The sequence below is a fragment of the Oncorhynchus nerka genome, linkage group LG21 (genome assembly GCF_034236695.1).
Source record: "Oncorhynchus nerka isolate Pitt River linkage group LG21, Oner_Uvic_2.0, whole genome shotgun sequence".
Classification (NCBI taxonomy): Eukaryota; Metazoa; Chordata; class Actinopteri; order Salmoniformes; family Salmonidae; genus Oncorhynchus; species Oncorhynchus nerka.
In genome coordinates, this window is record NC_088416.1 from 29,254,218 (window position 1) to 29,325,683 (window position 71,466).

At 43.1% G+C, this 71,466-nt stretch overlaps 5 protein-coding genes across 6 annotated transcripts in view; 4 read left to right on the forward strand and 1 right to left on the reverse strand.

Annotated features, from left to right (window-relative positions):
* Positions 1-629: 629 nt before the first annotated feature.
* On the forward strand, positions 630-18,381 carry LOC115104271 (zinc finger CCCH domain-containing protein 7B-like). The gene is made up of 23 exons (XM_029625632.2): positions 630-828; positions 1,089-1,156; positions 1,309-1,345; positions 1,637-1,834; positions 2,283-2,441; positions 2,864-2,944; positions 3,181-3,234; positions 3,689-3,731; positions 3,877-4,073; positions 4,162-4,570; positions 4,719-4,780; positions 4,962-5,070; positions 5,757-5,915; positions 6,091-6,293; positions 6,904-7,004; positions 7,102-7,283; positions 7,602-7,678; positions 7,799-7,965; positions 8,623-8,728; positions 8,970-9,078; positions 11,434-11,567; positions 11,781-11,950; positions 14,714-18,381. The coding sequence occupies exons 2-23, from the start codon at positions 1,098-1,100 to the stop codon at positions 14,892-14,894; spliced, it is 2,997 nt and encodes a 998-aa protein (XP_029481492.2). The 5' UTR covers positions 630-828; positions 1,089-1,097; the 3' UTR covers positions 14,895-18,381.
* A 16,301-nt stretch (positions 18,382-34,682) lies between these two features.
* LOC115103635 (thyrotroph embryonic factor-like) lies at positions 34,683-39,132 on the forward strand. Its single transcript, XM_029624478.2, has 4 exons — positions 34,683-34,952; positions 35,648-36,052; positions 36,463-36,680; positions 36,938-39,132. The coding sequence occupies exons 1-4, from the start codon at positions 34,913-34,915 to the stop codon at positions 37,151-37,153; spliced, it is 879 nt and encodes a 292-aa protein (XP_029480338.1). The 5' UTR covers positions 34,683-34,912; the 3' UTR covers positions 37,154-39,132.
* Positions 39,133-44,226: 5,094 nt separating this feature from the next.
* On the reverse strand, positions 44,227-51,101 carry LOC115104272 (protein Tob2-like). The gene is given in 3 exon segments (XM_029625633.2): positions 44,227-47,667; positions 47,670-49,014; positions 50,901-51,101. Coding segments are annotated over 2 exon segments (1,209 nt in total). The 5' UTR covers positions 48,750-49,014; positions 50,901-51,101; the 3' UTR covers positions 44,227-47,538.
* Positions 51,102-52,781: 1,680 nt separating this feature from the next.
* Positions 52,782-65,151, forward strand: LOC115104273 (aconitate hydratase, mitochondrial-like). The gene is made up of 16 exons (XM_029625635.2): positions 52,782-52,856; positions 55,602-55,744; positions 56,015-56,273; positions 56,765-56,857; positions 57,122-57,280; positions 59,033-59,183; positions 59,347-59,451; positions 59,603-59,694; positions 59,810-59,915; positions 60,125-60,282; positions 60,385-60,570; positions 60,666-60,944; positions 61,189-61,380; positions 61,503-61,635; positions 62,007-62,128; positions 62,248-65,151. The coding sequence occupies exons 1-16, from the start codon at positions 52,821-52,823 to the stop codon at positions 62,377-62,379; spliced, it is 2,346 nt and encodes a 781-aa protein (XP_029481495.2). The 5' UTR covers positions 52,782-52,820; the 3' UTR covers positions 62,380-65,151.
* A 2,109-nt stretch (positions 65,152-67,260) lies between these two features.
* LOC115104274 (DNA-directed RNA polymerase III subunit RPC8-like) overlaps positions 67,261-71,466 on the forward strand; it is a 7,126-nt gene continuing 2,920 nt past the window's right edge. For both annotated transcript variants that reach the window (XM_029625636.2, XM_029625637.1), the window contains exons 1-3: positions 67,261-67,458; positions 67,737-67,851; positions 68,044-68,140. In XM_029625636.2, coding sequence (XP_029481496.1) covers positions 67,741-67,851; positions 68,044-68,140 — 208 coding nt within the window. In that variant the 5' untranslated portion in view covers positions 67,261-67,458; positions 67,737-67,740. The remainder of the gene's footprint in view (positions 67,459-67,736; positions 67,852-68,043; positions 68,141-71,466) is intronic.

Below are 71,466 nucleotides of genomic sequence, written 5' to 3' on the forward strand. Positions count from 1 at the left end.
CAAGTCTCTGGCCACTTTAATAAAGGTCACTTTAAATAATGCAATTTTAATAATGTCTACATTACTCATCTCATATGTATATACTGTATTCTGTACCATCTACTGCATCTCGCCTATGCCGCACAGCCATCACTCATCCACATATTTATATGTACATATTCTTATTCATCCCTTTACATTTGTGTGTATAACGTAGTCGTTGTGAATTTGTTAGATTACTTGTTAGATGCTACTGCACTGTCGGAACTAGAAGCACAAGCATTGCGCTACACTCACATTAACATCTGCTAACCATGTGTATGTGACCAATAAAAATGGCTTTGATCTTTGCCGGTATTGCGCTAGAAATAATACAAATGTCTCGCTTTAAGAGGCAAAACGAGATGAAACTACTCAATATCGCCATCCGCCGGCCTTTGCGCTAGAATTGCAGAGAGAATCAACACACAAAAAAGTGGAAGCTATCCGAGCTAGATTAATTTCTCAAATAAAATAAAAATGCAAACATTTTAATTTCGTGTATAATTGATAACTCCCTTATGACATGTCTAAACAAGAAACATTTTATTCAGAGCACCCTACCCTTGAAATAATCTCACTAGGACCTTGTGGGAGCCAAGCAACTCAAAAACAAGCTAGGGAGGGAGTGTGTGTTCATTGTTCAGCTGAGGAATTGGAAGTGAAACTCACATGTAAACTGTCCACGAAAAAAATACCATTGCAAAGAATTGCACTGGATGGCTGGTTGCTGTACAGCTCTAAATTCTCTGTGGCGAGATTTTCGGCTGTCCACAGCAGTTAACGTCGATTTATGTGTTTTATCACCAGGTGGGTTGTAACTTCCTCGAATCATGCCCAGCTAACGTTAGCTAGCTAGCTAGCATGAAAGCTAGATAACTTGAGACATGGTTAACTATTTAACGTTAGCTAAACAAAAAATATATATTTGGCTAAACTGGCCAAGTATTTTCTCGTTGCTGTATACTTTGCACGAGCTCTTGAACCTAGTTTATTTATTCTGGCTAGGTAACGTTAATTCGATAGTAGACGTCAAAATTATGTTGATATGGGCCTTTCTCTTTTTACAGTGTGCAGAGATGGACATGGACCGTCAAAAGCGCCAGGAGGGCATTCAGAACGCCCTGGGATTCATACAGTGCGAAATAAACATTCCCCTGCAATTCCCACAATTTTTCAACTAAATTGTAGCCAGTTGCTCTCTTACTTGTCATTCATCCTATACCCTCAAACGGCCATACGGAACTAGTTCACTTGTATTGATAGGTTATCTTTTCCTCTGTGTCTTAGGTCTTCTTTGCCTTATCCAAAGCCTGAAGGCTATAAGGTAGGGATTAATGAATGCGATGACTGTCTTCTCTCTTGACCTTAGTCTAGGCATGTCTACACCCCCTATACTGTTCCAAAGAACATGTTGTCTGCTCACAGTCATGCAGCTTGCCCTTTTCAGAGATGTTCTCCATTTCGCATTTGGTCCATTATTGCCATGGGAAAAAAGTACCAAAACCAGCCATAATACTGATTAGACACATCCATGTCCTTTGTGGCTTTTCCTGTGTACTGTCTTTATCTCACGCCCATGCCATATTCCTCTCCTCTTCCCTGAATGTCCCTCCAGGGGTTTCTGACCCAGTTGGTGTGTAACTTGCTGGATGAGGGGAATGCAATGTTCAGGGAGGGTGAGTGGCAGCAGGCCATAAAGGACTTCAGTGAGGGTGTTAACGTGGCCCACTATGCCCAGGCTGAGTCTCTAGAAATTCCCTCCGCCCTGCTGGAGAGTCTGTATTTCAACAGGGCAGCAGCCTACCACAGCATGGTGAGTCAGAGTGGTGTGTCACCAGGATTATGCATCTTTGATCCACAATATGGATGACTGAATGAGGTTCACAATTCTGTATACAAAAGGTATGAAGTCATCTTTTACATATAATATTTAATAGCAATTGTGTTGGAAGCAAATGTGCTGTAGTGGGTAAATATTGAACCAATGGTGAATACCCATTGCAATCTCTCTATTTCAGTATTTCGTGTTGTTGCATCACATTGTTCTATTGCATCATGTGCAACATGTGTTTCAGCCTCATCATTGAAATGTTGCCAACAGTCAGACACTTCCTCAACATCCCCTTGAAGTTACAGAGCCTGTATCATCTATCATTACCCCATTCTCATTAGCCTGTATTAACCACTGTATGGCCTTAGTCTTTCACTCTGTGGCAGAACCCACACGTTACCTGTCATCTCTTTCTCTCCATCTCTCTCAGGGGGGGTATGAGCAGGGTGTGCAGGACTGTGACAGTGCGCTGGCGCTGTGCAAAGACAGTTGCAGGGCACTCTACAGGAAGGCTCTATGCCTGCGGGAGCTGGGCCGCTTCAGAGAGGCCTACAACTGCAGCACGGGCTGCCTGCTCACTACGCCTAACGTGAGTAACATTATGAATGACCCCTTCACATCAGAGGCTGATTTCTTGGAAGTAGAAAAGCATGCACACCTTTAAAAGGTTAAGTAGTATATTGTTTTTATCTATAAAATGTCTAGCACAACTAGCAACATTTCTTTTTACCACTTGACATATGTAATTTTGGATTCCTCATGATGATCCGCTAGTGGAGAAGGAGAGTTTAATTTCATACAAGTGGATTTGTTTCCACATTTCCTTCTCTCCTTCGAATACCTTTGATGTTTTTCAAAAGAATGTGAGAAGACGATGCGGCGAGGGGGAGACCTCACACCGTACTTTTGCAGTATCATGTAACTCAGAATAAGTGTTCGTGAAATTAATTTAATAAAAAGCGCATTTAAATGTTTAAAAAATATATATATGTTATCTTGTACTCTTCATAGGACAAACATGTGTATGAGTTGGCACAGGAGTTAGCTAACAAACTGGGCCTGAAGATACGCAAAGCCTACATTAGCACACAGGTGAGAATCCGTTTCCAAAGCAGAAGGTCTAGATTCAAACAGCATGGCAAATTACCTTCCATGATAAGTGGCTTGGATTCAATTGTTCTCAATCTGCCATTCTCTGATCAAATCTGCCATGAGCTGCTTATGCCCTGGTTTAAATCTCAATTTGGATTCATAACAATTGAAGTCATTAAGTTTGACATTTTCATTAGGTTGCCTCTTTATGGAGTTAGTATTTGTTTCCTTTGCAGGAGTCGGCCAAATCTGAGAAAAGTCATGGGAACTCAGCTCATTTTGCAGGAGAGGCAAGTGCAACAACTTTCACCATTACACTTTAAGGTTGCACTATGCAGAAATCGCTCCGCCATTTCATAGTTGCTGAAACTAATAGTTTGCCTAATTATAAGGTAATTATAAGCTAGTATAGTTTAGAGAATCATTGTACCATCTAAACCGCTCTGAAATATATTTTCCATAACCAAAAATATATTTTTCAGCTGTTTGAAGCTGGTGTACAAAAGCAAAAGTATAGACACAAAAACAAAACATAAGAATAGGAAGCATAGAAGGGAGCACATAGAAAATATCTATCGCCTTTTAGACTTGTTTTCAAGTAGAATGATACATCTATAACCACATTTCTATGTGAATTTAGTTGGGCTGCCCAAAAAGTTGCATAGATGTGGAATGTACTTTGGTTTACCTGTTGATTTATTGTCACTTAAACAGAAGCTGTTGTCTTTCTCTTTTCACCTCAAGATGTATGGCAGTGGTCTGGATTCCTTAAGTGACATCTCATCAGGTAGTAATTCTCCTGACCAGAAATTTTGAATTACCTATCTCATTGTAATGTAAAGACTATCGAAGAAGATTTGTCAAAAGTAGTAATAACAATTGAATAACTTCCAGAAAATTAATCTCACCTGTTCCCTCTCCCTGTCTTTCAGTTGGTATCTCCTGCAAGCCTCTATCCGCCGCTATCCCAGTTAGTGATGAATCCTCTCCCTCTGGTCCTCTGGTCTACTCCAAACTTCTGGGTAGCCCTGTCCAAGGCCCCCGGCGGCTGCCCATCTCTGTGCCTGAGTCGGAGAACCTGGGTGACAGTGAGCTGATGGGAGACGATCTAGACAGCCTGCTAGACTGTGTGAGTTTGTCTACTGGTCGACATAGTATTCTGATATAGCTTCCCTGAATCTGTCAATGCAACTTCTCATTCTCTCGTTCTCATTCAGATTCCCCCCCAACGTGCCTTTCCCATCATCCTCCCCAGCTCCGCTTGTGTTCCATTTCCCTCACGCCTGCCCGCCCCCTCGCCCCGGCTCCCCCCAGCCTTCTTCAACTCAGCCATCAGCCAGCTCAACTCTCTGGACACATTCCCAGGCATGGGTGGGGGGGATGCCCTGGGTGCTCTGAAATCTTTAGATGGCCTTGATGCACTAGACTCTCTAGATACTTTAAACAACCTGGACACCCTTTCAGGCCTTGGTGGTGGGGATGCCCCGGCTCCCACAACAGCACTCTATTCACTTGATGCCTTAGATGCCCTTGACAGTTTCTACCCACTTGGGGGTGCAATAGCAGCCAAACCAGTGGTGGTGGGGGGAGGGGGGCTGGACTCCCTCTCTGAGTTCAACCTGCCTGGTGAGTCGATTGAGGGTGGTAATGTCTTGTTAGCTTATAGCAATGTATACATGGTTCATTTTTCTTTTAATATTTAACCAAGGAAGGTATGAACCTAATGTAGGTGTTATAATTGATTGTTCTGTTTTTTTGTTCTCACACACTTAAGGTGCAAGAATCTCCCACAATGTTCTCTCTGCAACACGTTCGCCCAAGAAGTCCAACCACACAGTAAGCCATTTATTTCTGTCAGCAGAATTTGTTAGACTCCCTCCCGTACATTGTGTACATTTAAATTAAAACATTTATTATGCAACGTTTAGGTCACATAGAACTTTGTCGTTTACAGCGTCATGCTAGTTTTACCTTGACATATTAACCTAAATGAATTTCTATTACCATGGCGATGTAGGTGGTAAAGAATGGCCAGGTCTCCTCCAAGCTTTCTCAGCTGACCAAGAACCCCCTAGCAGCCACCCATGACTTCATGCAGGCCTGTGCCACGTGCTACAGCTGGATAGGTACAGTAGTGAACATGATAAACTCGCTCTCAGCTAGTGTCCCTCCCCCAGTTTACTTCTTAATGTAATTTAAAAAAACATTTTTTTGTTGTGTACCTTTTCTCCCCAATTGGTAGTTAGTCTTGTCCCAGTCCCGTACGGACTCAAGAGAGGCGAAGGTCGAGAACCATGCATCCTCCCAAACACAATCCCGCCAAGCCATGCTGCTTTTTGACTCACTGTTAGCTTAACCCGGAAGCCAACCGCACCAATGTGGCGGAGGAAACACCTCAGCTGGCGACCAAAGTCAGCGTGCATGCGCCCGGCCCGCCTCAAGGAGTTGCTAGAGCGCAATGGGACAAGGAAATCCTGACCAGCCAAAACATCTCCTAACCTAGACGATGCTGGGCCAATTGTGCGCCGCCACATGGGTCTTCCGGTTGCGGCCGGCTGCCACACAGCCTGGGATCGAACCTAGGTCTGTAGTGAAGCCTCTAGCACTGCGATGCAGTGCCTTAGACCGCTGCATCACTCGGGAGGCCCCCTACTTCTAACTAATAGGACTGACAGTTTCAAGGCATCATAGCTAAGGTTCACCTGTCTATTATTATGTCCCCCCTTAACTACCCCTTTCTCTGTCTCTCTCCCCCTCTTTACACCTTTACCCGTATATCCCTCTCTCCTCCCTCCCTTTCTCTGTCTCTCAGGTCCAGGGGTCCTGGACTACCAGCACCAGGCAGAATTGGCCCACCGTTGTAAGCGGGACATTCTTCTGTGCAGGATCAGGGCTGCAGAGCACCCTGTCTGGAACAGGGTGCGACCCCGCCCCACGCACAATTTTACTGGGCCGTTTGTGCTCTGCAAAGGTACGGAAAACAACAGTCACTGGTGTGGGAAAGAGGCTCTGTTTAGATTAAGATAATGTCTGTGTGTCATAGGTCAAATTACCCAGTTGTTTTAATCTGTGGAAAAAGGGTCCTAAAGGTTAGCGTTGGTCTGAGTTTGTATATGTTGTAATCTAAGTTCCTTCCCTCTGTGCAGAGGTGCTGGAGACTCAGAAGTGTAAGTATAGGGAGGGCTGTACGTTTGCCTACTGCCAGGAGGAGGTAGATGTGTGGACCCTGGAGAGGAAAGGAGCCCTGAACAGAGAGCTGTTGTTTGACCCGCAGAGCCCCAACAATGACAGGCTCAGCATCACATGCCTGCTGCAGCTCCACAACGGCATGTTCATGTACCTCTGTGAGGTAGGACACACACACACACACGTGTACCCTTACACAGACACACCTCCATATGTCCAAGCTTTACCAGTGAAACATGGTAGAGGGCTGCGAGTCCCGACAGAGATCGCTGCAGAGCGGTCGTCATTTTTCATGCTGCGGGCGGGGAGCGTGCAGTCAGACAGACGACTTTGGGATTAAAATATTTTTGTTTTCCCGCAGATTATTTGGAAATGGTCGTCTTTCTGCTTTGTATGCTAAAAGCACAATTTTCGCATTATTCACACACTGCTTCAACTTCAGTAGCATATCTCTCCTCTCCTAGTTGGGAGTGAGAGTTCAAGTGTGCCTAGTATGTGTGGTCTCATTGAAATAAAGTTGGCTGCCTACATGGGCGGAGAATCACGTGGCAGTTAACTTAAATATGATTAGACTGTAGCTTACTACAGTGTATAAATACATATTGATAATGGAAAGAAGTGGAGGCGCTCAACCAACGTGAGATGAGGTGCAATAAAAATGGGATGGAAAAAATCTGTCCCGCGCAGACCTCTAAAACAATGCTCCCCCCTACTTGTTGTCTCTGTTTACCTCAACTTTCCCCCTCACCCCCCCCCCCCTTCTCTCTCCTCAGGAGTGCTATGACAGTAAGCCCAGGATCATCAGTAAGCACAGTAAGGAGGTGCCATCCACCTGCTCCAACCCCTGCGCCCGACACCCATTCGACAAAAACAAGTGAGTCACATTTGCTCCCCTCACACACACACACACACACACACACACACACACACACACACACAAACCCTCACTCTTCCCCCCCTCTGCCCTGCAGGTGCCTGGTGCATGCGGTGAGGTCCAGCAGCGTGCACTACACTAAGATCCGCCCGCTGTACACCCAGTGCCAGTTGGACGTGTGCCGCCATGCCCAGCGCTACGGCTGCCAGCGAGAGGACAGCTGCTCCTTTGCCCACTCTGTCATAGAGCTCAAGTGCTGGAGGCTGCAGCAAGACTCTGGTACAGTCAGATTGATGCACACACACTCATGAACATTGTACTTGGTCTCAGACACAGAGAGACATATTTATTCCTGTCTAATAAATGTGAAAACATTTTTAAATGTAGAGGCCGATCTACAATAAAACATCTTTATTTGTAAATGTTCATTTCTATACTAAAAGTCAGGAAAATTTCAACAAAGTCCAGTAGGTGTCAGTAGACAATGCCGTTCAGACTTGTCATAGTTGATAAACACTGTTTGTAAATACGGTCTGTAAAAAGTGATGCCTAGGTTCAACTAGGCATCACTTTTCTGTGTATGTGCCTGTTCTTTAGGCATCACTCATGAAGAAATTGTTCAGGAATCCAAGCGACACTGGCATAAACAGGAGCAGATCACGCACAAACCCAAGGTATAATATCCCTGCTATGCCACATCTCATAATATGGTGAGACAACGGCTCCTGTGTAGTTTGTCTGATTCTCTACCTTTTGCCTCTCTGTTTTTGTCCCTGTGACTTGTTGACTATAAGCCGGTGTACATGCCACCACCATCTTCATCCTCAAGTGGTGGAGGTGGGGGAGGAGGCTATTGCTTGAACCTGAAGAGGAAGTTTGTTTGTGGTCAGTGCTGGAGGGACGGGCTGGTCAGCGAGCCGGACAAAGCGCTTAAGTACTGTGCAGCCAAGGCCAGGCACAGGTGAGGCTGCACTCTACCTAGCATCCCTAGCCAGATGGAGACCAATGCTTCACTGTAGTATGCAACAATTCTATATGACTGACCACTGTTATTCACTATTGTCTATCAAATCAAAGTTTATTTGTCACGTGCGCTGAATACAACCGGTGTTGACCTTACATTGAAATGCTTACTTACAGGCTCTAACCAATAGTGCAAAAAAGGTATTAGGTGAACAATAGGTAAGTAAAGAAATAAAACAACAGTAAAAAGACAGGCTATACACAGTAGCGAGGCTATAAAAGTAGGCGAGGCTACATACAGACACCAGTTAGTCAGGCTGATTGAGGTAGTATGTACATGTAGATATGGTTAAAGTGACTATGCATACATGATGAACAGAGAGTAGCAGTAGCGTAAAAGAGGGGTTGGTGGGTGGCGGGACACAATGCAGTAAGCCCAGTTAGCCAATGTGTGGGAGCACTGGTCAATGTATGGCCATTGTATATTAGATGTGTAGTCTGAGATATGTGTTTGGTTTTTTGAATGACAATAGAGACTGTTCATCTCGGGGACACAAACCAAGGTGTATGGAGCGTTTACAGCACAGCCCTATGTAATTTAGGATGGTATCTTTCTGGAAAGTCCACCATAACTCTTACATCTCTCTCCCTGTAGTTGGTCGAAGGAGCGTCGGGTGCTGTTGGTGAAGTTCTTCGAGGGAAAGAAGTGGGTGATGGTGCGGACGTTGCCTTTAGCCAAGACCTACCCCCAGCAGTATGACGTGTGTGCTGCCCCCTGCTACTTCTCATGCACGATCTGCTAGAAATGATTTTTGATAGACTCAACCAAGCATATTATCATTGCGTCTGTTTAACTTATAATGAACTATTATGTTAGTGTGCTCATGGGTAACGGTATATATTGGTCAGTTGAATTTAATACTTAATCATTGACACTGTGCAAACTTGTTTCCACAAACATCCTCGCAGTCTGTGCGTAACGGCATAACGTGTCCCCCTCAGATATGTGCCCATGTGGTGAAGCAGAAGAAGTGCCACTACATTGGGAACTGTGCCTTTGCCCACAGTGAAGAGGAGAAGCAAGTATGGACTTATATGAAGAACAATGGCTGTAAGTTTACACTATATTTTCATTATCCACTAAACCTTTTGTTCCACATTATCGCCTTTGTTTACTTTGATCTATGAGCAGGATTGGCTCAGATGCCTATTATACCCACCAGTACACATCAAATTTTATTGGTCACATACACATGGTTAGCAGATGTTAATGCGAGGTTAGCAAAATGCTTGTGCCTCGAGTTCCGACAATGCAGTAATATCTAACAAGTAATCTAACAAATTCACAACAATTACCTTATACACACAAATGTAAAGGGATGAATAGAATATATACATATAAATGTGATGGCAGTGCGCCATAGGCAAGATGCAGTAGATGGTATAGAATATAGTATATACATATGAGATGAGTAATGTAGGATATGTAAATATTAAAGTGATTAGTGATACCTTTAAGTCCATTTATTAAAGTGGCTAGAGATTTGAGTCTGTATGTTGGCAGCAGCCTCTGTTAGTGATAGCTGTTTAACAGTCTGATGGCCTTGAGATTGAAAAACAGCTTCTGTCTCTCAGTCCCTGCTTTGATGCACATGTACTGACCTCCCCTTCTGGATGATAGCGGGGTGAACAGGCAGTGGCTCGGGTGGTTGTTGTCCTTGATGATCTTTTTGGCCTTCCTGTGACATCGGGTGCTATAGGTGTCCTGGAGGGCAGGTAGTTTGCCCCCGGCGTTTAGCAGACCTCACTACCCTCTGGGGAGCCTTGCAGTTGAGAGTGGAGCAGTTGCCGTACCAGGTGGTGATACAGCCAGACAGGATGCTCTCGATTGTGCATCTCAAATCAAATTTATTTGTCACATACACATGGTTAGCAGATGTTAATGCGAGTGTAGTGAAATGCTTGTGCTTCTAGTTCCGACAATGCAGTCGGAACTAGACTGTAAAAGTTTGTGAGTGTTTTAGATGACAAACCAAATTTCTTCAGCCTCCTGATGTTGAAGAGGCGCTGTTGCGCCTTCTTCACCACGCTGTCTGTGTGGGTGGACCATTTCAGTTTGTCTGTGATGTGTACGCTGAGGAACTTAAAACTTCCCACCTTCTCCACTACTGTCACGTCGAGGTGGATAAGGGGGTGCTCCCTCTGCTGTTTCCTGAAGTCCCTCACCTCCTCCCTGTAGGCCGTCTCTTCATTGTTGGTTATCAAGCCTACCACTGTAGTGTCGTCTGCAAACTTGATGAATGAGTTGGATGCGTGCATGGCCACGCAGTTATGGAACAGGGAGTACAGGAGAGGGCTGAGAACGCACCCTTGTGGGGCCCCAGTGTTGAGGATCAGCGCGATGGAGATGTTATTTCCTACCTTCACCACCTGGGGGCGGCCCGTCAGGAAGTCCAGGACCCAGTTGCACAGGGCGGGGTCGAGACCCAGGGTCTCAAGCTTGATGAGTTTGGAGGGTACTATGGTGTTAAATGCTGAGCTGTAGTCAATGAACAGCATTCTTACATAGGTATTCTTCTTGTCCAGATAGGATAGGGCAGTGTGATGGCGATTGCATCGTCAGTGGACCTATTGGGGCGGTAAGCAAATTTGAGTGGGTCTAGGGTATCAGGTAGGGTGGAGGTGATATGATCCTTGACTAGTCTCTCAAAGCACTTCATGATGACAGAAGTGAGTGCAATGGGGCGATAGTAATTTAGTTCAGTTACTTTAGCTTTCTTGGGAACAGGAACAATGGTGGCCATCTTTAAGCATGTGGGGACAGCAGACTGTGATGGGAATTGATTGAAAATGTCCGTAAACACACCAGCCAGCTGGTCTGCGCATGCTCTGATGGATGCCGTCTGGGCCGGCAGCCTTGCGAGGGTTAACAAGTTTAAAATGTTTTACTCACATTGGCCACGGAAAAGGAGAGCCGCAGGCTTTGGTAGCGAGCCGTGTCAGTGGCACTGTATTGTCCTCAAAGCGAGCAAAGAAGTTGTTTAATTTGTCTGGGAGAACGACGAAGATCTTCGCAACGGGGCTGGTTTTCTTTTTGTAACCCGGGATTGACTGTAGACCCTGCCACATACGTCTTGTGTTTGAGCTGTTGAATTGCGACTATACTTTGCCTCTATACTGATGCTTTGCTTGTGTGATTGCTTTGTGGAGGGAATAGCTGCACTGTTTGTATTCGGTCATGTTTCCAGTGTCCTTGCCATGATTAAAAGAGGTGGTTCCCGCTTTCAGTTTTGTGCGAATGCTAGCATCAATCCACGGTTTCTGGTCGGGAAAGGTTTTAATAGTCACAGTGGGTACGACATCTCCGATGCACTCGCTAATAAACACGCTCATCGAGGCAGCGTATACATCAATGTATACACATTAATATTGTTACTTACGTTCCTCTTTGAACCTGTTCCTGAAGTGAAGGATATGCAGCAGATGTACGACATGTGGCTTACAATGACGAATCAAAACCATCCGCCGGATGACACCCTGATCACCCAACCCGTAGAGGAGAAGCAAATTGTCATGCCAACCGACTATGCCGAGCCAATGGTGAGTAAAGACACTTACTCACAAAACCTGTTTGTTGGATGTAGAACGCAAACAATACATTCACCTTTCTCATTTGTAAAAGCTATCTACCACTATCAAGAAGGACTGCATTTTGATAGTGTGCATGCATCTTCATGCAATGTGTGCGTATGTCAGTGTGTATGAATGCGTAACGTACTATGAAAACAGTTTTACTGTGCGTGTGTATTCTAGAGCGGCTTCCACTGTCGTCTGTGTGGGAGGCATAGTAACAGCGAGCGCCAGTGGCAGCAGCACATCTCCTCAGAGAAACACAAGGACCGTGTATTCAGCTGCGAGGGAGAGGACGAGAGCCTCACCTGGACATACCGCTTCCCCGGACTCCGTCTCGCCCTTTGTCCCAGGTAACACTCGCCCAGAGTCACAGTACTGGGTCTCAATACTGTAGTCCCTTTCTCATTACCCATCAAGAGGTGCTCTGTATATGCACACAGAAAACATTTACATTTACATTTACATTTAAGTCATTTAGCAGACGCTCTTATCCAGAGCGACTTACAAATTGGTGCATTCACCTTATGACATCCAGTGGAGCAGCCACTTTACAATAGTGCATCTAAATCTTTTAAGGGGGGGGTGAGAAGGATTACTTTATCCTATCCTAGGTATTCCTTAAAGAGGTGGGGTTTCAGGTGTCTCCGGAAGGTGGTGATTGACTCCGCTGTCCTGGCGTCGTGAGGGAGTTTGTTCCACCATTGGGGGGCCAGAGCAGCGAACAGTTTTGACTGGGCTGAGCGGGAACTGTACTTCCTCAGTGGTAGGGAGGCGAGCAGGCCAGAGGTGGATGAACGCAGTGCCCTTGTTTGGGTGTAGGGCCTGATCAGAGCCTGGAGGTACTGAGGTGCCGTTCCCCTCACAGCTCCGTAGGCAAGCACCATGGTCTTGTAGCGGATGCGAGCTTCAACTGGAAGCCAGTGGAGAGAGCGGAGGAGCGGGGTGACGTGAGAGAACTTGGGAAGGTTGAACACCAGACGGGCTGCGGCGTTCTGGATGAGTTGTAGGGGTTTAATGGCACAGGCAGGGAGCCCAGCCAACAGCAAGTTGCAGTAATCCAGACGGGAGATGACAAGTGCCTGGATTAGGACCTGCGCCGCTTCCTGTGTGAGGCAGGGTCGTACTCTGCGGATGTTGTAGAGCATGAACCTACAGGAACGGGCCACCGCCTTGATGTTAGTTGAGAACGACAGGGTGTTGTCCAGGATCACGCCAAGGTTCTTAGCGCTCTGGGAGGAGGACACAGTGGAGTTGTCAACCGTGATGGCGAGATCATGGAACGGGCAGTCCTTCCCGGGAGGAAGAGCAGCTCCGTCTTGCCGAGGTTCAGCTTGAGGTGGTGATCCGTCATCCACACTGATATGTCTGCCAGACATGCAGAGATGCGATTCGCCACCTGGTCATCAGAAGGGGAAAGGAGAAGATTAACTGTGTGTCGTCTGCATAGCAATGATAGGAGAGACCATGTGAGGTTATGACAGAGCCAAGTGACTTGGTGTATAGCGAGAATAGGAGAGGGCCTAGAACAGAGCCCTGGGGGACACCAGTGGTGAGAGCACGTGGTGAGGAGACGGATTCTCGCCACGCCACCTGATAGGAGCGACCTGTCAGGTAGGACGCAATCAAGCGTGGGCCGCGCCGGAGATGCCCAACTCGGAGAGGGTGGAGAGGAGGATCTGATGGTTCACAGTATCGAAGGCAGCCGATAGGTCTAGAAGGATGAGAGCAGAGGAGAGAGTTAGCTTTAGCAGTGCGGAGCGCCTCCGTGATACAGAGAAGAGCAGTCTCAGTTGAATGACTAGTCTTGAAACCTGACTGATTTGGGTCAAGAAGGTCATTCTGAGAGAGATAGCGGGAGAGCTGGCCAAGGACGGCACGTTCAAGAGTTTTGGAGAGAAAAGAAAGAAGGGATACTGGTCTGTAGTTGTTGACATCGGAGGGATCGAGTGTAGGTTTTTCAGAAGGGGTGCAACTCTCGCTCTCTTGAAGACGGAAGGGACGTAGCCAGCGGTCAGGGATGAGTTGATGAGCGAGGTGAGGTAAGGGAGAAGGTCTCCGGAAATGGTCTGGAGAAGAGAGGAGGGGATAGGGTCAAGCGGGCAGGTTGTTGGGCGGCCGGCCGTCACAAGACGCGAGATTTCATCTGGAGAGAGAGGGGAGAAAGAGGTTAGAGCACAGGGTAGGGCAGTGTGAGCAGAACCAGCGGTGTCGTTTGACTTAGCAAACAAGGATCGGATGTCGTCGACCTTCTTTTCAAAATGGTTGATGAAGTCATCTGCAGAGAGGGAGGAGGGGGGGAGGAGGATTCAGGAGGGAGGAGAAGGTGGCAAAGAGCTTCCTAGGGTTAGAGGCAGATGCTTGGAATTTAGAGTGGTAGAAAGTGGCTTTAGCAGCAGCGACAGAAGAGGAAAATGTAGAGAGGAGGGAGTGAAAGGATGCCAGGTCTGCAGGGAGGCGAGTTTTCCTCCATTTCCGCTCGGCTGCCCGGAGCCCTGTTCTGTGAGCTCGCAATGAGTCGTCGAGCCACGGAGCGGGAGGGGAGGACCGAGCCGGCCTGGAGGATAGGGGACATAGAGAGTCAAAGGATGCAGAAAGGGAGGAGAGGAGGGTTGAGGAGGCAGAATCAGGAGATAGGTTGGAGAAGGTTTGAGCAGAGGGAAGAGATGATAGGATGGAAGAGGAGAGAGTAGCGGGGGAGAGAGAGCGAAGGTTGGGACGGCGCGATACCATCCGAGTAGGGGCAGTGTGGGAAGTGTTGGATGAGAGCGAGAGGGAAAAGGATACAAGGTAGTGGTCGGAGACTTGGAGGGGAGTTGCAATGAGGTTAGTGGAAGAACAGCATCTAGTAAAGATGAGGTCGAGCGTATTGCCTGCCTTGTGAGTAGGGGGGGAAGGTGAGAGGGAGAGGTCAAAAGAGGAGAGGAGTGGAAAGAAGGAGGCAGAGAGGAATGAGTCAAAGGTAGACGTGGGGAGGTTAAAACACCTGGGATATGGCAGGGTTCACTTGGTATGGCAGGGTTCACTTACCACACCCTTATCCTATTTGTTCCTGTAAGATTTTATCGGTGTACAGTGATTCACATATGTATAATATAGATCAATGTGATTGACAGGCTGGAGAGTGGCTGTCCTGAGGGGGTGAGCTGTGACTACGCCCACAGTGTTGAGGAGCTGGTGGAATGGCAGGAGAGGCGAGAATTCCTGCGGCGGAAGCTGGCCAAGGCCCGTAAAGACATGCTCATCAGGCCAGACGAGTTTGACTTTGGGAAGTACAACTTTCTCTTGCAGGACTGAAGCCCCTGTCCCCTATGTGAGACACTTGCACCTGTAAATAGACAGCAGTCATCTGTTTTGTTGAAAACCCTGGGGTGTATTTTCTTTATTAGTTAACAGTTAATACAGTTTATACCTGTTTGAGCTGGTTAGGACTGCAAGTGCCTTATTTGTCCAATATTTTCAAAAGGGCTTAGCAAATGAGATCTTGGGTCCGAATTGAGTGGGGGAAAAAGTAATTTAGCACTGCCATTTAACAAAACAGTACTGACCAAATATCTCTATTAATAGTCTGTTTAATCTATATATGTCTTTTTGGGGGATATTAAGAATTAATTTATGCTTCTGTTCTGTACAACCCTCAAACTTTCACAACTGTTCTTCCATCAAATGAAAACCGATTTTGCTGGAAGGCAAACGTTATTCACTTTCACTTTATTAATGTGTCTTATGCCAATTTAAAGATGCAATGTTTAACTTTTTGGGTGACCTGAGAAAATTCACATAGAAATGTTAGTTTCTATGTGGTCATTCTCATTGAAAGATCTGTTCTATGTGTCCTATTTCTATGCTTAATGTTCTTAAGTTTAATTTTTGATTCTTTTGTTTTTGTACACCAGCTTCAAACAGCTGAAAATACTATATTTTTGGTTATTGGAAAGATATTTCACAACAATTTAGATGGTACAATGATTCTCTACATTGCTTGCTTTGTCACCAACTTAAATTAGGCAAAGTATTAGAAGTTTAGCAACCAGGAAACGGTGAGTGATTTCTGCATATTGCATCTTAAAAAAATTTGCTGCTGCCATTGTAGACAGACAAAACGTTACAGAATATGATCACACTAATACAGGGGTACTGCAGGGTGTTCATGGAAATATAAAAATATTATTTTATTTCAATGTTTTTATCAATATTGCTAGCAGCAAGTTTCAATTAATTTTTAAATTAGACATACAATATAAAAGAGGATAATATCTTATTTCTAATGATGTCAACTTTATTTCTCAACTCCTAATATTGAGAAAAGGACACTCAATTGGAGCTAATTGCACTCACCGGACAGTGTTTCTCCTATATTGTTGCCACTGCTCCAAAAAATATGATTCAACATTTTCGGGCTGGTTAAACATTTTCAGTGTAAACATAAACAACTAAATCAGATATAAAGTATGTAGAAAATATATAATGAAGCTATATATCTTAAATAAGATTCAATTCTCAAATTCAAAACATTTTATGGAATTTGATTTGAATTCACTCCAATAGCATAAGAACATGTACGGTAAGCCATGGCAAAATGTGTAGAATTTCAGAAAATTTGCTTTAAAACTGCAGATTTTCTGTGTGGTCCAGCGGCACGCGTATATGCCGGAGTTGGCGTGGGTTTGAAACCGGCCCACTGCCCTTTGAATCACCCCATCTTCCCTGTCTTTCACATTGTACTCTCTTCAATAAAGCAAACATTACAAAAGGAATGGGACTGCCACACTCCTTCAAAAAAAAAGAGACTTCGACTTAATTTTCTCTCACCCGATGATAAAATGTGTGGAATTGCAGGAAACTAGCTTTAAAACAGTAACATTTTCTCTCCGCCTCATGACAAACAAAAATTAAAACATTTGTCTTTGCGGCCAAGAGGAGGGTGTCTACAATTAGCGGTCGGACTCTACCACGTCTACCACTACTACTGGCTAAATAGATTGAGGATGCTAACTAAGGCCTAACCTGTGGGTATATAATTGACCCATAATTTAATATCCAATACAAGAGAGATTGGAAGTTCCTCAAATGTGCCTGTAGTAGTAGTTCCTATCTAGCGTATAGACTCAATCTTTTCTTCAGCACACCATGAGTATCTGCCCAGTAAATTTGAAGATGTCAATAAATGTATCTCCACATGTATAGTCCTGCACATTAATACATTATATCAATGTTGGCAAACAATAAGTAATAACATGGTAGTTAAACCTAGTAAAATATCATATTGATTTCTATACCTTAGTTATTTTTGACCAAATCATACTTTGTATTGTTGGGTTCAGAGTATGCTTCTGGGTGTGTCATTCCTGTTTTGCAAGGGCGGTGGCCTAAAAGCTAAGACTGTAATTCTAAATAAGGAGAGAGAAGAATACATAATTCAGAGTTGTGCAGATGAGAGCATTTAGCCCTAAAAGCTGAAAGAGGCAGTGAAGCATACCTAGTCTCAGAGCATTTTGTCTTATTCTGTATGTAAATCCGAGACACGTCATTTAGTATGATATGTTACGTTTCGTATGGTATGTGTTCATTTGGGGATTTCCATCACCTGTACAATATGTTACGAATTAGCAAAACGTATGGTATGTTACAAATTCTAGCTAGGTGTCTGTTAGCTAGGCTCGGGGTTAGAGTTTAGGAGGTAGGCTAAGTAGCTAAAAAGTAGTTCAGAAGTTGCTGAAGTTGTCCATGATGCTAGACATTCATGTTATACGCCAACCCATCCACCTTACTTTAGTTTTTGTCTTAAGTAACCATCTGTTTTATGTAACCATACCAAACGTAACATACTAATTTGAGTGTCCCAGATATACGTTTACTATGTTACGTCTAGTCTATGAGACCAGGCTGGGTGAGGGGTTAACATGCACACTTTTTGGGGGGGGGTTCTCTTGAAATATTGAAAAGTTCTGTATACATCACTGGTAATTGTGTTAGTTCATAAGCTTTGCACATGGGAAGTGTGTTTAATACCAGCTTTAGCTAGTATAGAGAGGTAATGGATACTCTCGGAATGAACCAAATGGAAGGTTTAAGTTTGTTACTAAATACTATTATTTCAATTACAATTATTATGGCTATAACTATAATCTATAGAGTGGTATGTTTTCTACCCTGCAAACAAAGTCAGTGAGCTGGATCCTGTTGATTTGCCATAGGCCAGTTTTTTCCAATCTCTGAACGTTTTGGTTTTTGCCCTGACACTACACAGCTGATTACAATGATCAAAGCTGGATGATTAGCTGATTATTTGAATCAGCTGTGTAGTGCTAGGGCAAAAACCAAAACGTGCACCTCTTAGGGTCCCGAGGACCAAGTTTGGGAAACTGCCATAGGTTTTGTCCTGGATTAAATAATTATAATCGAGGAGTGAATCACATTGACCTTCATCACATCCATCTATGTCATTGAACTGACTGCACCACAATATATCTGCCTATGTGGTTTGTCAAATACTTTTTTTCAGGCAGTTTAATCCTTGCTGGCTGGAAACAGTTATTGAAACTGAAGTGCCCCCTCTCAAAGCCATCAAAATGAAAGTGCACCCTTGTCAAACACTATTCACACTGCTCTTGTGACCACACTATATTTTATTGTAGCTGCCATACTGATTGAACAGATGGTTAGAGACTGCAGTGTTTGTGCATTTAATTTCCAACATCATGGAACCTGAGAAAACAAAAATGAATTGTTTGAGCTATTGACCAAATCTGACATGTTAAATAAAACTATTTTTGAGAGGTAATAGATCCATGATCCTTTTTTTTACTGTTGACAATTATTTTGTTACTTATTCTAATTTATTAGACAACTATAACACTGACTACGTTCTGTTATCAAAGGACACTTTATATATATATTGTGTAAAAATCTGTGTTCTAGTTAGTGTGGTTCAAGTCATTGAGGTTCAAGCGGAGGGTAAATGATTTCCACCTTCAGATCTTCATTATGTGCTGTTTAGTGTCCCGATTGCTTGCGAGTGCGTGATGAGATGGGGGGTTTCGCACCTTTGTGGTCGAAAACACAGGCTCCCAACTTGTAATTGGCTGATGGGTATGATTGACAGCCTATACAGCAAACTGAAACTCTGGATAAATTGAACGATTAGTATCGTTGGTCTTTCACAGAGTACGTTCTATATTCATAATGCTAGTAGGCATGCATACTGAACTCAGTAACTTGCCCGCACATTGCATCCTCGTGACATGATTAGAAGTTCTTGCAAAGTGTATATCAGACAAAGCAATTTAAGTTTTGTTCCTGAAGTCAAAGCCCTGATGAGTTTCCATTGACACCGGTAATAGAAATCGGTGTGAATTTGTTATACCCTTGCTATTCTCTTCAACACATTTGTGACGGATAGACACATTTATCTAGATAGAGGGTAACTTCATACCAGTGACGTTAGCTACATTCATACGTTCATAATGTTTTGACAGTCAAATTTCAATAGCGTCCTGCAACTTCCTTGTGTTGCTAGCTGAATGGACTGATGCAATGTCATTGAAATATAAACTTTGCAGCATGTGCAACATCTTCAATTACTTACACTTTAGTTACTGGCTGCCTGGGTTTGTTATCAAACTTGTCAATGTACTATTTCACAAAACAAACATTACATTTTCATGTCTTGACAAACTGCTTTGGATATTTTGATACTGTAACACACTTGCTGCCAGCAAATATCACTTTGCATATTATGAAGTGATAGGTTTCACATACACATGTTCACTTGCAAGCTCTTCCTCAACAATGCTGTATTCAATATCAAAGAAAATAGAAAATCCAGAATAAAATCTTTCATTCTTTCACAGTGTATGGTGTTCAAAATGACATTCATTTGCATGCTCCCATGATAGAGTTCATATCAGACTTGCTTACATACTCACAAACAGTCTACAGATCAGAGCTCTCATCCCAGGCATCAGTGTTTTGTGCCACATGAATTTGGCATGCCATTGGTGATTCACAGTGACCATCTCGTAATCATTTTGCTCTCTGTGTTTACAAATAGCTTGTTCTTTCCATAAATCTAACAGCAAGTACCAGTGACACGCTCAATTCAGAAGTGGTCCGATGAAGCAAATTCTTAACTACAGGACTGTTTTGCTAGCACAGAGTGGAAAACAGTGCCTTGTATTCATACCCCTTGACTTATTCCACATTTAGTGTTACAGCCTGAATTCAAAATGGATTAAAGAAATAAATGTCTCACACATCTACACACAATACCCCCATAGTGACAAAGTGAAAACATGTTTTTAGAAATGTTTGCAAATGTATTGATAATAAATACAGAACTCTCTCTTACATAAGTAATTACATGTTAGAATCACCTTTGGCAGCAATTACAGCTGTGAGTCTTTCTGGCTAAGTCTCTAAAAGCTTTGCACATCTTGGGCCTCATTTATCAATATTGCGTAGAAACTATTCGAAAATACTACTTACGAGCGGAATTTAGAATGTTTGTGCACATATAAAACGTGTGATTTAACAAACAATCCTACCAGTGTCATATTCACACCAGTAAGAGAGAACCAGTGCTTGTGCACGACCTTGGCTATTTGCATTTTGAAACGCCCCTCATTAACCATATGGTCAAAATCATCCCAAAAATATAAACGCATCATGCAACAATTTCAAAGATTATACTGAGTTACAGTTCATATAAGGAAATCAGTCAATTGAAATAAATAAATTAGGCCCTAATCTATAGATTTCACATGACTGGGAATACAGATATGCATCTATGGGTCACAGATACCTTAAAAAGGGGAGAGGATCAGAAAACCAGTCCGTATCTGGTGTGACCACCAGATCCTTGCGACATGGGGCCATGCATTATCGTGCTGAAACATGAGGTGATGGAGGCGGATGAATGGCACGACATTGGGCCTAAGGATCTTGTCACTGTATCTCTGTGCATTCAAATTACCATTGATAAAATGTAATTGTGTTCGTTGTCTGATAGCTTATGTCTGCCCATACCATAACCCCGCCACCATTGGGCAATCTGTTCACAACGTTGACATCAGCAAACTTGTCGCCCACACGACGCCATACATGCTGTCTGCCATCTGCCCAGTACAGTTGAAACTGGGATTTATCCGTGAAAAGCACACTTCTCCAGTGGCCATGGAAGATGAGCATTTACCCACATTTACGATACCAAACTGCAGTCAGGTCAAGACCCTGATGAGGACGATGAGCATGCAGATAAGCTTCCCTGAGACGGTTTCTGACAGTTTGTGCAGAAATTCTTTGGTTGTGCAAACTCACAATTTCATCAGCTGTCCGGATGGCTGGTCTCAGACGATCCCTCAGGTGAAGAAGCCGGATGTGAAGGTCCTGGGTTACGTGTGGTGTGCGGTTGTGAGGCCGGTTTGACGTACTGCCAAATTCTTCAAAATGACGTTGGAGGCGGCTTATGGTAGAGAAATTAACATTAAATTCTCTGGCAACAGCTCTGGTGGACATTCTTGCAGTCAGCATGCAAATTGAACGCTCCCTCAACTTGCAACATCTGTGGCATTGTGATGTGTGACAAAACTGCACATTTTAGAGTTGCCTTTTATTGTCTCGAGCACAAGGTGCACCTTTGTAATGATCATGCTGTTTAATTAGCTTCTTGATATGCCACAGCTGTCAGGTGGATGGATTTTCTTGGCTAAGGAGAAACGCTCACTAACATGGTTGCAAACAAATTTGTGCACAAAATTTGAGAGAAATAAGCTTTTTGTGCTTATGGAACATTTCTGGGATCTTTTATTTCAGCTCATTAAACATGGGACCAACACTTTACATGTTGCGTTAATATTTTGGTTCGGTATACAATGCCGTACCATGAAATACAACGGCGCAACCAAAAACAGCTAAGGAAATAAGACTGAAATAGAGCTGCTGGTGTCAGAGATTGATTGAAATTTGGCTTGTTCAGTTGAGGCTTGATCAGTAAAAATTAAAACATCCCGTGGCAAGAAAAAGTATGCGAACCCTTTGGAATTACCTGGATTTCTGCATAAATTGGTAATCAAATTTGATCTGATCTTCATCTAAGTCACAATAATTGACAAACATAGTGTGCTTAAAGTAATAACACACAAAGTATTGTTTTTTTTCTTGTCCTATATTGAATACATCATTTAAACATTCACAGTGTAGGTTGGAAAAAGTATGTGAACCCCTAGGTTAATGACTTCTCAAAAGCTAATTGGAGTCAAGAGTTGGCTAACCTGGATTCCAATCAATGGTTAGAGCTGCCTTGCCCTATAAAAAACACTCCCAAAATTTGAGTTTGCTATTCACAAGAAGCATTGCCTGATGTGAACCATGCCTCGAACAAAAGAGATCTCAGAAGACCTAAGATTAAGAATTGTTGACTTGCATAAAGCTGGAAAGGATTACAAAAGTATCTCTAAAAGCCTTGATGTTCATCAGTCCAAAGTAAGACAAATTGTCTATATATGGAGAAAGTTCAGCACTGTTACTACTCTCCTATGAGTGGCTGTCCTGCAAAGATGGCTGCAGGAGCACCACGCAGAATGCTCAATGAGCTTAAGAAGAATCCTAGAGTGTCAGCTAAAGAAATCTCTGGAACATGCTAACATATCTGTTGACGAGTTTACGATACGTAAAACCCTAAACAAGAATGGTGTTCATGGGAGGACACTACGGAAGAAGCCCCTGCTGTCCAAAAAACATTGCTACACGTCTGAAGTTTGCAAAAGTGCACCTGGATGTTCCACAGTGCTACTGGCAAAATGTTCTGTGACCAGATGAAACTACAGTTGAGTTGTTTGGAAGGAACACACAACACTATGTGTGGAGAAAAAACCTCAACCCAACTGTGAAAGTATGGTGGAGGGAGCATCATGGTTTGGGGCTACTTTGCTGCCTCAGGGCCTGGGCAGCTTTCTATCATCGACGGAAAAACGAATTCCCAAGTTTATCAAGACATTTTGCAGGAGAATGTTAGGCTATCTGTCTGCCAATTGAAGCTCAACAGAAGTTGGGTGATGCAACAGCACAACGACCCAAAACACAGAAGTAAATCAACAGAATATACACCTTCTGGAGTGGCCCAGTCAGTCCTGACCTCAACCCTATTGAGATGCTGTGGCATGACCTCAAGAGAGCAGTTCACACCAGATATCCCAAGAATATTGCTGAACTGAAAACAGTTTAATAAAGGAGAATGGTCCAAAATTCCTCCTGATCGTTGTGCAGGTCTGATACGCAACTACAGAAAATGTTTGGTTGAGGTTATTGCTGCCAAAGGAGGGTCAACCTGTTACTAAATCCAAGGGTTCACATACCTTTCCCACCCTGCACTGTGAATGTTTACATGGTGTGTTCAATAAAGACATGAAAACATATAATTGTTTGTGTGTTATTAGTTTAAGCAAACTGTTTTTGTCTATTATTGTGACCTAGATGAAGATCAGATCAAAATTTATGACCAGTTTATGCAGAAATCCAGATATTTCCAAAGGGTTCGCATACTTTTTCTTGCCACTGTAGCTAAAAAGAGAGGACCATGAGGACAACTCAAGTTACTTTAGCAATGGCAAATATACTTTGATTGAGTAGGCAACAAATAAGCCATCCATCCTCAACAACTCCCTCGTATAGGCCAACATTCCTGTTTTGCATAATGAACGAGTCATGCGTGCCACCTTGCCACCACATTCAGCTGTGTCTTTTGCACATCACAAACTGTTTCTCTTTGCTTATTTGAGCGGTTCTTACCATACTATGGACTTGGTATTTTACCAAATAGTGCTATCTTCTGTATACCTACCCTACCTTGTCACAAGTGATTGGCTCAAACGCATTAAGAAGGAAATAAATTCCACAAATGTACTTTTAACAATGCACACCTGTTAATTTAAATGGATTCCAGGTGACTACCTCATGAAGCTGGTTGAGAGAATACCAAGAGTCTGCAAAGCTGCCATCAATGCAATGGGTGGCTACTTTTAAGAATATAAAATATTTGTTTAACACTTTTTTTAGGTACTACATGATTCCATATGTGTTATTTTGTAGTGTTGATGTCTTCACTATTATTCTACAATGTAAAAATAGTAAAAATGAAGTAAAACCCTTGAATGAATAGGTGTGTCCAAACTTTTGACTGGTACTGTGTATACTACCATTCAAAAATGTGGGGTCACTTAGAAATGTCCTTGTTTTTGAAAGAAACGCACATTTTTCGTCCATTAAAATAATAAAATAGAAATACAGTGTAGACATTGTTAATGTTGTAAATGACTATTGTAGCTGGAAACGGCAGCTATTTTATGGAATATTTACATAGGCGTACAGAGGCCCATTATCAGCAACCATCACTCCTGTGTAACAATGGCATGTTGTGTTAGCTAATCCAAGTTTATCATTTTAGTAGGCTAATTGATTATTAGAAAACCCTTATGCAATTATGTTAGCACAGTTGAAAACTGTTATCCTGACAATAAAACTGGCCTTCTTTCGACTAGCTGAGTATCAGGTTCGATTACAGGCTCAAAATGGCCAGAAACAAAGAACTTTCTTCTGAAACTCAGCAGTCTATTCTTGTTCTGAGAATTGAAGGCTATTCCATGTGAGAAATTGCCAAGAAACTGAAGATCTCGTACAATGCTGTGTAATACTCCCTTCAATTAACAGCGCAAACCGGCCCTAACCAGAATAGAAAGAGGAGTGGGAGGCCCCGGTGCACAACTGAGCAAGAGGACAAGTACATTAGTGTCTAGTTTGAGAAACAGACACCTCACAAGTCCTCAACTGGCAGCTTCATTAAATAGTACCCGCAAAACACCAGTCTCAACGTCAACAGTGAAGAGGCGACTCCGGGATGCTGGCCTTCATTAATAAGTGCATCGACGATGTCATCCTCACAGGGAACGTACGTACATTATCCAACCAGAAGCCATGGATTACAGGCAACATCCGCACTTAGCTAAAGGCGAGAGCAACCGCTTTCAAGTAGCATGACACTAACCCATATGCAGATAAGAAATCCTGCTACACCCTCCGACAAACCATCAAACTGGCAAAGCTGCTATACAGAATTAAGATCGAATCCTACTACACCGGCACTGAAGCTTGTCAGATATGGCAGGGTTTGCAAACTATCACAGATTACGAAGGGAAACTTAGCCACGAGCTGCCCAGCCACCCAAGCCTTTCAGACGAGCTAAATGCCTTCTATGCTCCCTTCGAGGCAAGCAACACTAAACCATGTGTGAGAGCACCAGCTGTTCCGGACGACTGTGTTCATGCTATCCGTAGCCGATGTAAGACCTTTTAAATAGGTTAACATTCACAAGGCCGCAGGGCCATGACGTGTACTCAGAGCATGCACTGACTAGCTGGCAAATGTCTTCTGACATTATCAAACACTCCCTGACCCTGACCCAGTCTGTAAAACCTACATGTTTCAAGCAGAACCTTTGCCCAAGAACGCCAAGGTAACCTCTCTAAATGACTATTGCCCTGTAGACCTCACATCTGTAGCCATGAAATGCTTAGAAAGACTGGTCATGGCTTACATCAACACCATCATCCCAGGCACTCTGGACCCACACCAATTCACATACCGCCCCCACAGATCCACAGTTGACACAGTCTCTATTGCACTCCACACTGCCTTTTCCCACTTGGACAAAAGGAACACCTACGTGAGAAAGCTGATTATTGACTACAGCTCAGCATTCAACACCATAGTGCCCTCAAAGCTCATCACTAAGCTAAGGTCCCTGGGACTAAACACCTCCCTCTGCAACTGGATCCTGGACTTCTTGACGGGCCGCCCCTAGGTTGTGAACGTAGGCAACAACCCATCCGCCATTCTGCCATGCTGACCCTCAACACGGGGGCCCTTCAGGGGTACATGCTTAGTCCCCTCCTCTAGTCCCCTCCTCTAGTTTTAAGTTTTAATATCACATGCACAAGTACAGTGAAATGCCTTTCTTGCATGCTCTAAACCCAACAATGCAGTAATCAGTATCCATGTAGTACTAAAAATAACACAAGGTAGAACAAAAACACACAAGAAATAAGAAATAGGAAATAAGAAGCTATATACAAGGTCAGTTCCGATAGCATATTTACAATGTGCAGGGATACTGGAGTGACAGAGACACAGTGCATTCGGAAAAGTATTCAGAACCCTTCACTCTTTCCACATTTTGTTACGTTACAGCCTTATTCTAAAAATGATGAAATTATATTTTTTCTCATCAATACCCCATAATGACATCTTTGCAAATGTATTAAAAATAGAAACATAAATACCTTATTTACTTGCAATTGAGCTCAGGTGCATCCTGTTTCTATTGATCATCCTTGTTTCTACAACTTGATTGTAGTCCACCTGTGGTAAATTCAATTGCTTGGACATGATTTGGAAAGGCACAAACCTGTCTATATAAAGTACCACAGTTGACAGTGCATGTCAGAGCAAAAGCCAAGCCATGAGGTTGAAGGAATTGTCCGTAGAGCTCCAAGACATGATTGTGTCGAGGCACAGATCTGGGGAAGGGTACCAAAAAATGTCTGCAGCTTTGAAGGTTCCCAAGGACACAGTGGCCTCCATCATTCTTAAATGCAAGTTTGGCTGGCTGCCCCCGGCCAAACTGAGCAATCGGGGGACAAGGGCCTTGGTCAGAGCTCCAGAGTTCCTCTATGGAGATGGGATAACCTTCCAGAAGGACAACCATCTCTGCAGAACTTCACCAATCAGGCCTTTATGGTAGATTGGGCAGACGGAAGCCACTCCTAAGTAAAAGGCACATGACAACCCGCTTGGAGTTTGCCAAGAGGCACCTAAAGGACTCTCAGACCATGGGAAACAAAATTCTCTGGTCTGATGAAACCAAGATTGAACTCTTTGGCCTGAATGCCAAGCCTCACATCTGGTGGAAACCAGGCACCGCTCATCACCTGGCCAATGCCATCCCTACGGTGAAGCATGGTGGTGGCAGTATCGTGCTGTGGGGTTGTTTTTTTAGCGGCAAGGGCTGGGAGACTGGTTAGGATTGAGGGAAAGATGAACGAAGCAAAGTACAGAGATCCTTGATGAAATCCAGATCCAGAGCGCTCAGGACCTCAGACTGGGGCGAAGGTTCACCTTCCAACAGGACAACGACCCTTAGAACACATCCAAGACAACGCAGCAGTGGCTTCGTGACAAGTCTCTGAATATCCTTGAGTGGCCCAGCCAGAGCCCGGACTTGAACCCGATCAAACATCTCTGGAGAGACCTGAAAATAGCTGTGCAGCGACACTCCCCATCCAACCTGACAGAGTTTGAGTCGATCTGCAGAGAAGAATGGGAGACACTCTCCAAATACCGGTGTGCCAAGCTTGTTGCGTCATACCCAAGAAGACTCGAGGCAGTAATCACTGCCAAAGGGTCGGATGGTCATCTGAATCAGGGTTAGTTTGTCAGCTGGGGTGAAAGAGGAGTGATTACGATAGAGGAAACAAAGTCTAGATTTAACCTTAGCCTGCAGCTTGGATATGTGCTGAGAGACGGACAGTGTACCGTCTTGCCATACTCACAAGTACTTGTATGAGGTGACTACCTCAAGCTCTAAACCCTCAGAGGTAGTAATCACACTGGTGGAGAGAGGTTGGCATTCTTCTTACCAATCCTCATCAAATCAAATCAAATAAATTCCAATTGTTTTGGTCACATTCACATGGTTAGCAGATGTTAATGCGAGTGTAGCGAAGTGCTTGTGCTTGTAGTTCCGACAGTGCAGCAATATCTAACAAGTAATCTAACAAATTCACAACGACTACCTTATACACACAAATGTAAAGGGATGAATAAGAATATGTACATATAAATACATGGATGAGCGATGGCCGTGCGGCATAGGCAAGATGCAGTAGGTGGTACAGTATCTACATATGAGATGAGAAATATGTAGACATGATTAAAGTGGCGTTATTTAAAGAGCCTAGTGATACCTTTATTAAATCCATTTATTAAAACGTGGCAAGAGATTTGAGTCTGTATGTTGGCAGTATCCACTCTATGTTAGTGATGGCTGTTTAACAGTCTGATGGCCTTGAGATGGAAGCTGTTTTTCAGTCTCTCGTTCCCAGCTTTGATGCACCTGTACTGACCTCGCCTTCTGGATGATAGCGGGGTGAACAGGCAGTGGTTGTTGTCCTTGATTATCTTTTTGGCCTTCCTGTGACATTGGGTGGTGTAGGTGTCCTGGAGGGCAGGTAGTTTGCCCCCGGTGATGCGTTGTGCAGACCGCACTACCCTCTGGAGAGCCTTGCGGTTGTGGGCGGAGCAGTTGCCGTACCAGGTGGTGATACAGCCCGACAAGATGCTCTCGATTGTGCATCTGTAAAAGTTTGAGTGTTTTAGGCGACAAGCCAAATTTCAACAGTCTCTTGAGGTTGAAGAGGTGCTGTTGCGCCTTCTTCACCACGCTGTCTGTGTGGGTGGACCATTTCAGTTTGTCCGTGATGTGTACGCCGAGGAACTTAAAACTTTCCACCTTCTCCACTACTGTCACGTCGATGTGGTTGGTGGGATGCTCCCTCTGCTGTTTCCTGAAGTCCACGATCATCTCCTTTGTTTTTTTGATGTTGAGTGAGCGGTTATTTTCCTGACACCACACTCCGAGGACCCTCACCTCCTCCCTGTAGGCCGTTTCCTTGTTGTTGGTAATCAAGCCTACCACTGTAGTGTCGTCTGCAAACTTGATGATTGAGTTGGAGGCGTGCATGGCCACGCAGTCATGGGTCAACAGGGAGTACAGAAGAGGGCTGAGAACGCACCCTTGTGGGGCCCCAGTGTTGAGGATCAGCGGGGTGAAGATGTTGCCTCCTACCCTCACCACCTGGGGGCGGCCTGTCAGAAAGTCCAGGACCCAGTTGCACAGGGCGGGGTCAAGACCCAGGGTCTCAAGGTTAATGACTTGTTTGGGGGGTACTATGGTGTTAAATGCTGAGCTGTAGCCAATGAACAGCATTCTTACATAGGTATTCCTCTTGTCCAGATGGGATAGGGCAGTGTGCAGTGTGATGGCGGTTGCGTCGTCTTTGGACCTATTGGAGCGATAAGCAAATTTGAGTCTGTCTAGTGTATCAGGTAGGGTGGAACAATGGTGGCCATCTTGAAGCATGTGGGGACAGCAGACTGGGAAAGGGATTGATTGAATACCATGACCTTTGTTTTGGAGGTGTTCAGAACAGGGTTAAGGGCAGAGAAAGCTTGTTGGACACTGAAAGCTTTGTTGTAGAGTGTTTAAGGCTAAATTTGGTGAACCTATTTCTCATTTGCCTGAACGACAGCCAGTCAGCCTGAGTATTTGTGTGCTGAGTCTTTCGCCAAATAGTGTTCTTTTTTTTCATTTAAGAGGAACTATTGCGCCTTCACTACAGTGCGGGTGTCTGTGTGGACTATTTATGTCCTTAGGGATTTGGACCCCGAGGATCTTGAAGTTCTTGACCCGCTCCACTACAGCCCGGTTGACAGGAGAAGTACTCCAGATACAACAGACTGACCCTAGACCCCTGACAATACTGCAGCATAAATACTGGAGGCTGAGACAGGAGGGGTCAGGAGACACTGTGGCCCCATCCGATGATATCCCCAGACAGGGCCAGACAGGACCAAACAGGCAGGATATGACCCCACCCACTTTGCCAAAGCACAGCCCCCACACCACTAGAGGGATATTTTCAACCACCAACTTACCATCCTGAGACAAGGCCGAGTATGGCCCACAAAAATCTCCGCCACGGCACAACCCAGGGGGGGGGGGGCAACCCAGACAGGATTGCGCCAACCCCTCCCTATAGGCTGTCTCATTGTCATCTGTGATCAAGCTTATCACCATAGTGTTGTCAGCAAACTGGAGCTGAGCTCCCCGCCATCCAGGATCTCTATACCAGGCGGTGTCAGAGGAAGGCCCCAAAAAATTCTGACTCCAGCCACCCAAGCTACAGACTGTTCTCTCTGCTTCTGCCTGGCAAGCAATACCAATGCACAAAGTCTGGAACCAACAGGACCCTGAACAGCTTCTACCCCCAAACCATAAGACCTCTAAACAATACTAAAAAATAGCAAATCAAATGGCTACCTGGACTACCTGCATTGACCCTTTTTTGGACTAATTCTCTTGCACCATGCACACACACTGGACTCTACCCACACCCCATACACACACACCACATACGCCTACACACATATAACATGCACACACATGAATACTGAATCCACACCCACACCCACACACACACACACACACACACACACTTTCACACTCAACACATATGATGCTGCTACTGTCTTATCTATCCTGTTGCCTAGTCACTTGACCCCTACCAATATGTACAGTACATAGCTACCTCAATTATCAATTCGGTCCTGGTACTCCCTGTTTATAGCCATGTTATTTTCTACTCCCTATACATGTGCAAAATGTATAGGGAGGACCCCTTCCTAATATTAAGTTGCACCTGCCCCTTTTACCCTCAGAACAGCCTCAGTTTGTCGGGCATGGACTCTAAAAGTTGTCGAAACCGTTCCATAGTGATGCTGGCCCATGTTGACTCCAATGCTTCCCATAGTTTTGTCAAGTTGGCTGGATGTCCTTTGGGTGGTGGACCATTCTTGATACACACAGAAACTGTTGAGCGTGAACAACCAGGCAACCCAACTGGCACCTACTACCTTACCCCGTTCAAAGGCACTTAAATATTTTGTCTTGCCAATTCACCCTCTGAATGGCACACATGCACAATCCATGTCTCAATTGTCTCAAGGCTTAAAAAATATGATTTAATCTGTCTACTCCCCTTCATCCACACTAATTGAAGTGAATTTAACAAGTGACATCAATAAGCGATAATAGCTTTCACCTGAATCCACCTGGTCAGTCTATTTCATGGAAATAGCAGGTGTCCTTAATGTTTTGTATTGTAAGGGGTGCGTAACTGGTGGCAGGGAAGTCAGACGCAGGAGAGCAGAACTAGCCGGAGCAGTTTAATTACAAAACCAACTGCATAAAGGAATAACAATCATGGGTACAAAACTGGACGCGCACCAGTAAACATGTGCACAAGCACTTACAACAAACAATTCCACACAAAGACATGGGGGTAACAGAGGGTTAAATACACAACAATGAGGGAAATGAAAACCAGGTGTGTAGGAAAACAAGACCAAACAAATGGAAAATGAAAAGTGGATCGACGATGGCAAGAAGACCGTTGACGCCGACCGCCGAACACCTCCCGAACAAGGAGATGAACCGACTTCGGTGGAAGTCGTGACATGTATGCTTAGCGTTTATAGCCATGTTATTTTTTACTTGTTATTTGTTTTCATTGTTTAATTTATTACTTGTGCCACTATCTTTCTTTTATTTTTCATATTTAACTCTGCATTGTTGGAAAAGGACCAATAAGCATTTCAGTGTTAGTCTACACCTGTTATCCACAAAGCATGTGGCAAATAAAATGTGATTTGCACAGCCTTTGTTGCTCCCAGCGGTTAAAGCATTTCCACTCCAGTTACTGAATGTCCCAGAGACTGTGCATCTCTGCTTTCAAGTCAACACTAAAACCAGTTGGCGGATGTTAAGATATGTGAAACTAGTTCATTATTACATTTCTCTAAAGAGGGATATGTATACAGACAAATACATGGTCTTTCAGTCTCTTATTTTCCGAAAACACTAAACAATTGTACATTCATGCCCTTCTTGCTGTGGACAGTAGACTTCCACTAGGGCTACTCTTATGCAGTCTGAATAGATTGATATCCATCTGTTATACAGACAAGAACCAGAGGCATCTGAGATCACCCAGTTTGTTAGCAAACAAACCACACTGCTGCTCCCACAAAGCTGGACCCTCTGGTCATTTTCCCCTCCGAGGAAATGAATGTAGGAGAGGATTTATATTGCGTTCATACAATTGTGTTGATCTAAGAGGGAAATTATCAGGACCATGTCTCTATGCATTGCTTGTGCCATCATATAGTAAACAAAAATATAAATGCAACAATTTCAAAGATTTTACTGAGTTACAGTTCATAAGGAAATCAGTCAATTTAAATAAATTCATTAGGCACTAATCTATGGATTTCACATGACTGAGAATACAGAAATGCATCTGTTGGTCACAGATACCTTATAAAAAGTAGGGGCATGGTTCAGAAAACCAGTCAGTATCTGGTGTGACCACCATTTGCCTCATGCAGCGCGACACATCTCCATTGCATAAAGTTGATCAGGCTGTTGATTGTGGCCTGTGAAATGTTGTCCCACTCCTCTTCAATGGCTGTGCGAAGTTGCTGGATATTGGTGGAAACTGGAACACTGTCATACACGTTGATCCAGAGCATCCCAAACATATCTGGTGAGCATACAGGCCATGGAAGAACTGGGACATTTTCAGAATCCAGGAATTGTGTACAGATCCTTGTGACATGGGGCTGTGCATTATCATGCTGAATCATGATGTGATGGCAGCAGAGGAATGGCACGACAATGGGCCTCAGGATCTCGTCACGGTATCTCTGTGCATTACAATTGTCATCAATAAAATGCAATTATGTTTGTTGTCCGTAGCTTATGCCTGCCCATACCATAACCCCACCGCCACCATAGGGTGACATCAGCACACCGCTCATACGACATCATACACGTGGGTCTGCGGTTGTGTGGCTGGTTGGACGTACTGCCAAATTCTTTAAAACGACGTTGGAGCCAGCTTATGGTAGAGAAATTAACATTATATTCTCTTGGAACTGCTCTGGTGGATATTCCATGCAGACAAAATGCCAATTGCTTGCTCCCTCAAAACTTGAGACATCCCTGGCATTGTGAGACAAAACTTCACATTTTAGAGTGGCCTTTTTATTGTCCCCAACACAAGGTGCACCTGTGCAAGGATCATGTTGTTTAATCAGCTTCTTGATATGCCACACCTGTCAGGTCAACAGATTTTCTTGACAAAGAAGAAATTCTCACTAACAAATTTCTGAACAACATTTTTAGAAATAAGATTTATGTGTGTATGAAACATTTCTGGGATCTTTTATTTCAGCTCATGAAACATGGGACCAACACTTTACATGTTGCATGTATATTTTAGTTCTGTAATAATTGATCGTAAATGTTGTGACCTGACTAAATAATAGCCATCTTCAAGTACTGTCTGCACTGGTCTATTAGATTGGCATTTGTATAAGCTTGTCAGAGTCTATATAACTTTATTTTGATTTTTTTAGGTGCTAGTAGCCTACTGACCTATTTTATGGGCTCATATCTCCTGTATTTTAACCTAGATAACTATTTGTGGCTAGTTCCTCCCTCATGTACCCTCTTAGACTTTTGTTTACTCTGTAAAAGTTCAGATGTACTGTTACTGTACCACTCTGTTGTGTATCTTGTACAGTGAGTGAACAGTTGAGCTGTTGCATATAGAGACCTGCTAGAATAACATTGCATTGCATCATATGTTGTTGCCATAAAGGTTCATATTGCCTGAAGGTCAGACCTAAAGCCACTGTACAAACTGTCTTCATACAAAATATGACACTGACCTAAATAGATAAGACATAGGTGAACTAAAACTAGAACTAAACTAATCAGATTTAATTCACCCAATGAATGAAGCCCTTAATTGGTTCCAGGTATGTCCAACATGGGCTACTAAGTATTGTTGTTACTATTTTTGGAATGACTGATTTGCAGTGGTGGAATGTGTTCAGTACATCATGATCCCGTCTGAACATCTTGCAACAACAAAAAACAGACTGATGTTTATTGAAGCTCCATTTGGATACGCGTGTGCGCGCAGAAATGTGAGAATTCTAGTCTATTAGCATATCGGAAACCATTATCAATATAACAATTTTATTGATGTGGTGTAAGGTGAGGGGATATGACTCATATGTTATTAACACGTTTCCAATCCAATGGTAGAACGGTTGTGCTGGGTGTAAATACATGATAGGGACAAGCCAGCTGTTCAGTATAGTGCGAGGTCGTGCTTCCTACCGCCGCGCTGCTTTTGCACGTGCCATAACCACGCCCCTCAACAGCACGTGAAGGAGAGAAAAGAACACACGTGTTTTGTTTGGCCACGAGTGTGTATACAAATGCATCAATGTATAATGCATCCTGTCATCATGTATTGCAGAGGAGAAACTGGATACAACGCATCTTCATATAAAACGTAAGTGAACATCCAATGTCGGCAGGGATCCTCAACTAGATTTAGCCGCGGGCCAATTCTTTCTTAAGCGAGAGGTCGGGGGCGGACCATCATAATAAATACATGATTAGGCGGGTGGCCACCTATCATCCCACTCATTCCTAATTGGCATATATCACTCCTCACCTGTCCAACTGATAGCTAAAATGTGATGAGAGTTCTGGCACAAAAATGGTCCCAGTGCATCACTGAGGTGGGTGCTACACATTAATGTTGGGTGAGGTGAGTTTCACCCTACTATGTATAGCGCTTTGAGTACCTCAGTTGGTAGAAAAGTACTATAAAAACCCAATAAATTGTTATTCATTATTATATGATCACATATGACTCTATGAGTGGGAATAATTGGGAACATATGTGCAAAATTAAAATCACTTGGAGCTGATTTCCTGGTGTTTTTATCTCCAACAATGAAAACAAAAATGTCTAAAAAAATATCTGAAAACTTGGGGGCCAAATAAATGTCGCGAAGCATCCTTGTCCTCGTCTCCTCCAGTTCCCAGGGTCAGTGAATGGCCATAGTCATACCGTTATATATCTATCTGGTTTAGCTAAATGTAGCAACAATAGGAGTCGGGAGACACTATGTTGACATTCTGCACGCAATGTACAGTTATTTCCGTACGAAGGAATGAAACGTGTCCCTTCAGCCAATAAACTCCGGGTGGGTTCTACTGCTTCTGTTGTGACTGGCTCACCATCGGCTTTTCAATGTCAGCTACTTAATAATTAAAAGATACATTTGTGACCAATCCGCGCCGAGTATTTTCTGAAGAGGCGTATAGCTCATGAATAAGGAAACAGTGCTCGCAGTATGCTTCAACTGATGGGTTCTGTGGTGTTTGTAATGATAACATTTTAATTTGTGAAACAGGTTTCAAAGCAAGACTGAAACACTGCTTTGACTTAATTTATCCACGGATATTGCTAACAGTGCCTGGGAAACTACATTCAAGGCGTCTCTGCAGCCTAGGTCGAATCCACAGAAATCGTTTCCTATTGTTTTGAAGAAGATTATGGACATTCCCCCACCTAATATTCTCGAAGGCGACGATGGTAAGACTAGCCTACTGGTTTCGTGTTGGATGAATTGAAAGATATTTTCCAATTTACACATTTTTACGTGAACTGCATAGATCTGATGTGATCGTTGACTTCGCGGACATGTTGACTGGTGTATGGAGACGTAGTAGTGCTTCTAATGAGCGTTTGTGTACCCTCAAACAACTGGACACATTTGTTTTTTTAATCAGCTGTGTTTGATAATTATATATGACTAGTACAATAGTTGTTCAAATGTGTCAAGCATAGAGCAGTACTGGGGAAGGAAACCCTTTGTACATTCTGAGTGCTGTGCCAGTTTCCCCTGAGGCACTGAACTGAGGGAGGAAAAAAGAACATAAAGTTCTCACACCTCCCTACTTGTCCTAGAGCACTGCAGTCAAACCATTTTTTCACATACAATATGAGTACATAATTATCTTGCATTTGAAGGGCAATTAATATTTATTTTCATGTTTGCTTTTGTGTTTAGGGGCTGTGTTGACAAGTCCAGATTTCCCTTCCCCATTTTTTTATGGGTTGATGCACCCCCCCTTTTCTTTTACCTCATTCTGTAATTTCACCACTTTTCTTTCTTTCTACTTCTTTCCATGACATCGGACTTCTATCTTCCTTTATTTACCATTCTGTTTGTGTTCACATGGTCGTGAAACCGTCACCCATTATGCTCTTCACGGTTATCTCCACAGAAATAGAGAAGAAGAAGTTGTGCTCTGCCGATAATGGCGAGGCCGGTGTTGGAGGGGCCAGTGGTGGGACTGGAGGTACAGGCATTGGAGGGGTGTCCGCCTCCCTTACCCCTGCCATCTGGGAGAAGACCATCCCCTATGATGGGGAGACCTTCCACTTGGAGTACATGGACCTGGATGAGTTCCTGCAGGAGAATGGCATCCCAGTCACCTTAGAGGAGGAGCTGCAGAAGAGCCTGGCCCAGGAGGAAACCAAGGGGACAAGACCCCCTTTCACCACCTCTGACACAGAGACCGTCACACTCACCTTAGAGCCAGCTGAACAAGAGAAGGAAGAAGAAGATGGGGACGATGAAGATGCTGTGTCTGGGTTTGAAGCAACGGAGGTTGAAGTGTCTAAAAAAGGTACATTGTTGGGGCCCATTTGTTAAAAGCCCAGACATGGTACCACTGTAACAAATTCTACCTTTGAACTCAACATGCACATATACTGACACTGTAATAGACGCTTGCAACATGCGGACACTAGATACTCCCATATTGTATTCAAATGTCAAATAGACGTACCTGACGCACTCGACACCTTGCCTCCAACACACACACGGACACATGTACGTGTGAAACCTGAGCTCTACAGCATTAGCAATTGTCAGTATTCATATAGCGCTGACCTTATGATGTCTTAAGGAAAAAATTAAGCAAACAGTTGTGAATTTTCAATTAACTATAGCCTTCAAGATTATAAAAACATACTTAACAGCCACCAAATTAATTAAAAATATACTCCTCATTGAATTCACTTTGTCTCCCTCTAGAGGGGAAGTCTGCAGACCGACTCACACCCACTCCCATCGACCCAGAGGACATTGAGGTGGACATCAACTTCCAGCCGGACCCCACAGATCTGGTGCTGTCCAGCGTGCCTGGGGGTGAGCTGTTCAACCCACGCAAACACAAGTTCTCTGACGAGGACCTCAAACCACAACCCATGATCAAGAAGGCCAAAAAGGTCTTTGTGCCCACTGAGCAGAAGGTAAGATGAATATGGTGAATATTTGTTTCAGGGAGGTGATGAATGATGGAACTGGTTGTAAGATAATGAGAATGTAGCCACTGCAATTGGGCACCAAATAATCATTGGTTGATGAAGATTGTAGTATCACTATGTTACACCAGCAAAATTTAATGAGTGAGTAGTAAGCCATGAAATAAAGGGGCTTGTCTGGGATTAGGGATGTTTCCACAACACTGATTCTATTATTTTGTATTAAAATCCTCTGTCTCCCACAGGATGATAAATACTGGTCGAGGAGGAAGAAGAACAACGTGGCAGCCAAACGTTCACGTGACGCCCGGCGGCTGAAGGAGAACCAGATCACAGTGCGCGCTTCGTTTCTGGAGAGGGAAAATGCGGCGTTGCGGCTACAAGTGGCTGAGTTGCGAAAGGACTGTGGTCGCTGCAAGAACATTATGTCCCGATATGAAGCCAAATACGGACCATTGTAATGGACAAACTTTGTCTTTCAAGAAAAGAAACGAAAAATAAAAACGCCCCCCAAAACGCCGACAAAGAGAATCTGAATTGCACTGCTTTCATGGTGAACACCGGTCACTGCGTCAAGTTCTAGATCCTTTCCAACACGACAGTGGAGGCATGGTTACACACTGTCAGTGAGCCCGGCAGCAACATGACGAGAGGTGGACACGAAGGGTTGTAGAGAGCGACTGGCTCCTACACATACAGGGACTCAATTACTACTAGTCAGGTCTTATCACTGGCCAGACGAGTCAGAGAAAGCTGCTGGAGAAGTTACACACACATTTATACAGCGTATTAACGGGTTGTTTTGTGGACCAAAGCATGAACATCATCAGTGATCAGTAGTCAATAATGAAAGTTGTCCCCCTGCCCTCCTCTTCCCACTGTTTGCAGTAACTGACTGTCTCTCCCCTCTGTTTCAAGTACTCATGCAGAGGCTCTGAAGAAGGAACTCTTGATTTATTCATAATGGAGTAGAGGAGAAAACGATGAATAACAGACAGGACCGATTGAGGGCTGCACCGCCATGATCTTACACAGAGGAAATAATTGATATTGGGGCAGCAGGGTAGCCTAGTGGTTAGAGCATTGGACTAGTAACCGAAAGGTTACTGACAAGGTACAAATCTGTCGTTCTGCCCCTGAACAGGCAGTTAACCCACTGTTCCTAGGCCGTCATTGAAAATAAGAATTTGTTCTTAACTGGCATGCCTAGTTAAATAAAGGTAAAATAAAATAAAAAGAGAAAGGGCGAGATAGTGGTGTTGTCTGGTCTTTGCTTGTACCACACTGAGGTGTGTGTGTGTAGAGAACTACATAGTATTCTCCCTGCACCACATAGATTGTGTTACCCCTGTTTTGCACTCAACCCTTCCAAGGCAACACCTTGTGGGTGAAGATTAGATATAGGGGCGGGTACTTTTTTCCTATTACGACATGACCCACACACATGCTTCTAATATCTTTCCCCCAAAAACAGTATTTTGCTCATAGGTCAGGCATTAATAAGGGCCCTCAATGGTGGAGGGGTATTTTACTATGTTTGTTGGTTTATTTCATTGCACACTGCAAGTAGAGGGCACTATCTATTTGTGCCTCCTGTAGTTTGTCTGGGATTGAGAGTGAGTTATTCTGTCAATACCTGTTTTTTTTTTTTCCATCTTAATTTACTGCTATTCCTTATGTTTGTTGAATAGCTATATGATCAATGCTGTATTTTAACAATGCATCTATTGATTGATGTGCAACAATCTGTCAGATTTATATTTCTTTAGAGGAAAGAAAACAATGACTCAATGACTAAGCAGGGATCTCAATGGACAAACTGTGGTTTTTGATGTTTTTTTTCTTTAAAACAGGTTTTCAACCAGAATTTTACAGAAATATATATTTTTTTCTAAAGACAATTTCCTATTTACCTCATCCAACACTTCCATTGTTTAATGCTCCTATCTTATTGGATACCAATAATTTTGAAGGGTTGGGGTGCCTACGACAATGTTGACAGGAATTGTGAGCACAAGAAAGGTGGCTTTGGTTAAGTTTGATAAAAAATGATAGGTCAAGGTACAGAGTCGACGCAGAGTTCTGTTTGTCAAAGTGGCTGTGCCTCAATTGTTGCAAATACTACATAACAGACTGTTAAGTAAAGGGACTCAATCTCTTAAGTGTCTGATGAATTTGTGTTTCCTGTGCCGATCTTCATTGATGCATATTAGAATCATACATGTGACAATAATATTAATTTGACTCTGCTTTGTTTCTGGTGTGTTTCTGTAAAATAACTATGATAGACAAAATGTTGAAATGGCGCAAAGTAATGTGTGCTTCCAATTAAGTTTCCCAGTAATCCTGCTGCACGAAAATGTGTTAATGGTGTAATGTTTGCATCTGTTTTACACTAAGTGTATGTACTTATGTCTGTATATTAAAGGATCAAAACAAATATTTACTGAATTTGTTTCAATGGAAGGCATTGCATTGCGCTGACATTCTTATCTTTTATGCTTAGGCATATAGTTGTTTTAACAGTGATTTTAAGCTTGGTGCAGAATCTTGTCAGATCGATAGACCATTTAGGTATGATGTTCATTTTAGTATGATATGAAGTTAAAGCTGGATCGAAGCCAGTTTGTATGTAGAAATTAAACTCCGAGTTATCCCAACCTGTTCATTTTCTTTGTAGAAATTCCTCTTCAATCTACATGACAAAGCAAAAACAGGTTTTTAGAACATTTTGCACATGTATAAAAATTTTAAGAAGTATTCAGACCCTTTACTTAGTACTTTGTTGAAGCACCTTTAGCAGCAATCACAGCCTCACGTCTTCTTGGGTATGACGCTACACACACCTGCATTTGGGGAGTTTCTCCAATTTTTCTCTGCAAAGGTTGGATGGGGGAGCATCACTCCACAGCTTTTTTCAGGTCTCTCCAGAGATGTTTGGTCGGGTTCAAGTCCAGGCTCTGGCTGGGCCACGCAAGGATTTGTCCCGCTGCCACTTCTACATTGTCTTAAAGGGGGATAACTAGTTGTAAAACTGAATGACTTCAACTGAAATGTGTCTTCCGCATTTAACCCAACCCCTCTGAATCAGAGACATCCATGTTTTCAGCGCACGGGGAACTGACGGACTTGCTCAGGGGCAGAACGACATATTTTTACCTTGTTAGCTCAGGGATTTGATCCAGCAACCGTTCGGTTACTGGCCCAATGCCCAGATGGTTCTCCCATCTCCACAGAGGACCTCTAGAGTTCTCATCGGGTACTTGGTCACCTCCCTGATCAAGGCCCTTCTTCCCCGATTGCTCATTTTGTCTGGGCGGCCAGAGTCTTGGTGGTTCCAAATTTCTTCAATTTAAGAATTATGGAGGCCACTGTGTTCTTGGGGACCTTCAATTCTGCAAACATTTTTTGGTACCCTTCCAAAGATCTGTGCCTCGACACAATTCTGTCTCGGAGCTCTACGGACAATTCCTTCGTCCTCATGGCTTGGTTTTTGCTCTGACATGCACTTTCAACTGTGGGACCTTATATAGACGCGCGTGTGCCTTTCCAAATCATGTGCAATTCAATTGAATTGATACTGATAATCTATTATTGAGAAGAGAATTGTATTGGATTCACCGTTTGTGTACCATATCTCATAGAGGTCTGAACCAAGATTTTTTAATTTGACCTTTATTTTACTAGGCAAGTCAGTTAAGAACAAATTCTTATTTTCAATGACAGCCTAGGAACAGTGGGTTAACTGCCTGTTCAGGGGCAGAACGGCAGATTTGTACCTTGTCAGCTCGGGGATTCGAACTTGCAACCTTTCGGTTACTAGTCCAACGCTCTAACCACTAGGCTACCCTGCCGCAAGAGTTTAATATCAAACCATTTTTTACATGAATATATCACGTTAATTTGTCTTGCCTTCCAGGTCACCTACTTGGTAATTTTGTAAATATATATTATTTTCTGGAACTAGTACATGTACCCATCTCCTTGTTATTAAATTATTAGAGATAGACTAATTGTTTTTGTACCCACCATGCATCATGTCTGCAATGGTCATGTGAGGTGAAATGTGTATATTTCGGGATATGAGCACTCAGTTTGTTTGTTTGACCTGACAATGAACCGCTTTGGATGTAAACGTTGTCAGTAAAGTGGTGAATTGGGAGCTTTACAGTGTGCGGGCCTTCTTGTTCTATACTAGTATTCTTTATTAGCCCAGCACCTATGTTTTTAATGATGTGGTATGACCACAAACATTTCAATCAATTGAATTTACCACAGGTGGACTCCAATCAAGATGTTGAAAAATGTCAAGGATGATCAATGGAAACAGGATGCATATAAGCTCAATTTCGAGACTCATAGCAAAGGGTCAGAACACTTAGTAAATGTGATATTTCAGTTTTTAATTTTAAATACCTTTTTGCTTTGTCATTATGGGGTATCGTGTGTAGACTGATGAGGATTTATTTTTTAATCAGTTTTAGAATAAGGCTGTAACGTAACAAAATGTGGAAAAGGGAAGGGGTTTGAACACTTTCCAAATGCACTGTATATGCATAAGTATGTGGACACCCCTTAAAATTAGGGGATTCGGGCTATTTCAGCCACACCCGTTGCTGACAGGTGTATACATCGAGCATGCAGCCATGCAATCTCCATAGACAAACATTGGCAGTAGAATGGCCCTATTGAAGAGCTCAGTGACTTTCAATGTGGCACCGTAATAGGATGCCGCCTTTCCAACAAGTCAGTTCGTCAAATTCCTCTCTGCTAGAGCTGCCCTGGTCAACTGTAACTGCTGTTATTGTGAAGTGGAAACATCTAGAAGCAACAACGGCTCAGCCGCGAAGTGGTAGGCCACACAAGCTCACAGAACGGGACCGCAGAGTGCTGTAGAGTGTACAAATCGTCTGTCCTTGGTTGCAACACTCACTACAGAGTTCCAAACTGCCTCTGGAAGCAACGTCAGCACAATAACTGTTCGTCAGAAGCTTCATTAAGTAGGTTTCCATGGACGAGCAGCCATACACAAGCCCAAGATCCCCATGCGTCAGTGGTGTAAAGCGCCCAGAAATTGGACTTTGAAGCAGGGGAAATGTGTTCTCTGGAGTGATGAATCATGCTTCACCATCTGGCAGTCCGACAGACAAATCTGGATTTGTTGGATGCTAGGAGAACGCTACCTTCCCCAATGCATAGTGCCAATTGTAAAGTTTGGTGGAGGAGGAATAATGGTCTGGGGCTGTTTTTCATGGTTCGGGCTAGGCCCCTTAGTTCCAGTGAAGGGAAATCTTAATGCTACAGCATACAATGACATTCTAGACAATTCTGTGCTTCCAACTTTTCGGCAACAGTTTGGGGAAGGCACTTTCCTGTTTCAGCATGACAATGTCCCTGCGCACAAAGCAAAGTCCATACAGAAATGGTTTGTCGAGATCGGTGTGGAAGAAGTGACTGGCCTGCACACAACCCTGACCTCAACTCCATCGAACACCTTTGAGATGAATTGGGACGCAGACTGCAAGCCAGGCCTAATCACCCAACATCAGTGACAACCTCACTAATGCTCTTGTGGCTGAATGGAAGCAAGTCCCCGCAGCAATGTTCCAACATCTAGTGGAAAGCCTTCCCAGAAGAGTGAAGGCTGTTATAGCAGCAAAGAGTTATAGCAGTGAAGGCTGTTATAGCACCAGCTCCAGATTAATGCCCATGATTTTGGAATGAGATGATTGACGAGCCGGTGTCCACATACTTTTGGTCATGTAGTGTACTTCCTGTTTTTAGCTCCACCTTTACTGTTGTAGCGTTTGACCTTGGGCAGTCACAAGGTTACAAAATATTTATTTTATTTTTTGTTTGAAACATCTTGTAAAATACTAAATGTTTATTTTGAAATTAACTGGAAGTTAGCTTTTTGTGATGTCAGATGTTCCTTATGTTACACTTGTTTCAGGATAATGAAGTCTTCTCAATTAGGTGTTGGGGACTGAATTATTCCTTTTTACATGGTTCATGAATACAATTACATTTACCTCCTACCAGATCTGCATAGAAAACCGACTCCAGGTTGAAACATCCCTTCACAACACAAACAGCCAAGGTCATCCTAAAAGAATAGCCTCTTTGTATGTAGAAAACAGTCAAAAAAAAATGACAACTGTCTCTTTTAACAGCTATAACACTCCTGATAGGATAAACATTACTTTGATTACATTTCAAACTTTCCCTGTCAAGTGCATTTTGTTGCTTCTCTTTTAAATTAAGATGCATTTCCTGTTGTGTTTTTTAATCTGTATGTACCCATGTATGGGATATGTATCATGCATATTAATGAAGTGGAATTCAATGAAAGGTGAGCCCTTGCCTTGACCTTGCCTGAACAATCTACAAAAAGCGGTGTTTTTGACCAACACTGACAGGATGCACATTGTGATGCTGGGAGACAAAGGGAGCAGATCACTCTTCTTGCCTCATGCACACAAACACATGCGCTGTCTGTCTATCACACACGCACATAGACACCCACACAAAAACAGAGATTTGAGGTCCTCTGTTTCTGCTCTGCCTATCCCCCTACCTCATCTTCATTAGTATTCCAATGGTGTATGAGATGTTGCGTAATGATCACATCCACACACAGGGGAGCAGTGTTGCGTAAACACAGCCTCAAAGACTAGGGGGGATAGAGGAGAGGGGTGGTGAGGGACGAGTGGGGAAATGCGATGGGATAGAGAGCGGAAAGGTTAAGGGGAAAAATAGGGATTTGGTGAGAGAACAGAGCGGAGATAAAGAGAAGATGAGAGGGTGATGGAGGACGGGAATGAGATGTGGTGAGGAGATAAAGGGAGCCACAAGGAGTAGCTGACCAAGCATGTTAATGCCAAACATCGACACGCCATAGAAGAGCAGAGCCCAGTGGATTCACAACAGGGAGTCATGCAAACATCTGACAGATATACTAACACAGTCAAAATAATGCACCGGCCATATTTTCGAGGTGATGAAATTAGGTAATATTTGTCTGCTGTGTAAGTAGAAGAGTTTGTGAGATGAGCTATGAGATTTTCAGATCTGGGTTGAATTATTAATCAGACTTCAATTTGTTTACATCAATATTAGAATGTATTGCAATGCTATGAAATACATGTTTATTTTCTACAACCTTGTGAGGGCTTTTTATACCGCAGGGGAACATAAATACTAGAATTCCTGATCACAAGTAGGCCATCAAACACTATTCTAAATTATTTTGTAATAATTATTTTGCCAGGATTTGTCACATTGGATTAACAGACAAAAATGACAAGAGAATTGTATTATTTTCCATGCTTATTTTTGCAATTGTTTTATTACAAACTTAAAAAAGAATCTGATACAATAAGAAAGTGCAGTAGTAAGTCCCCATTCCCATGGGGGAGCACAGAAAACAGGTCATTGCATTTCAGTAGTGAAAGGTTCATACACATCTACAGGGTGTACAGATCAGATACAAAATAGGAAAATGATAACAAAATACAGGCAAAAAAGAAAGTACTATATTAATATTTTACTTTATTCAATTATATCCAGTTATTCTTAAATTTTAAATAGAAAATACCTCTTTATTACAACAAAATAGTCCAAAGTGCTAAATAAAACACACAGATCGATAAGCAAAAGACAATACAAAACTCTGTTTCTCACTTTGATTCAATCCTTGTGATAGAACAGCCTGCTTTTAGTGTGGATTTAAAAAACAACTTTTTAATTACAAAGAGGATAGTGTAATCTGTTACTCATTTTAAAAATGCAAGACATATACCAACAGCCAACCACTATACCACAACAAAACACTGTCCATCCTGTGACCAAAAAGCCAATGTGAAACAATATCTATTGTCTTCCTGTAATCCATCAGAACTTCTAAGTAGAGCAGCTCCCATCCCTCAAACGTCACAGTCCTCTGGCCTTCCCATTGGCAGGCGGTCAGTGACCGCAACATGGCCTCCAAGCCACCACTCAAACCTCCAGACCCGCTTTGCAGGCACAGGGAATTAAATACAGCACACATCCGATTACCAAGAGTAATCTGACCATTACTTAAGCAATGGGGGAAGGCAGCACTTTGGGATGCTTGTAGGGATTTTGGAAACCAAAAATCTCACTGAATCAACATGAACGAACAAAAAAAATAGCTCCATCACTAGGCTGTTCACCACCAGGATTGACCCGTCACTGATCATAATCACAGCACATTCAATGACTATCCTCCTCCTAAACCTGCTTGAAACGCTTGATGAAATGTATCGGAATATTTGTGGTTGAAAAGGGCTAAGACCCTCCCACAATTGTGGTCTAGAATATGGCGTTAGTTACACATTGCACTGGACCAGGGTCAGTGTGAGTAAAGACAGTCTTAGTTATGGCTATAGTAGCGGGAGCAGGGGAATGTTACCACATGGATGCGAGGTGAATACTCAAGGATTAGACTGCAGGAACATTTTTTTGTTGTTGCTTTCCCTCAGTCTTTGTGTGAGAATGAAATTGGCAGCCAATTCAGTCACAGTAGGACTGTTCAGTCACAGTAGGACTGTTCAGTCACACAAATAAGGTTAGTGGTATAAAGCAAAGATGTATGGCACTGGACAATATGTAGATGGAATATGAATGAATAAGGGAAATAATTAGTAAGAGACGAGCACTACTAAGGGGATTTGGTTTAAATGTGGAGATTTTTGGTTTAAGTGTATAAACTATGAAGGAACAGAAATCTTACACAAGTTATCAGACTGTCCTTAGAAACAGACTGAGAATGATGCTGTCGGACTCTCTATCCACCCATTGTAAACATTCCTCTCTGAAGCTCTTCAAAAACCCAATTTAACAAATTACATTTACCTGTCTTTTATTGGACAAATTCTGTACAAGGTACAATCCACATTCAATACATCTTTATTTATTCCCAACTTGCATATATATTTAGTTATCTTTGTAATAACTTCAGCACATAACTAAACAAAGGAAACCTGAAGAAATATATACATATTCCTACCGTTATAACTTCTCTCTCAACTTTACAAAAGTACTTCATTACTTTTGAAAAAACATAGGAAAAATATAGAAAATTTAAAATAAATTACAAATGTAAAAATGACCCCTTCCCTCACAACCATTACATTTATAAAGAGATCCGACCCAAACCTCCCAACCCAACCCCTGGACGCAAAGAAAAATAAACATTTTGAATGACACGCATATGACCGACTATCACAGCAATTACCGGTGTGAGCACAAGTTAAGAGTATTTATGTTAGCTTATACACAGATGTTTATGGGCACAATCTAGAAAACATTCAGATGATGACTAGGGACACTCCCCCTGCTATCCAAATCTCATTGGAACAGATCCAACATTTCTTAGCAGATGCAGCTGTAACATCATGGTTGGGGGGGGGAAATCACATGGCATCTATAGCCCAATAATATGAAGTGCTGGATGGCTCAAAAGGAAAGGTGGGATTAGGAGGCTGCCTGAACCCTGGTGACAATTACTGCCCCCTCTATTACCTATATGGAGACAGGGTATCACCACCATCAATATGAGAATGATCTGACATGGCATCATAAAGTGACAAAAACACAGGTTTAGTTAACATTCATAGTCCTGGAAATTGAAAAGGAAAACATCTCATTATATGATGCTGGTCTCCCACTGGAGCAGCAACTGGAACAGAGATAATTAAGGGCTTAAAGAGCAGGGGACCTAGCGTGGGCCTTTGGCTGCAACGCCACTAAAGTTCTACAGAAATGTGCTCCGGGTTTTGAAGTGTCAGTCTAAAGCCATTGCACCCAAGATGCCAAAAGGTGTTAAAACGTCATCGATGCCTCTGCCTTGCCATCCATTTCCCCTCTCCTTACTCCCTCCCCGTCCTCTTTTCCCTGCAGAGTAAGACCTCTCCTTCATAGTCAAAGTCCCGCTAAGCCATTCATCACAATCCCCATTGCTTAGCAGCATCCTATTCTCCTCCAACAACGCCCGTTCACCTTCACACACTGCTGACAGATTCTATGTGCCTGTGCGTGTGTGGGAGATTAGTAGTCATATCCGAAGACAAAGATCAACTTGCCTCACTTTCACCAAGGTTCGCTGACCTCCCTGGCAGTAATTCTTCCTGTCATGACAGATCCATTTCCTCATACCCTGCACATTAAACCCCCCATTGCCAAGACACTACACACAGGCTCCCTTTCTTAGCATGTCCATGAACACATTTCAGAGCTGATGAATGGCAAATACTGATCCCTTGCACCAAACCGATTCAGACATGGTGTGTGATATGTTTCAAGGCTCTAGTAACAGGCCCACTATATTCACAATGACCATAAGCCACAGAAGAGCACATTAAACACTTGTTAGCATGAATAAGACCTCATCAAACCCACACAAACCCCTCTGTGCATTTTTGATAACTAAGGCCGAGCAGATTGCAAAGCGCTAAGCTTTCCAAAGCCATCTTACAGGACATTGGTCCTTTTTCACAGCGTGACAGTGGAGTGCAAAATATAACTATCATACTGCTGTCAATAGACCAAAGCTGAAGGGCATTTTACTCTGGTGAACATTCAATGAAAACATCTGTGCAATAGGAGGCTGGTTACTCCTCTGGTTAGAGAAACTGAAATCAAAATCCACAACAAAAAAACAGAATATTAAATGATATGGAAATAATCATATTGAAATATATAGTAGAGGTTGTAGTAGTAATAAAACAAATTATACAATGTAGTATCAGTAAGAACAATTTTCCCAAAAAATACTTGAGCATTACTGCCCTACTGCTGCAACAGAAATACTCATAAGAAAGGCTTAGTTGGCCAGCACCACTGGCTGGAAGGCCTGGCTGGGATATTGCAGGTTATACCCCCCTATACCTTCCACAAATGAGGGCTGCTCCATGTAAGAAATCCCACCGCTACCACCAATGACACCAACAGCTGGACCAGGTGGGGGCTGGAGAATGGGTCAAATGAGGGGTGGGTGGGGTGAGGGTGCTGGAAGGGGCTTGAGTGTGAAAGTATGAGCGGAGCATCGTTGTCAAAGTATAGGGGCCCTGGGGATGCCGGGTAAACAAACTCTTTGGCATTAGGAGAGAGCTGGCTGGGGATCTGAACCCCCAGGGAGTGCAGGGAGACTGAGAGGGGCTTGTGTTTCAGCAGCCCTGGGGGAGAGATGTTGGTGGGGGAACGGGCGAGCATCCTCTGTGGCGGGGGCACGCCTACACCCGAGCCGCCAGCCGATCCGGAACCGCCACACTTCTTCATCTTGGTGGAGCCAAATTTTGTTGCGGCGAAACTGGCCGTGGTGAAGGTGATGGGCTGCAGCGGTGGACGGGTGCTGGGCAGGGCAACCGTTGGCTGCTGAGAGGGGGGGTAAGGGAGTCCCCCACTTGGAGGGGAAGGTGTGGATGTGTTAGAGGAGTGGGCAGTTGGGTTCGTGGGTGTGCTGGAGCTGGGATAGCTGAAAATCACTGGGCAGGATGAGGCCGAGAGGGGTGCGGGTGTGCTGGAGAGGGAAGGAAGCAGAACTGGAGATATCTGGGCTCCAATTGGAACAAACACCTGGGCCTCAGGGTTGAACCCTAAGCTCTTGGCCTCCTCTACCTCCATGTCCCCTTTACTCACTCCACTTACTACTTCCACCATTTCGCCTTCTCCACCTAAGCCGGATGGATCCTCAAAGTACAGGACCTTAACGGCTCCCTTCTCCCCGATTTGGTAGGACACCTCATAGGGGTCGATCCACACACTCAGCTCAGGGGGGACATTGGCACGCACTTCCTCTGTGTCCAGTCCACTTCTCCTGGCAGCTAGCTCCACCACTGGGTCACTGGGGGCCCCTAGGTGCAAGCAGCGGAAGGCAGAGCCCCGCAGAGGAGCTTCAGGGTACCAGTGGCCTTCATAGTGCGACAACAGTATCTGCTCCAACTCCTCCCCGAAGAGGTCAGCACGACGACGGGGCAGTTTGTTGTACAGGTAGGACACAATGAAATTCAGAGCTACCTTTACCTCTAGGTGCATGACTGTACCTGGTCTGGATAGCCAGGTATTCAAATCAAGCCCAAAATGAGACAATACTGGAACAGTTATCTCTGGCTTGTAGAAGTCTGATGTTTTCTTCTCCACTACATGTACTGCAGGTCAGTTGAAATCCGGCAGAATCTTTAAACCTCTTCCTGGGTGGTCAACATGGACAGACTTGGTGACCAGGAGGCCAAAAACTAGTCCAAACAGTTGTTTTCAGTTGACAGGTAACAAGACTTGCCAGGTAATGAGAAGAGTCCAACTGGTGGAAAAATAAAAACATGGTGTTAGGTCTAGGAAAGTAAAAGGCAGACCAAATAGGCTCAACAGAAGGGATAATGAGAGAGTGAATGGGTTAGCCAGCCAACGTGGAGGGGGTGTAACAGATGCAGTGATTGAGGTAGAAAGCCATGATAATCTGCTTCTGCCGGATGCTTCACTACTCAGGATTACACAATTAGAGAAAGTTCCAAATCAAGAGTAGGCTGTGGGTGTACAGTTCACATGTAGGCATGTTTTGCATACTGTAAATGGCACGGTACAGGCTACAGTGCATAAAGGACACCATTTCCCACCATGCAGCACTATTAACGTCATCACAACACGTGCAACACAGTCCACCTACGCACCATAAACATTGCCCAGCAGCCAGGATTACCCAGCAAGCTAAATTTAACAACTGTATACTTGATCTATGAGAACATGGTTATAATGTATGCATCAAGGACAATGAATGTTATATTGTGAATCAGATTAGGTTGAGCAAAAAAAATATATCATTATTGATACGAGATATAGCTACTCTGTTTGCAGGTAGAACATTGCATCGATGACTAGAAGATGGGCAAGAACAAGACACAATACACAATCTGACTTCCCTTGTCATTTTTACTTGTGTTAAATCTATTTAGAAACTCATTTGGAAAGGTGTGAAACTGTTCAATAGGAGATGTTTGGAATATAGCAGACAAACGTTCACCTTTGACTACATTTAAACCAATGATAATCAAGTTTACAGTACATCTTCGAAAAGCATTAACCACCAGTCATATCCAATATCATTCAATTTCTTCCCTATAAAGTTGTTCTTATGCAGCTGGGACTTTATGTACAGTACACAGTAAAACCAGTCATGTATCAAAATGGATCCTAGTTGTTAGTGTTGACAATTGACCTATAATGCATATTCTGTATTAGTTAATGCAACATTATTCAACCATAAACATGTTCGTTTGTCATAGTTGTGTCCTACTACTAAATAGACTACACAATCCAACAGTAGGTTATATGACCTAATCTGATTGTTGACATGTTGACAGTGCATCATCACCACCATAAAGCACACATCTGTCCACTCATTGTAACAATGTAGCAAGCTTATGCAAGTGAATACTATACTTGTATATTGTAACAGAACACATTCTCCTAAATCATTTATGGGCAGGTAGCCTAATAATAAATAATAGATTAAAGAGAAAAAGTAGCAACCCTGGATATTGATGATAAGGGGTGTGAAAACATTGTCTACAATTTGTAGGCAAACTTCGTTAACTCAAGCAAAACAATAGGCAACACAGTAAAGCAATAGAGTGATGGTGAGCAATGACAGTAGCCTTTATGGCTTTGAAGTGCCGTGGTGAAGCCTATCCCAAAGGTCCAATACCTGCTTCTCTACATGATGGCAATTCCACCTTTCACCAATAAGGACACATATGATACTATTATTCTAACAAACTGGAAGATCTTAAATTGGCACTGTAAATAAATAAGGAGACTAATTAAGTGGTGAATGTTGCAGTCTCGTGTCATTATGTCGACCGATGAGCAGAACTACAACGGCTCAATAATAAATTGGTCCTGCCCGAAAACAGGAAGAAATGATCAGTTGTATATGAGAATAATAAATACATCTCGATACGAGTTTGAGTGGTTCTGTCTAAAAATTAAAAATAAAAACAGAATCTAAAATGGATGACTGAACCAATTAGAGTCCGATTCTCAAAAGGCAGGGCATATTTTGAGAGTCCTAAAGCATTTTTTATTAAATCATGAGGATGCACTATCTAGCCAAATGTACGGTTATGGCAGATACATAAAAATGTATGTCAATGCCATACATGTTTATATGCGGACGCTGTGTATACTTACTAATGCAGCTTGTGTTCAGTTCCTGCGGTTTTAATTCCCATATTTTACATTGCATTTGAAGGTGATGTGGCTTTTCAAAGTAGTTGTTTAGAGGCAGATATAATGTGGTGTGTTAAATGGGTATTGAAATGTACTCTCTTCATACATTCTCCATTTCCACCATAGACAGATTGTCTGCAACTGCCCGAGAAAACTTTACTGTTTGACAACCTTGCGCATTTATACAGGACCATTTCGCACACACCCCCTATTTTGTGACGTTGGTCTGAATAGGGACTACTTTCTTCATACTATTGTAATGTATACTATCAAATAAATTCATACACACCTAGGAGAGAATAGTCGACTTTCAGTAATAAGCCTATAGTTTCAAAATAAGTAAATCATATGAAATAGGCTACGGGTTATTGAGGATTGCAAATCCTGGTAGATATGATTGAACATATTGGTATGAACAACGATGGTAAAATGCATTTTCTTTATTTTTCCCCACCTATGAGCCACACAATTACATCAATGGTTCTGCAAAACCAGAAAGCGAAATCCTAGTTTAGTTGGCGAACGGATATGTGTAACTCCAAGTAAGTACTGTGCCATTGCTAAAAATATAAGCGGTGATAGCAACAGAGTCCCTATTGGCTGAGAAGGGGGAGGACCCGTATTTTATTGGGCTGTAAGGTTGTCCAGTCAGCAAGTAAGTGATATGACGTTTTGCAGGAGTTGTGGGTAATGTCGTTCCAACCATATAGAGTACAGAAAGACAAGTTTTTTTTACAATATTTGCTTGAACTTCCCGCTGAGACTTGTTTAGGGAAATCATTCTGCAGGTGAAATTACATAAGGCTGTAAAGTTACCATGTAAGATTGGCATGGTTTCTACTTTTTTCTACTTTCTCCTCCAGAGTGAACCCTACTTTTCAAACATTAAGAATTAAGAATTGTTTTCTAACGGTTGATATCATTTTTTATATATTTTTATTTTACTTTTTTCTACTTTCTCCTCCAGAGTGAACCCTACTTTTCAAACATTAAGAATTAAGAATTGTTTTCTAACGGTTGATATCATTTTTTATATATTTTTATTTGATTTTGTATGCTATATTTTTGAATATGCAACAACAATCTATAGCCATGTGGACACATCATTGGTCCAGGACCAGGACATGTACTGGAAGAAATGTACTGAGTAAAATGTATTCTTGAAAGTAATGGTATATATATTTTTTATAGATTCCAAGTTCTCTGTCAAAATACCTTCTTCAGGACCTTCATTATATTACTGCTGTGCCACATCACAGTCATTGTCTTCAGTGGTTTTGTCAGAGTATATATAGGCTACTATGTAAATAATGAATTAATTTGCATTAGTAAAACTCATAGCAGGTAGCCTAGTTGTTAGAGCGTTGGGCCAGTAACCGAAAGGTTCGTGGCTCCAATCCCCGAGCTGACAAGCTAAAAATCTGTCATTCTACCCCTGAACAAGGCAGTTAACGCACTGTTCCTAGGCCGTCATTATAAATAAGAATTTATTCTTAATTGACTTGCCTAGTGAAATAAAGGTAAAATAAAATAGCTAATTTTAAACTGTAAAAGTGCATCAACTGTATGCTAACTATGTGCATAGTTTATTATAGAGAGCGCATGAGTTCATTATAGGGAGCTGATGACAACAACCTTACAGATAAGTACTAAACAAAAACAAACTCTATCATTATGCATATCTTACATTATTGGGACCACTTTGACAATTGTATGGAAATATTATATTTTGACATTGCGTTATTAGCGTCTGTCGTAAGGATTCACAGATATATACACTTGTACGCAGTTTTAACACCTGTCAGGACAAAAATAATGGACGCGTTTAAATTAGGGTTCCTGACGTCACCTGACAACAACACATCTTTGTCAGTGAACAAAATGGCGTCCTATTGTATGACTGTCACTCGGCTTCGGGTAAGTAGAACGTTTTATTTTAGTAAATATATTCAACACTATACATCAAGTACAAATGTTCAGTTAAAAATGAATTACGAGATATTGCTGTCCACAACGAAAAAAATAAAATAAACCATCAATATTGTAAACAATCCATCTCAGCCGCAATGTCGTTTGGTCACGGTCTAGACTGTTACTAACTAGCGCTCCATGCAACGGCTACAAGTTAGTCTGGGAAGTGTACAATAACGCTTTATCTGTAATGCTGGTTTACAATACAATATGGTGTCGAAATAAAATACATTGGGAGCTTCAAATTGCACCAATTGTCTAGTTGTGTGCAAGGTGATTCAAGGTTACTGAAGTTAAGTGCGCACTTGTCTGTTTTCTACGCCTGATAACACATTTAGTCAAATCACGGTGTTGGACAATGAGGCACCAAATATAGAAATTTAACTGAACATGATATGATCTTATTAAAAACCTAATGAAATTATCTGAATGGACACTGCCCAATGCTGTTCTGCTACGTCTGTGAAAATATTTGACCAAGGGCCTGCTAATATGAGTTAGATTTATATTTGATTCGGCAAATTAACATTACTGATTTTTCTCAGTTGGTTGTGATATTCCATTTGCTTACGTCTTTTCACTCTAGATAACTCATGTTAGACCGGCTGATTAACATCTTATTGAGGACGATTGGCTGTGTTGATGCAATGTTGAAAATCATAGCTAGGTTAGGCTACTTGAGCTGTCACAAAATTGGCTGTGCTAATGTGTAGGGATTAGGAGTCTCCTTTAGGGCTAAACACTAATTTACCCAACACTTAGGCTACTCATTCTAAACTTTAGGTGCTGTGTATTTTGGGAAAATGAGTGACAAGTAGCTGGCTGACAGATTTACTTAGTGTAATGCAATGATCTAGTAGTCTTTACTTGGTTAATCTTGCTGTCAGTCTCCATTGTGTCTGAGGTCATGGAACATGAAAGTCACATGGAGATCACGCAGATTGTAGATTAGTCATTTTATGGTATTTTTTTATTGGGCTTTTGGATTCTTCAACCAGCAAGAAAACCCATAATGTTGTATGTCTTGGGCTCTGTTGATAATGCCAACATGCTTACTTGAAATGACCCCCATAATAACAGAACCTAACACTGAGACAAGTGAAACTTTATCTTGTTCTCTTAGAGTATGAATCCTATATGTCTCTGTTTAAACTTTCTGGTCATTAGGCTATAGACTTGGTTGGGGGTATTCAACTCTTACCCTACAAGGTCTGGAACCTGCTGGTTTTCTGATCTACCTGATAATTAATTGCACCCACCTGGTACAGCAATGAGAACACAGTGGAACTGGCTTTGAGGTCCAGAGTTGAGTTTGAGGAGACTAGGTCCTATGTTTGCAATGATTAGGGAACTTTAAAACCCCTGTATCCTCTTCCATGTTGATGAACATGATGAACAATGTATCATTACTAAAAATTACATTTACATTACATTTAAGTCATTTAGCAGACGCTCTTATCCAGAGCGACTTACAAATTGGTGCATTCACCTTATGACATCCAGTGGAACAGCCACTTTACAATAGTGCATCTAAATCTTTTAAGGGGGGTGAGAAGGATTACTTTATCCTATCCTAGGTATTCCTTAAAGAGGTGGGGTTTCAGGTGTCTCCGGAAGGTGGTGATTGACTCCGCTGTCCTGGCGTCGTGAGGGAGTTTGTTCCACCATTGGGGGGCCAGAGCAGCGAACAGTTTTGACTGGGCTGAGCGGGAACTGTACTTCCTCAGTGGTAGGGAGGCGAGCAGGCCAGAGGTGGATGAACGCAGTGCCCTTGTTTGGGTGTAGGGCCTGATCAGAGCCTGGAGGTACTGAGGTGCCGTTCCCCTCACAGCTCCGTAGGCAAGCACCATGGTCTTGTAGCGGATGCGAGCTTCAACTGGAAGCCAGTGGAGAGAGCGGAGGAGCGGGGTGACGTGAGAGAACTTGGGAAGGTTGAACACCAGACGGGCTGCGGCGTTCTGGATGAGTTGTAGGGGTTTAATGGCACAGGCAGGGAGCCCAGCCAACAGCGAGTTGCAGTAATCCAGACGGGAGATGACAAGTGCCTGGATTAGGACCTGCGCCGCTTCCTGTGTGAGGCAGGGTCGTACTCTGCGGATGTTGTAGAGCATGAATCTACAGGAACGGGCCACCGCCTTGATGTTATTTGAGAACGACAGGGTGTTGTCCAGGATCACGCCAAGGTTCTTAGCGCTCTGGGAGGAGGACACAATGGAGTTGTCAACCGTGATGGCGAGATCATGGAACGGGCAGTCCTTCCCCGGGAGGAAGAGCAGCTCCGTCTTGCCGAGGTTCAGCTTGAGGTGGTGATCCGTCATCCACACTGATATGTCTGCCAGACATGCAGAGATGCGATTCGCCACCTGGTCATCAGAAGGGGGAAAGGAGAAGATTAATTGTGTGTCGTCTGCGTAGCAATGATAGGAGAGACCATGTGAGGTTATGACAGAGCCAAGTGACTTGGTGTATAGCGAGAATAGGAGAGGGCCTAGAACAGAGCCCTGGGGGACACCAGTGGTGAGAGCACGTGGTGAGGAGACAGATTCTCGCCACGCCACCTGGTAGGAGCGACCTGTCAGGTAGGACGCAATCCAAGCGTGGGCCGCGCCGGAGAGGGTGGAGAGGAGGATCTGATGGTTCTGATGGATCTGATGGCTCACACAAATGTACCCCCCCCCCCCTTTCCTTTAGCTTGTCCTTGGAGAAGGGGCAAGGCGTCTCCATGTTTCTGCAGCCTTCAACGCCAAGCCCAAGGTTGCCATGAGTCGCTTTGAGCCTGGCACCAGCATCAGCTATGAGAAACTGCATGAGAACATCAACATTGTGCGCAAGAGGTCAGTAGCTTCCTTTCCAACCTCACACCCAGCGCTCCTCAGTGTTCCTCTGTTAATAACCACTACTACTATGACATGCCCATTACAACTGCTCACTAAATCCTTTGGCATGTTAGTGTGTAGACTTCTCATGTTCAGCAACACTGGCCACACTGAGCTAACTTTAGATTACAAAGCATTCGACCTAGTGAGTTAACCTTTTTAAAATGTATTTTAGAAGTTGAATTCTAACCACACCGTCCTCCAATCCCCGCCCTCCTCTCACCTCAGGCTCAATCGCCCCCTCACCTTGTCGGAGAAGATTGTGTACGGTCACCTGGATGACCCTGTGGGGCAGGACATCGCCAGGGGCCGCACTTACCTGCGTCTGCGTCCGGACCGCGTGGCCATGCAAGATGCCACGGCCCAGATGGCCATGCTACAGTTCATCAGCAGCGGCCTGCCCAAGGTGGCCGTGCCCTCAACCATCCACTGTGACCACCTGATTGAGGCGCAGATTGGAGGCGTCGAGGATCTAAAGAGGGCCAAGGTCAGTAGGGAGCAGAGGAAACTCAAGGGCCTGTCTAGATGTTTTTGGGCTGTCCAGCTGATTTCTGTTGTCTGAGATTTAGGGTGTTCTACAGAGGATCATCTTTTCCATGGTATCACAAGTTCCTAGGGGTAACCAATTTTTATTTATTTAACTAGGCAAGTCAGTTAAGAACAAATTATTATTATTTACAATGACAGCCTACCATAAGTATTGCGTTGACCCAAATGAGAGGGAATGTTGGTTAACTGCTACACACCGGCATCACATTATATTTTTAGACAATGCAAAGCCCTGAGGAATATTTGGCATGGGTGACACTTACTCCATCCAATTGCACAGAGGTCAAATTGAGGAACAGGGATTAAAGGGGAATTAAGATCTGCAGCCAAATATGTGCTGTGAAGGTTATATAAAGGGGACTACCAGCTAAAAATATATTCTCCTCAACTGACACCCCAACCTCTTCTCCCTGGTCCTTTTTAATCCAGGAAGTGAATCAGGAGGTTTACAACTTCCTGGCAACAGCTGGAGCCAAATATGGAGTTGGCTTCTGGAAACCAGGCTCTGGAATCATTCACCAGGTACTGGAACTATACTGGTATAATAAAGGATAACTGGTCAGATTGAGCTGCCATGAGACTAATTTGTATTTGAACAATATCTACTTCTGAAATTAGTCTAACAACTAGATTAGAGCTCAGGAATACTGCTGTGAAACAAGTAGCAGAATGCATTGTTCACTCATGAGATCAAACCTATTATACAATCAGATCTTGACATTATTGAGATCAATAAGTTAAAGGATTGTTGTGCATTGGCTAACAGATTTCACTTACCCTTGACAGATAATTCTAGAGAACTATGCCTACCCAGGAGTCCTGCTGATTGGTACAGACTCCCACACACCTAATGGGGGCGGCCTGGGCTCCATCTGCATCGGAGTGGGTGGCGCTGACGCTGTGGATGTCATGGCTGGTATCCCATGGGAGCTCAAGTGTCCCAATGTGAGCTGCTATGACAGTGAACAACCTCACTACATTCCCTTCACCCACTCATGTCTCTATCTCCTTCCTACGTGTGTGTATGTATGTACAGTGGGGGGGGGGGGGGGGGAGTATTTGATCCCCTGCTGATTTTGTACATTTGCCCACTGACAAAGAAGTGATCAGTCTATAATTTTAATGGTAGGTTTATTTGAACAGTGAGCGACAGAATAACAACAAAAAAATCCAGAAAAAAAGCATGTCAAAAATGTTATAAATTAATTTGCAATTTAATGAGGGAAATAAGTATTTGATTAGGAGCACTCTCCTCTCAATCAGAAAGATTTCTGGCTTCCAGGTGTCTTTTATACAGGTAACGAGCTGAGATTAGGAGCACACTCTTAAAGGGAGTGCTCCTAATCTCATCTTGTTACCTGTGTAAAAGACACCTGTCCACAGAAGCAATCAATCAGATTCCAAACTCTCCACCATGGCCAAGACCAAAGAGCTCTCCAAGGATGTCAGGGACAAGATTGTGGACCTACACAAGGCTGGAATGGGCTACAAGACCATCGCCAAGCAGCTTGGTGAGAAGCTGACAACAGTTGGTGCGATTATTTGCAAATGGAAGAAACTCAAAATAACTGTCAATCTCCCTCGGCCTGGGGCTCCATGCAAGATCTCACCTCGTGGAGTTGCAAGGATCATGAGAACGGTGAGGAATCAAGCCCAGAACTACACGGGAGGACCTTGTCAAGGATCTCAAGGCAGCTGGGACCATAGTCACCAAGAAAACAATTGGTAACACACTATGCCGTGAAGGACTGAAATCCTGCAGCACCCGCAAGGTCCCCCTGCTCAAGAAAGCACATATACATGCCCGCCTGAAGTTTGCCAAGGAACATCTGAATGATTCAGAGGACAACTGGGTGAAAGTGTTGTGGTCAGATGAGACTAAAATGGAGCTCTTTGGCATCAACTCAACTCGCTGTGTTTGCAGGAGGAATGCTGCTTATGACCCCAAGAACACCATCCCCGCCGTCAAACATGGAGGTGGAAACATTATGCTTTGGGGGTGTTTCTCTGCTAAGGGGACAGGACAACTTCACCGCATCAAAGGGACGATGGACGGGGCCATGTACCGTCAAATCGTGGGTGAGAACCTCCTTCCCTCAGCCAGGACATTGAAAATGGGTCGTGGATGGGTATTCCAGCATGACAATGACCCAAAACACACGGCCAAGGCAACAAAGGAGTGGCTCAAGAAGAAGCACATTAAGGTCCTGGAGTGGCCTAGCCAGTCTCCAGACCTTAATCCCATAGAAAATCTGTGGAGGGAGCTGAAGGTTCGAGTTGCCAAATGTCAGCCTCAACCTTAATGACTTAGAGAAGATCTGCGAAGAGGAGTGGGACAAAATCCCTCCTGAGATGTGTTGCAAACCTGGTGGCCAACTACAAGAAACGTCTGACCTCTGTGATTGCCAACAAGGGTTTTTCCATCAAGTACTAAGTCATGTTTTGCAGAGGGGTCAAATACTTATTTCCCTCATTAAAATGTAAATCAATTTATAACATTTTTGACATGCGTTTTTCTGGATTTTTTTTTTGTTATCCTGTCTCACTGTTGAAATAAACCTACCATTAAAATTCTAGACTGATAATTTCTTTGTCAGTGTGCAAACGTACAACATCAGCAGGGGATCAAATACTTTTTTCCCTCACTGTATGTATGACCTTTCACAAATGTAGTAATAACTCCCTCCTACCCATCAGGTGATTGGAGTGAAGCTGACAGGTAGTCTATCGGGCTGGACTTCTCCCAAGGATGTTATCCTGAAGGTGGCTGGGATCCTGACAGTGAAGGGGGGCACTGGAGCCATCGTGGAGTACCATGGCCCAGGCGTCGACTCCATTTCCTGCACCGGTGAGGCCTAAAGATAGTAAGGTTTACCTGAACTAGTGAGTAAACTACTCTACGCTGTTTGTTTTAACACTGCTTGTTTCAGTTGAGTTCGTCCAGTGGTTTGGTCTTGATTTGGTGCTAGTTTGCATAAACTTGATGTGACTATCCCCACTCCTGGTTGCAGGTATGGCAACTATCTGCAACATGGGAGCTGAAATTGGGGCTACCACCTCTGTTTTCCCCTACAACCACCGCATGAAGACTTACCTGAATAAGACTGGACGTGCAGGTTAGTACTCACAATAAGACATTCCGGAATATTTTTAAAGCCCGTTATTTCACAATTCCTTCAATTTTAGTCTCGCAGCCACTGATACACATACAGCATAGTCCTTAAGCATTTTTGTTTTCTCTTTTGGACTTTTTCCATCTACTTTCAGATATCGCTGCCCTGGCTGACGAGCATAAGGATGACTTGGTCCCTGATAAAGGCTGCAAGTACGACCAGGTCATTGAGATCAACCTGAGTGAGGTGAGTCCACTCTGTTTTTAGGCTGACATCCATTACTTGTATGTATAGAATATCTTCTCAAGAAAATACATGCATTGTCAATGCTAACTGTTTGTCTGTCTTCTGTCCCTGGCAGCTGAAGCCCCATATCAACGGGCCCTTCACTCCTGACCTGGCCCACCCAGTGTCTGAGATTGGTGCTGTGGCTGAAAAGAACGGCTGGCCCCTGGAGGTCAAAGTGGGTCAGTATCAGCACCAGCAGTCACACAGTATCTTTAACACTCCCTTAAAGTCTACATTTTGCTCGCTGTTAATATTCAAGGAAAGCCCTATAATAGGAAAGTACAGTAACATTTCATTATCATATTTGCAGGCATATTTACATGACTGTTAAAATCATCTGCGTTTCTCATGTCTTTGTTATTAACCTGATTTCTGGTGGTCCCAATAGGTCTGATTGGCAGCTGCACCAACTCCAGCTATGAGGACATGGGCCGCGCTGCTTCCCTGGCCAAACAGGCCCTAGACAAAGGCCTGAAGTGCAAGGCTGCGTTCACTGTCACCCCCGGCTCTGAGCAGATCCGTGCCACCATCGAGCGAGATGGCTTTGTGAGTTCAAACCTTTTGGGGGGGAAAAAAAGTCCATTGCCAAACTAGTTGCCCTTTTACTTGATTTGTAGGTACATTCTTGTTTTTTTTCTTCTCCTTCAGTCTAAGATCCTGAGGGATGTGGGTGGAGTGGTCCTTGCTAACGCTTGTGGACCCTGCATTGGCCAGTGGGACAGGAAGGATGTGAAGATGGGGGAGAAGAACACTATCGTCACCTCCTACAACAGGAACTTCACTTCCAGGAATGATGCTAACCCTGCCACTCATGCGTTCGTCACATCCCCTGAGGTACCAATAATTACAACACACACACTTCTTATATTATGACGTCCACACTATGTCCTCCTGTAACTGCCTTAATAACCCTCTCTCTTCCTATACAGATTGTCACAGCCTTGGCCATCGCAGGTACCCTGAAGTTCGATCCTGAGACGGACTACCTCACCGCTGCCAATGGTGAGAAATTCAAGTTGGAGCCACCCAATGGCGATGAGCTACCTGCCCGTGACTTTGACCCCGGCCAGGACACCTACCAACACCCCCCTGCCGAGAGTGGCTCTGTCATGGTGGACGTCAGCCCCACCAGCACCCGCCTGCAGCTGCTGGAGCCCTTTGACAAGTGGAATGGCAAGGACCTTGAGGACCTGCAAGTGCTGATCAAGGTGAGGGAAGGGGAGAGGTGTATGTCAAGATGGCTATATGATGAGGAAGGCCTCTTCTCATTGTTTGGCTGAGTTCTATCCTCCACCAAGGACCATGGTTGGAATTGAGAGGCCTTCAACTGTGGCTTTACAACTATTAAAGAGTTAGAAACCACAGAGTTGGCAGATGTTTGTTCAGGCATGTGGTACCACATTTGGATGGCCATTTACCCTACGGTCTGTTTTCTTCCTTCCTGTTCCGCAGGTGAAAGGCAAGTGCACCACAGACCACATCAGCGCCGCCGGCCCCTGGCTCAAGTTTCGCGGTCACCTCGACAACATCTCCAACAACATGCTCATCGGAGCAATCAACATTGAGAACGACGCTGTCAACAAGATCAAGAACCGGCTGACTGGAGAGTACGGGGGCGTGCCTGACGTGGCTCGCCACTACAAGGTGTGACCGACCGTAACTGTCAGGAGAGTACCTATAGAGGCTGTGTACTGTTGGGCTGTCCCAGAATGACAATATTTAAATTAGAATCTGATTTTTAGAAATATTCTCTCTGTTCCCTCCAGGCTAACGGTCTGTCGTGGGTGGTTGTGGGGGATGACAACTACGGAGAGGGCTCGAGCAGAGAGCACGCAGCCCTGGAGCCCAGACACCTGGGAGGCAGGGTCATCCTCGTCAAGAGCTTCGCCAGGATCCACGGTACGCTTAGAGATTATAGGGGTGTGGCGGGGCATGTGGGTGGGTAGCATGAGAGGAAAAGCTTTTGGTGGGAACCTGCTCAATCTGAGACTATCTGTGCTGAGACGGAGCTCATGTAGCTATCATGATACCCATTGCACAAAAGGGGAAACGTGGTTAGAAACAAGATCACACTTTGAATGTGCACATTGTTCTCTATGAACTTGACTTGGCATGTAATGGATCTGCCCCGCTGTGGTAGAAGGCCTCTCAGTTTACACAATGGAGCTCGATACGAGCCAATTCCCCAAGCTCCCTCTTGTTCCCAACTTTCTTTTTTTCTGTCTTGTTTTCTTTATTTTCTCCTCATTGCCATTCTGTCCTCTTCTCAGAGACCAACTTGAAGAAGCAGGGCATGCTGCCCTTGACCTTTGCCGACCCCACCGACTATGACAAAATCCGCCCCGACGACAAGATCTCCATCACAGGCCTCGCAACCTTTGCCCCCGGCAAGGTGAGAGTCATTGACCAGCCAGCCACCCAAATTACCGCCCTTCATATAATGGGGATAGGACTTGGTAGTATGTCTATTTTACACGGATGCCTTAAAAGCCAGCTGTCTTTCTCCTCAAGCCCCTGAAGGGAGTGGTGAAGCACGGTGACGGCAGCCAAGACATCATCACCCTGAACCACACCTTCAACGAGAACCAGGTCGAGTGGTTCCACGCCGGCAGCGCCCTCAACAGGATGAAGGAGCTTCAGTAACTGAAGGGACCCAGGAGGGGCGGAGGAGCACAGAGAGAGGCGGACCTGGAGATACTGAGGGGGAGGGGCTGCACAGACGTGGGAAATGGGCGGTAGCAGCCTGCCTAGCGTAAACACACCCCATGCCGCTGTACAGATGAAATGCTCACGCACACATATAGGATTACTGTCAAAGCTCTCCCCACAGACAGGTAGAGCTGTATACGCGCACACACAAGCTCTGACATAACACGCACAAAAACCCTTGTCTTTGTTTCAGCATAGCATTTAAGTGTTCCCGTTCTAGGCAGCACTGCTCCTGTTGGCAGTACTCTGTGTAATCACATTTGTCACGCTTCTTGCCATTGACTGTAGTGCGGCAGTATTCAATTCATTCTTACCTCAAACACACTGCTAGCTCTCCATATCTGGTCTGTAGCTTGAATCCTGCTCACATTCCTTTCCCTGTCATAGTTGTTGTGTTAAGCTGTGTGCCTGGACCTCCACTTGTTTCCTCCAACACTGACAGAGCTGGTTAACCCAGTTGCATATTTTAATTCACTGACTGTATCCCTCTCATTCCCAGGATTTGTAACCTTTGTTAGTTCACTATAGCTGGTGGTAAAGATTAATGTGAATATTTGTTTAGTTAAGTCCACCATAGTTCTAGTGGGCTTCAGGAGCTGCACATTTTTCCTGTGACTGACCTGAATTGATCCGTTTTTGTCATTTGATAAGAGAGCAAGTCGCTTAACCTGGTTACCCAGGCCTAGTAACTGTTCACAGAGTAGACTACAGGCATCTATGGAATCATTAGATTATGTGGCCCCAGGACCAGGTTGTAGTGACAAGGTCAATCCTTCTACAGAGTAGTGTAATCATATACTATTTTCTTGTAGGGTTTTTCTTGACCCAAAATCAATTTTAACCCATGGAATTTGGTGTACCGTTTCTCACTCATTTGCATTCCACACGTTAACTCTCTACCGACGCTTTCTCCACATGCTCTATTTGTTTCTACTTGAGCTATTGCATGAAATTATATTAGATCCTAGCAACCCTTTTCTATGTGTCTGTAGGTGGGAGTAAAATGCTACATACTGCTGTGTTGTACTAGTCTTGCCTTTACTTTCCATGTGCGTGTCCATATATGTTAGCTAGCTAATCAGACCATTGCCTGTCCATATCCCTGTCTGGCTTGGTGCTGCCCCTCTGTCCTGGCTAATTCCAGGGCTCCACGCACAGCTTGAGGGACCTCCTCTTACAAAATGAACGCACAATCTAGTGTCCAGACGGCTGTACCCTAGCGCTATATGTAGTAATATTGTAGACTCTCGGCCACCCTTTCATTTATACATCGCAAATGCTGCACTCCATAGCATCTTAAAGCAAGGGTGTGATTTTTAATTTGAAATAACAATACAATGATAAATGTCATTTGAGAAATGTATACCATTATCTGATTCAGGTTATTATATTTGGCAAAAACTCTTGCCATTTTGTATCTACATAGTGTCTTTGAGGATATTGCAGTTAAGTCTTATAACGTGTGACTGTTTTAAGTTTGCTTTGGGGGGCCATGACCACCTATTCGTTGTCTTCTCGTCACTAAGTACTAATTTACTTTAAGGTAAGTTATAATCAAAGTATTCATGGGAATACTTTGGAGATTGGACTGGCGACTTCTATTAAATCCTTTGGTCATGGTGCTAAGATGATTAATGTTGCTATCAAATCAACCTTTATTTTAATTTCAGTTTATTTCTCTTATCAGTGATGAACGGAAGAGCTAAATGTCTCATTTTTTTGTAGTTGCTGTAGGGTTTAATGTAAGTAGAAATGCAATGCCTATTTTTGTTCACTAGCATATGGTCTTCATTGACAATCTATTCAGAGGAATGGCAATGACTCTGTCAAACCCAAATGTATTTAAAGGAACTTGGTTTGGGCCTGTGTGTAAATCCTGTAATATAGTGCATATGTACACCTCTATGTAAAATGGAGAGAGGGTGGGCAGTAGCTGCCTGGTTGAATGCAGAGCCTTTCGTTCTCTGATAAACCCACTGTAACAAACTAATCATTTAATCTCCCATCAATTATCTTGTATTAAACTGAAGCCTAAAATCGTTAATCTATTCCCCCCTCCCCAATTTAAGGGTTTCACAACTAGTCAAACCAATAAACATGTGGTTGGAGGTTTTAAATGAAAGGTAAATTATTGTTGAAGAATTAAAGTAGGTTGTACTGTACGTCTCAATGTTTTGTCGCTCTTGGACCTGTGCTGTACAGTGGTCCGTCTTTGTGTTGCACCCAGGTGAATGTTGGAGTTGTCAATGTAAAGGGAGAGACTGGTCAGGTGAGACATGCCTAGGTTTTGTTTTAAAGTTATTTGATGCAGATGAAGGAACCCCTGATTTGAAACAGGATTGGCTCCAGATCGTTGCAACTTTAACCCATGTTGTATGCGGTTTAGAGAACATTAACCAACTTGTTATACACGGTCATAATCAATACTAATTCGTCATTTGCTCAACCTTAACTTTGCTAACACGTTGCTGATGAATTCTCTCTGATCTGTCTACTGAAGGTCATCGCCAAAGATGCCTCATGAAAATGCTCCATTTACATACTAAAACAAACATAAGTGTTGTTACAAAGGTTTGTCATTCTGTTTAATATCTTCATGTCAATGAACCCCATGTTTGAGTACGACGATGACCAGTGTAATGCCAGCAGCATTTAAGTTTGTCAATTGTGTGGCTTTTAATAAAGAGATTCTTAAATTCACAAGTATTTAATGTAGTCTAACTGGACCCGTTCCTTTGTACATTGTAATTCATAAGGATAACAGCCACCTGAGAAGCAGGCTGCTTTTACTGTGATGTAATATACAATATGTGGATGCCTGGTTTAAATCTGAGTTTCTGAAATGCCACTGTATAACGTGACAAAGCAAATGCTTACCTCATTTGAAGTTGTTCTCAGCAAATTCAAAACCTGAACTGCTTTGTTTTATTGGTCTAGCTATTTCTTTTCTATTTTGAAACACTGTCAATGACTGACTTAAGAATGCTAATTTTTGTTCAGACACTGCAAACAATTAAATGTAGAAACCCATTGACGGACATTAGTTAATGTAATCTCAAGTGGTTAATTCCGCTTGATTTCCATATTTGTTTTGATTTTAAAGTTTGTTTTGTATTAGATTTGAATGCTTGCAGTTTTCATAGTGTACAAGATTAAAAATCTTTTAGGATATTTCCTGTGGTAAATTAATAATAAAGATGAATAAAATGTTATTTTTGCAAATTTACTAATTGGATTTAATTCAGCACTTTTATAGTTACTGTGACAGTAATGCAGTTAACATGCTACACAATTCAGCACTGAATATAGTATCCCTTGGCCATAATAGAGGTGGTTTCACAGACAGAGATTGAGCCTGGTCCTGGACTAAAGTACTTTCAATTGCTATTTTCAGTCCATGACTAGGCTTAACCCGTGTCTTAGTTTTTTTTTATTACAGCATCTGTGTTTTGCCAGTGAATATGTTAATGTAGGCTCTAGTGTTATGTTTTTGGAGCAGGGCTGTGGAATTGGAAACAAGTCTGAACCTTTTTGGTAAAACACTGACGTAAGTCACTAGTGGAAATGTGCAATTATGGTGCTTTTCGACTGAGACTTACCCCCACACTAGAGATCTTCATGGGTCCTAAAAGTTGGACGCGGACCCAAGGCCAATTACCCCTTTTTCTCCCCAATTTTGTGAAATCCAATTGGTAGTTAGTCTTGTCCCATCGCTGCAACTCCCCTACGGACTCGGGAGAGGCGAAGGTCGAGAGCCATGCATCCTCTGAAACACGATCTTGCCAAACTTCACTGCTTCTTGACACACTGCACGCTTAACTCGGAAGCCAGCTGCACCAATGTGTCAGAGGAAACACCGTCCAGCTGGCGACCGGAGTCAGCTTGCAGGCACCTGGCCCGCCACAAGGAGTTGCTAGAGTGCAATGGGACAAGGAAATCCCGGCCGACCAAACCCTCCTCTAACCCGGACCACGCTGGGCCAATTGTGCCCATGTGATACAGCCGGGCCATGCAGTGCCTTAGACCGCTGCACCACTCGGGAGGCCCAAACACATTTTTTAAAGGGTGACCCCGCACCCGAATGAATGGACACGAGAATCGGACCTAGAGCAAAATTTTGGGTTCAGTCGAACCCATGAAGATCTCTACCCCCACACTAGTGGGTCGCCAGTGTTTTATGTTAAATGTAAGGTCTAGTGTAATTGTGTTTCCTTCAGGAGTGTGACACTAAAGATGGGGTGAGCAGAATCAACAACCCCTGCGTCATTCAAGACGGTTGATTTGTGAGAAGGTGCTGAAGTTCACAGTTGGCCTGTGTTATGTAAATGCCAGCTGAAAAGTATACAGGGCTTGGCACCAAATCAGGCCGGGTCCGCCAGAGACCCGGCTCATTGAGACCCGGTGCCGGTCTGCGTAGATGGAAACAGACAAGTTTGAGTCTTTTGGGTATACAACCAGGGTAAATCCTCAATGGAAACTCACTATTCATGTGTTTGTATTCTGTTAAAATTGTTTTTTTTTATGTAAGTATTTCCCAGGTACATCATACAGAGGAAACTGCAAGACAGCATGACTGAGTGCAAGGACAAATACTGTGTTTCTCAACAGTATTAAGTGGCTTCCTTTCTGTGTATCCCTTTCTACACTATGTTGAAGAATTGGGCAGGTGAGAACAAATGTATGAGTTCTCAGATCAGTAGACCAGATAAGGAAAGGAGACCAGAGGAGGAAGCAAAGAACTTTGACGAACGAAATACTCAAATAAAATTGCTGGAAAAAAGCGTTCTGTGCCTTTAAGTTTGCGACCTGCCGTAAATGGTTACGATAATGAAGGAAATCAATAACACGTGTAAAAAAATATTTTATGAAGCTAGCGACATGAAGATGGGGATTTTGGTGTCAATTTATCCATGATACCAGTATTTATTCAAACTAATAATATGGTGATCCTTGCAGTTGATACATTTGTCCGAATGTAAATACTTTGAGTAGTTTAAAGGATTGAAAGGAAAGGTAAGGTAACGTTAACAGTTTCAGGACAGTGATGCTGTGTTAGCTAGCTAGAGAGAACATGTTTCTTGATGAAACTGTTATACATTACTAGCTACATTGTTTCATTACACTGTAACAATGGAATTGAATATGATAAGGTAGCTAGCTAGCTGGTAAATGTACCTGTGCTATAGCACTTTAACGCATGGCATACTTACTGTCATACCACCCTGTCTGTAAGGTATTTTTCTGTGATTTCATAGCTACTGTATATTGTTTCTTGTTTTTCCTCGGACCAGAATCATGTTCGTGGCAGTGGAGATGGTTGACACTGTCAGAATCCCCCCATGGAATTTCCAGCGGCAGTTCAATGAAGCCATAGCCGAAGAACTCAACAAGAAATTGGCCAATAAGGTGAGAGGATGCAGTACCAAAGATACTGTAACCTCCTCCCCTATTCATCAGTGGACAGGGGTTCTGTATATTGTCAGCTGAGTTAATCTTTTATTGTTTGCTTTGTTTAGCCTAACACAATTTTGACATTGTAGTCTTGTTAACTTATCTGCTTTATTTATGTTTGGCTGATCTTTACCTGCATCTCTACAGGTGGTTTACCAGGTTGGCCTCTGTATCTGTTTGTATGACATCACAAAACTGGAGGATTCCTACATATTCCCAGGTGATGGAGCTTCCCACACCAAAGGTAAGAAAATTACAATTTGCGACAGATTTTCACGCAACTATTTAAAAATCAGCATAAAAATATGATGCACATTTTCCCACCACAGGTGGGTTTCCATAAAACTGACTTGTTGCAGATAAAACGCCCTTTTGTCCTTACATTTCATTGTGCCGAATAGAAAAATGGAAGTTCAATGTTTCCATTGCATTTTAAACTCGACCGATGGTTTTGTCACAAACTGTTACAATAAATAGCAAACATGCTCAATCTGGTTTTTGCACATGCTCTCTAGACAACAGTTCACTTATAAAGTTGACAGAGTAGGTTATATGATAAGATGTGGATAAGCGTGAGAATTTTTATTTGATAAAGCCAAACGCCGATCATGTCACTAGCAATCCTTGATATTTATTGGACATTTGCAAGCTTACAGTGTACTTAAAAGCCCAATACAGCCACTGTGTATCTTAATATTAAATCATTTCACCAGGCAGGCCAAAACTCCATCCCACCAAAACAGACTGAAATTTCAGGCGCTCTTTTCAAACCTCGCTTACAATAAAAGGGCATTATCATTATTTTCAATTTCATAGTGTTATTCCAACTGTAAATACAGTTGAAGTTGGAAGTTTACATACACTTTAGCCAAATACATTTAAACTCAGTTTTTCACAATTCCTGACATTTAATCTGAGTAAAAAGTCCATGTCTTAGGTCAGTTAGGATCACCACTTTTATTTTAAGAATGTGTAATGTCAGAATAATAGTAGAGAGAATTATTTATTTCAGCTTTTATTTATTTCATCACATTCCCAGTGGGTCAGAAGTTTACATACACTACAGTATTTGGTAGCATTACCTTTAAATTGTTTAACTTGGGTCAAACGTTTCGAGTAGCCTTCCACAAGCTTCCCACAATAAGTTGGGTGAATTTTGGCCCATTCCTCCTGACAGAGCTGGTGTAACTGAGTCAGGTCTGTAGGCCTCTTTGCTCGCACATGCTTTTTCTGTTCTGCCCACAAATTTTCTATAGGATTGAGGTCAGGGCTTTGTGATGGCCACTCTTAATACCTTGACTTTGTTGTCCTTTAGCCATTTTGCCACAACTTTGGAAGTATGCTTGGGGTCATTGTCCATTTGGAAGACCCATTTGCGACCAAGCTTTCACTTCCTGACTGATGTCTTGATGTTGCTTCAATATATCCATATAATTTTCCTTCTTCATGATGCCATTTATTTTGTGAAGTGCACTAGTCCCTCCTGCAGCAAAGCATCCCCACAACGTGATGCTGCCAGGGGTGCAAGCCTCCCCCTTTTTCCTCCAAACATAACGATGCTCATTATGGCAAAACAGTTCGATTTTTGTTTCATCAGACCAGAGGACTTTTCTCCAAAAAGTACGATCTTTGTCCCCATGTGCAGTTACAAACCGTAGTCTGGCTTTTTTATGGCGGTTTTGGAGCAGTGGCTTCTTCCTTGCTGAGCGGCCTTTCAGGTTATGTCGATATAGGACTCGTTTTACTGTGGATATAGATACTTATGTGCCTGTTTCCTCCAGCATCTTCACAAGGTCCTTTTCTGTTGTTCTGGGATTGATTTGCACTTTTTGCTCCAAAGTACATTCATCTCTAGGAGACAGAACGCGTCTCCTTCCTGAGCAGTATGACGGCTGTAGGGTCCCATGGTGTTTATGCTTGCGTACTATTGTTTGTACAGATGAACGTGGCACCTTCAAGCGTTTGGAAATTGCTCCCAAGGATCAACCAGACTTGTGGCTGATTTCTTTAGATTTTCCCATGATGTCAAGCAAAGAGGCACTGAGTTTGAAGGTAGGCCTTGAAATACATCTACAGGCACACCTCCAATTGACTCAAATGTCAATGTCAATTAGCCTATCAGAAGCTTCTAAAGCCATGACATAATTTTCTCTAATTTTCCAACCTGTTTAAAGGCACAGTCAACTTAGTGTATGTGAACTTCTGACCCAATGGAATTGTGATACAGTGAATTATAAGTTAAATAATCTGTCTGTAAACAATTGTTGGAAATATTAATTGTGTCATGCACAATGTAGATATCCTAACCGACTTGCCAAAACTACAGTTTGTTAACATGAAATTTGTTGAGTGGTTGAAAAATTAGTTTTAATTCTCCAACCTAAGTGTATGTAAACTTCTGATTTCAACTGTAATATATAAAACACAGGAAAATCACAGTTTTGACCAACATCATCGTTTATTTAATCTTCCTATAAACTCTTCATGCTTTTCCATAGTATGGTGGTAGTAGGCTGCAACGTAACATATCATTGCGTGACTCCAAGTTAACCTCGACATGATGGTTATTATATCAATAGTTGCGGCATTTCGACCATGATTATTGCATAATCTTTTACAGGCAAGAAATTTGTCCACCCATGTCTAGTGTATTTTGTGTTGACATTTTGCCCTCAAATGTGCTGTTTCCATCAGGCCTGCTGTGAGTATATTTTTTTATGTGTAATTTATCTGCATGAAATGGTTGGATGGAAACCTGCTTAATGTCGCTGATAGGCCTCCATGTTTCATATGAATATTGATTTGCAGGTAACAAGTGAATACATTGTTTTAGGATTGAGCCCACAAATGTATTCACTTGTTACCTGTAAATCCATATTCGTGCAATAATCGTGATCAAAATGCCGCAAAATAATACAAATAAAATAAAAACGGCACTGATCCAATGAACTTGTTTATTTTCGAACGCTCTGCATGTAATTATTACTTTGTGTTATCTAAGGTAGAAAAATTCAGGTTAAGACAAAGTAATAATTCCATGAGGAGCGTTTGAAAATAAACACGTTCATCGGACCAGTGACTTTAAAAATATATATTTCACCTTTTATTTAACTAGGCAAGTCAGTTATGAACAAATTCTTATTTACATTGACTGCCTAGGAATAGTGTGTTAACTGCCTTGTTCAGGGGCAGAACGACAGATCTAGCTAGGTGTCAGAAGCAGCAGGATCACCATCCTTTCTCCCCTGCCTCTGGAATGGTTGCAGTCTGGGAGAATGTTGGACTACCTAGCTAACATTTTTGATCCTGTTCGTTTGATCCTGATCTTATTTCAAATGCTCACACGGATGTTTTCCAATTCAGTCGAACAAATAATGGCTTATTACCAACACGGTATTGTAAACACATTGTGGCCGATGTGTGTGATTGTTTGCAGACTTTTTTTCCCCCAGCTTTGACCGTGCTACTGACTGTAGTGGTGGTGCTTGGCTTGCGCATGCAAATTTAGTTCACACAACATTCTATAATATAATTTTATTTGACACGTCAAATTAATAGCTTAATTGATAC

Bases quoted from the DNA above. Each gene is read 5' to 3' on its own strand.
- LOC115104271 (XM_029625632.2), top strand. From the start codon at position 1,098: ATGGACATGGACCGTCAAAAGCGCCAGGAGGGCATTCAGAACGCCCTG. The intron at 1,157-1,308 runs GTGCGAAATAAA...TCTGTGTCTTAG, and splicing joins AACGCCCTGGGATTCATACA to GTCTTCTTTGCCTTATCCAA. The intron at 6,294-6,903 runs GTAGGACACACA...CTCTCTCCTCAG, and splicing joins TGTTCATGTACCTCTGTGAG to GAGTGCTATGACAGTAAGCC.
- LOC115103635 (XM_029624478.2), top strand. From the start codon at position 34,913: ATGGACATTCCCCCACCTAATATTCTCGAAGGCGACGATG. The intron at 36,053-36,462 runs GTACATTGTTGG...GTCTCCCTCTAG, and splicing joins GGTTGAAGTGTCTAAAAAAG to AGGGGAAGTCTGCAGACCGA. The intron at 36,681-36,937 runs GTAAGATGAATA...TGTCTCCCACAG, and splicing joins TTGTGCCCACTGAGCAGAAG to GATGATAAATACTGGTCGAG.
- LOC115104273 (XM_029625635.2), top strand. From the start codon at position 52,821: ATGGCGTCCTATTGTATGACTGTCACTCGGCTTCGG. The intron at 59,184-59,346 runs GTGAGGCCTAAA...TCCTGGTTGCAG, and splicing joins CGACTCCATTTCCTGCACCG to GTATGGCAACTATCTGCAAC. The intron at 60,945-61,188 runs GTGAGGGAAGGG...CCTGTTCCGCAG, and splicing joins ACCTGCAAGTGCTGATCAAG to GTGAAAGGCAAGTGCACCAC.